The sequence below is a fragment of the Phragmites australis genome, chromosome 17 (assembly GCF_958298935.1).
Source record: "Phragmites australis chromosome 17, lpPhrAust1.1, whole genome shotgun sequence".
Classification (NCBI taxonomy): Eukaryota; Viridiplantae; Streptophyta; class Magnoliopsida; order Poales; family Poaceae; genus Phragmites; species Phragmites australis.
Genome location: NC_084937.1, coordinates 10,437,377 through 10,500,266, shown reverse-complemented (window position 1 = coordinate 10,500,266; position 62,890 = coordinate 10,437,377). Strand labels below are relative to the sequence as shown.

Below are 62,890 nucleotides of genomic sequence, written 5' to 3'. Positions count from 1 at the left end.
ATCGGATGAGGGCGCTTGACCGCCACGCCTCCTACAAATACTACGGGAGCTGGAGAATTGACCCCAGTAACTGCGCACATGGGGTTGACATGAATCCCCTCTATGGAGGGAGCTACTACCTAAGACGAAGCCCCCTCGGCCTCGGGAAGATGAAGGATCCACTGGGAAGGGATACGAGTCAAAGGCCGAGAAATCCAACTCTTCCTCCTTCTGCTCCTTCGACAGGGACTCCGTAGCCTGTACCTCTTCCACCTTCACCTCTACCAGAATAGGCTCAAGGATTCCCGAAGGCACGCTTTTGTCAGAATCCCGGGGGAGGACAAAGTGTTGAAAGAAGCGTGAGCCAGCAACCTCTTGGGTTGTTCAAGCTGCACACCAGTCATCCTTTGCAACAAAATATATATCCGGAGCAGACACAAGGGGGTCCTCCGGCTGGACCTTAACCAAGACATTGGCGGTCACCTTCGGATCCACACGCCCCTTAGAATCGCGAGGCATAACGAAGTGACTCCACCGTCGGACAGACAGAGTGGCCCCAGATGCTCCAGACGCACTCGATCCCTTCTCGGAGACACCATCCCAGATACGAGCGAGGTCCCCTCTGGCTTTGGGCCGCCGCACCTATATACGTAGATCGGACTCCAGTTAGCCTCAAATGCATGAACATTCCAGAACAACACAAGCGAACCACAAGAAGACAGACATGGCTCTATTAGATAAGAAAAAGCCCAAATACATGAAGCAGAAGGGGGTAGTCAACATACTAAGACTTTGGCCCCCTTCAGAAAGAAAAGAAAGCAAAAAACTAACAGCTAGCGATAGAGCTACACCTTCGGGCTTCCACACACAGAGACAGACTGCTCTTGCGGGGCAATAGCGTGAAGTGAAAAGCCTCAAGAGGGCCGTGGTGCACCTACAGGCTCCGGATGAAGGGCCGGACCTCCCGATGAAGAATCCAGGCAAAGACCCCCTCGGTGCCTAGAGTCACTTGACCTGCCATGTAACGCAGTGTCACGCTCCGACCATGCCTCACCCATAAGTTATGGTGGAAGTTCTCTAGAGCTGCGTGAATCTCCGCTGGAGGTGCCTTTGGCCAAAAACCCTCGATCATGAAGTCCAGCACATGCTACTAAAGTATTTCGAGGGGACCAACCCCCGCTTGGTGCAGCAGGTTACGCTGGAGCGCCCTGGCCACGTGTGCGCTGGACCTCGCGTAGGTCTCCACAGCTCTAACCATGACCTTCATAGCAGACCGAAGCCAGAAGAGCAGCATAATTGATGCCACTGGGTTGGAGGGTAGTGGCAGACACCTCGTCTCAAGGTCGCTCATGGCATCGGAGGTGATCTGGGCAACCTCCGACGCAAGTGTCGCTAACTATTGGCACTCCGAGCATAGTACCCCCTCCGATGCCCGAGACTCCTTCAGCTCTCACCGCACCTCACCCATCGCAGCCCGAAGGGTCTCAACATCACCTTCGGCCAACACACAGGTTGCGTTGGCCATGTTGGCGAACTCCCTCGCCTCCTGGAGGTCTTCGGCAACCTTTCACACCTCAGCCTCTATGTGCTCCTGCTTCAAAACCTCCTCCCGTTAGAGACCCTCCTCATGCTCATGGAGCGCCGTCTCCTCCTGAAGACGACCCTCCGAACACTCCACCTGCTTCTGGGCCTCCTCCAAGGCCTGACGAAGGTCTTCAACCTCATCACGGACCGTGATAAAGGCCCTCACCAAAATTGCTTTCTACGAGGCACAACAGATGACAAAAAGAACAAAATGAGCTACTCAGAACCAGAGATCGGACCTAGCAAATCGTGACTAAACTACTAACCTGTAGGGCCGCCACCACCAGATACACCTCCACTTCCTCCAAAGGACGCTGGGCCAACGATTGCTCGACCTCTTCACTCCGTAGAAGAGAGGAGGCCGCGACAAAGGCCCTTGACGCCTCCGGGCGCAATGCAAAGTCGTCCAGAGTAAAGACCCCAAGGCCAAGGCTCCCCTCGACTGTCACAAAGGGAGCCCCAATGAAGGGCACAGTGCCCCCAGCACAGACCGCTAGGGCCAAGTCACCAGCCAGCACGGGGTTCTGCGGAGACAAGGCCGTGTCCCCTGAAGCGGTCTTCAGGGACAGCTTTGGAGGAGTCCCTCACCCCTGCCAGGGCTATGAAGCCTCTGGGGGAGTCGAAGACGCATCCACCTCAATTGTCGCTGCAAAATACCAAGAAGCACAAATCAATATCCCGGTGCATGACCGAAACATGATATAGCTAACGAAGCAACAATGCCTCACCAAGTCCCTCAAACCTTCGCATAGAAGGGTCCGTAAGGTCATCGACGTCCGAACCAGCGAACCCAAAATCATATTCCATGGAGGCCACGCTTCCTCTCTGGCTCTACCATGGCCGGTAATGTCTGAAGAGGCCAGGCCCTTCCCCCGGTCACCACCACTGAGCTGACCCTCAACTCCGGACGGGTCGCCCGCACTCTCGACCTGCCTCTGACGATCCTACGGACCAGCGGCACCTCGGACGACCCAACGGTTGAGCTGGTATGTGAACCTTCGGAGATAGTAGGCCGTCAGGCTCGGAGTGGCTTCGAGCAGATCACGGGAGTGACGCGCGCTCATTTTCTAGTGGCCTTAGGCTCCAGCAGATCCCACAACGCTAGAGCCCCCACTCTGAGTTGAAAGCAGATGCAGTTGTACCGCTCCTAGCTCTTTGTTAGGGACACCCGTCGCTCCTACTCTACGTGAGTAGGTGGGCCTAGGATCACCTCTGTGATCTCCACCGCACGTTCCACCGGAAGGCAGCTCTCTGAAAGAAAAAGACGGCTCACATCTGTGAATCAAAAACCAGAAAACAAAGAGGACTCACCAGAGCTGACAGGGGGACAAGAGTATACCTTCAGCTACTCTTCCGCACCTTGCTCGAAGGTACAGTCCTAGCCCACCTAAGTGGGATGAATGCGCAACATGGTGAACCCATATTTTCAGCCACTATCCGGAGAAGGGCCAACCGCGAAGAAAACTGGTCGTCCATGATCCCCATCTCTGGCTCTGAGACATATGCGATATCCCGATTTGTGGAGCGAAGGGGGGATGCGAGGCCTACATTATAGTAAAACCATAACTGCAACCAGCCGGTATACCATCGACCGTTAATAGCCTTCGCCGGGAAGGCATCCTATGGACGTATTTGGAAGTTAACATTGCCAAAATAGAGGGGCATCTTCGTCCCATTGCCCTTGATCATCTTCGGCTGGCAGCTAGCAAAGTGGAGGGCCACGAAGAAATCCACCCTCCCTTCACACCCCTCCGCACGCATGGCCCAATCGAAGGTGGCCAAGCGGGTGATGGCGTTGGCATGGAGCTGCGGAAGCTCCACAGAGTAGTGGCAGAGCACCTCCTCGAGCAGTGGCATGACGGGAAGACTAGGACCACTTAGAAGAAAGCCTCGAAGACCACGACCTCGTGTGCTAGAGGCTCTGGGACCTCCTCGTCCAATGGAGATCGAGTGACAGCTCTAAAGGGAATCTTCGCTTCCATAACCATTCGGTCAAGCTCCTCATCGTTGATGGAAGACACCCCCAGCACGGTGGTCTGCTAGGGACGACATCTGCTGGCACGACATAGCTCCACCCCAGGCGGTAGCTCCATCAACAACGGAGGAACCAACGCCGCCTAAGGGCCCCCTGCCACGGCCACAGCGGCTGCTTCACTCGCCTCCTGAATTCTAGCTCCACCCGGGGCACTCGAGCTAGCCATATGGATCACAGGAGGATGGTGGAAGGCGCTGGACGGTAAGAAAGAAAGAAGAGCAGCAATCGTTGGATGTGTGCGCAAAGAAAGAAAACTGGAGGCAAAGGGCAGACGAGAACGAGGTGCAAGCGAGAAGGACGCTCAGAGTAATCCCTCTCCTTATGAAGATAAGGGAGAGATTACGTCCCCTAGAAAAATGAGTGCATGACCTATCCCTTCGTCTGCCAGGCCACAATTATAGGGGAGCGGAACCGCCCCCCACGACCCCCAACCACAAGACACCACACGTCCCACGTCTTCCTGACAAGGCGTGACCGTGCCTTTGTCACAGGGCGCATTCAATACTCCTTGTCACCAATGTCATTGAACAGACAGTTCAAATCAAGTGGATCGAATCTTCCAAGGCAAGCCAAGTGATACTAGGAACCATGAGTCATCAAACAGCGAAGCCAGGGACTGTCGGAGGCCTTGCTCTGAAACAACCGCGGGCTTCACCGCACCGCTCGCCGCCCTCGCGAGGGGCTACTGTTGGGGGTCGTTGTCAAGGACCCCCGACGGCCCCATGGCTCAGTTAGCACATGCCCATGGACCCATGGCCCCCGAAGGCTGCTTTTGGACTTCCAGGATTCAAAGTGACCATCTCCCGGAGCCATACCTCCCGAAGCCTCCATCTCCTGGAGCCATACGTCCCGGAGCCTCCATCTCCCGGAGCCATACCTCCCGAAGCCTCCATCTCCCGGAGCCACGACCCCCTAGAGCGACCGTCTTCGGGGCTCGGGCAAGCTTCCCAAAGGCTATGGGGTGAGTCATCAAGCCTCAAGAAAGGTCTGCCAGAAGGGGAACACTGGTCATCCTTTGCCTGCAACAAAGTGACTAGCATTAAGTACCTAGGCTAGTGGACGCCGTCCTAACATCACAGTACAATGAAGGTTATCCCGACACCCTGGCAGCGCGGTGTCGGGGCTTAATTGGCGATCGGCTCACCCCTCAAGGTACATGCACCATAATAGTTACCATGGTAGATATTTATCTTCTATGTAGGGTAAAAAGTAGTGATCCAAGATAAGGCCATGTAACTCGGCTAGGTCCTGGATATTTTGCACATAGCGATAACTTGTATGCTAAGCTATTTGTCTGGTTATACATAGCTTAGCATATTTGTCTGGGAGATGAGGGGGCAACACAGGACACAGAGGCGCACAAACACAAAGTCACACTGTAATACTCCCCCTAGATAGATCCATTTTTTCTACTATCAATACATTCGTGGTGTTCCTTCTCTCAAACTTTGTCTCCAAGCTTGAGTCTCCTCCTTAGAAGAAACTCTCGTCGTACTTGTTGGGGCAATACGATCTCTTGCTCCAACAAAATTAATATAGCAACATGGATCTTAGGCCTTGAGAAAAGAGGTGTGTATGATGATGACAGTGGATACGTTGTTTGGGTGTTGCATTCATATGGTGATGCTTTGTTGGCTTATTCTTTTCTCAAGTAAACTAAGTAAGGACCAGTTCGTGGATTTAGGGATCGGTGACATCTTAAGAGGGGGGTGAATTAGGATACTTAAAACTATTTCGACTTCAAAAACAATACAAGATAAACCTATATCAATTTCTAACTAAATATGCTCTAGGTTTATCTAGTGTGTCTACTCTACCAATCAAAGTGCTTGCAACCTATCTAAGAAGGTAAATTGCAAGTAAGTAAATATGGAAACATAAATAAGGTAGAGAGAGAAAACTCAGCATAAGGATTTTTTTCCCCGTGGTATCGATGACATGAATGCCACCCTTAGTCCACGTTGGAGCTCCACAACTGATATGCTCCCGATTGGCACCTGATCACGGCCTTTGAGCCGCCACCAAGTCACAAAGACAAGACCTCCACCCAGATGAGCCACCAAGACACCAAGGCAATATCTCACCACTAGTCTCTCTTCTGGTTCCTCGCCACCGTGACCACTTCAGAGCTTGAGCCACAAAGGCAAGGGTCTTCGTGTCCCCATACAATTACTTTGCCGCCGCTCCACACCAAGTCGGAGGGTCAACAAGCTTGCCGGCGATTTCACTAAGACTCTAAGGTGCCGGCGTACCAAGAGGTACATTGTTGGATCACTCCTTGATCCACTCTCTAGGCAGCAATCACTGCGCAACTCACTCTCTAGGCCTATACACACTAAGCACTCACTAATCTTGTGCTTAATCGCCTTGGATGATCACTTTAAGCACTTTGGTGGCTTGGATGTCTTCTCAAGTGTATATAAATTTCTCTAGACTTCAGAATACTCAACTGAGTGGAGGGGTATCTGTAGCCTCAAACTTGCGCACTAGCCATTAACCCAACAGCTCTAAAAAGCGGGTAACACCGGATGATCCTGTGAGAATAATAGTACTAACACTGGATCATCCGGTAAGTACACTCTTACAAACTAGCCGTTGGAACCCCACTCAAGCATCTGTGAACACCGGATTGTCCTATGATGACTCACTGAACACTGGACAAATGTACCAGATTATCCTATATGTACATGTTCATTTTGATGCTCTCTGGAAATAATAGATCGGTGTGTTCATTTTGTGAACACCGGATCATCCAGTGAGTATAGCAGAAGAAACTAGCTGTTGGAACCCACTCAGACTCATCTGTGAACACCGGATTTATCTTGTGATAACTTATTGAACACCGGACAAATGCACCGGACTATCCGATGCGCATATCTTCATTTTGAAGCTCTCTGGAAATAATAGTTCGGTGTGTTCATTTTGTGAACATCGGATGATCCGGTGAGGTAAAAGATTTTGCTTCAATTTTTTTGTGAATACCGGACTATTTTTCATTGTACTCACTTGATTATCCTATGTAGCACCAGACTAATTTTTATATGAACACCGGACTATCCGGTCATGCAAATTTCAGCGGAACAACATTATGTATTTTGGGCATAACTTTTCGCTCCGAACTTCAATTTTGATGATCTTTGGCTCTATGGAAATTTGTGAAGATATCTACAAGATTATACAGAAATCCTTTCCATTTGATCACATCAAAATTCATGGAACAAGTCTAATTCATTCCTCTCTTTATTCCGGCTTCGGCAACTTCTCTTTTGTTGCATCCATGAGACCTACTAAAGCATATACTTGACAAACATGTTAGTCCCAATGAATATGTTGTCATTAATCACCCAAATCACAATCATAGCCTAATAGGGCTATTTTCGCTACAATCTCCCCTTTTTGGTGATTGATGACAACACAACCAAAGCAAGAGGCAAATGATACCAATTGAGATCTACATGAATTCAAGAAGTTTTCAAATCCATACCTCTATGCTTGGATGCATGTTCTTACCACTTTGTCCCCCTTATGTTGTGGCTCCCCCTTTCTCCTATTGGCACTATCTCCCTTGATTGACCTAAGCAAGACCTTCTCCCCCTTTGTTAACCTTCATGTATCTTGCACTTTGCTACAATCTCCCCACATCATTCATCTTAAGTTCCTTGCTTTGGTCGTCAAACTTCTCCCCCTTTGTCAACAATCTTCACAAAAGGACTATATGCACATGGTGAACTTAAAGGGAAAAATATTAGAGCACTTGGGAGAGAGCTTCACAAATCATGATCCAAAAAATGATACCAATTGTAATGATACCAATTGAAAGCTATGAAAGCACATTGATCATAATTCATGAAACTCATATAATATAGTCTAAACTCCCCCTATATGTGTGCATACATATGATGAGAAAGAAACATATGTACACGTAGACAATATGTCAAGATAGAATGTTTAAGCTATATTATGCATGGAGGTAGCTTAAATGAACAAAGATTTGATAGTGATACTAATTGAAGCATTTAAGCATTGCATACCTCTAGAGATATGTTGATTGCTCCATGAGACTACAAGAGATATAACTTGTAACACATGTTAGTCTTAAAATCACAACCTATAGGATATACTCCCCCTAAATGTGTGCATACGAGTGTTGAATACTTGTGAGATATATGCACTTGTTATTGATAACAATGGGAACTTGTCCTATAGATTGGATTATGGCACATAAAAGATATCAAATGTAAAACTAGTGCCATAGAAGAAACCTACCACTAATAAACCACGTAGGTTGTTCTTGGATAAGAGAGAAATACAAGCAACCTACCTTATAAAAACCTACACTAGGCATTGCAATAAATTGAAATAAGCACAAGCAATCCTATACAAGGCAAATGAGCTATAAGCAAAACAAAATGCATGAACAAGAATCTAGCTACACTTACCTCTTTTACCTTTGGATGAGGATTTGGGTATGTGATGATCATAATCTTAATCAATGTTTACATCTTTTACACTTGGTTTCTTTACTTGAATCTTCACTTCATCTTGTATGCCAAGCCTCCAAGTCCCCATAGCTGGCTCGGGCTTCAAGTCTTCTTTGGAACCTAAACCGATTGAGGCCTCTTCATGTTGGTGATGACTTTCTTGGGCACCCAAATAGATTGGTTCCACCTCCGATCCTTCTTCCCAACCATGTGTGCAACCACATTGCCATTTTCCTTTTTCTTGAGCTTGTAGTGGTTGCTCTTTATCTTGTTTGTGGTTGCTCTTTATCTTGTTCTTGTAGTTGGGCTTGGTGTAGAGGTTGGAGGTCTTGTTGGAGAGGTTTTCCATCTTCTTCTTCTCCTTAGTCTCCTTCTTCACTTGCTTGCATTGGAAGAACTTGTGTCCTTCTTGATGGCATTTGAAGTATGTCACGGTTGACCTCTCCACAAGCTTTTTTACCATGAAAGCACGGTTATCTTGAGGAGGTTGGACATGTCCTTTGCCCTTTAATCTCGCCAAGTCCTCCTTGAGCTTCTCCACTTCTTACTTGAGCTCATCATTTTCTTGTGCAATGTGTTCATTAGATTGTTCTACAATAACATTCTCAACACAAATCTCATTGCAAAGGGGTGAGCTAGATAAAATATATAAATTATCACAAGAAGTAGAAGCATCTACCTTAGGATTGCAATTAAAAAGAGAGGTAGATTGCTTCAAAGTGACCTTAGTTTGAAATTCAATACAATCAAATTTAGCTTTAAGCTCTTCATGCTCTTTATTTAGCAAATTGAATTTGCACAATAATTATTCATAATTAGAAACAAAGGTAGCATGAATGTCATTAACTATATTGAATTTCTTAAGCTCTTTTGATTGTTTCTTAAGGGTCTTTTGTTGCTCATTGATCAAATGAAGGAGTTTATCATAGAAAGAAGAATCCTCATCAGATTCATCATCACTTACATCGCTATCCATACCTTTGGCCATAAGGCACTTGTGAGATGGTTTGAAAGACGACTTGTGTGATGATGACCAGGAGAAAGAGCTTCTCTTGGAGGAATGGATGGTGATGCTCTCATCACTTGAGTTTGAATCTTCATCATCATTCACCCATCTTTCTATACTTGTGAATGCCTTGGCACTTCCCCTTGTCTCCCTCTTGTTCTTGATCTTCTTCTTCTCCTTCTTGATATGATCAATTGTTTTAACCAAGTCCTTCATGGAGATTGGGTGATCAATCTTGGCATTGATCTTTTTGATGTTCTTCTCCACTTGTAAGATAAGTTTAGTGACTTCGGGATCCATCTCTTCATCGCTTGAGGTGCTTTGCTCATCTTCTTCATAGCTTTCTTCATCTTGATCCCCATCATCTTCGCTGGAGACGATCAACTTGTACTTTGGAAGAAGAGCTTGAAGTATTCTTGTCACCACTTGATCATCTTCAATTGGTGTCAAACCTAACCTATTGATCTCATTGACAAGAATATTCAAACATGAGTACATGTTATTAGTACTTTCATAGAGTAGTTGCTTGATGCCATTAAGCTTAGTAACAAGCACATGATATTTCTCATTATGCACATCCTTTGTACCTTCATGTATTTCAATGAGACTATTCTAAATATCATGTGCATTCAATGTGAGAGAATAAACACGATTTAATGCGTCAACACATAAAGGATACTCTTTGCCAATGCATCTATTTGCCTCTCCTTATTGGTGATGCGAGGTTTCATCCCTTTCTCGGAGACTCTCTAAACATCTAAGCCTCTAGCTTGCAAATAACAAGACACTAGAATTTTCCAATGCAGGAATTTGTGCCATTGAAAAGAGGAGTACTATGGGAATCCATCTCAACCCCGAACATCACAACTCTAGGATTTTAAGCCTATCAAGAGCACGAGGCTCTGATACCAATTGTAGGGATCGGTGATGTCCTAAAGGGGGGGGGGTGAATTAGGACATTAAAATTATTTCTGCTCCAAAAACATTACAAGATAAACCTATATCAATTTCTATCTAAATATGCTCTAGGTTTATCTAGTGTGTCTACTCTACCGATCAAAGTGCTTGCAACCTATCTAAGAAGGTAAATTGCAAGTAAGTAAATACGGAAACGTAAATAAGGTAGAGAGAGCAAACTCGGCACAAGGATTTTTTCCTATGGTATCGATGGCATGAATATCACCCCTAGTCCACGTTGGAGCTCCACAAAGGATATGCTCCCGGTCGGCACCCGGTCACGGCCTTTGAGCCACCAAGTCACAAAGACAAGGCCTCCACCCAGATAAGCCACCAATCCACCAAGGCAAGGTCTAACCACTAGCCTCTCTTCCTGTTCCTCGCCACTGTGATCACTTCGGAGCTTGAGCCACAAAGGCAAGGGTCTCTGCGTCCCCGCACAATTAGCTTGCTGCCGCTCCACAGCAAGTCAGAGGGTCAATAAGCTTGTCGGCGAGTCACCAAGACTCCAAGGTACTGGCGTACCAAGAGGTACACTGTTGGATCACTCCTTGATCCACTCTCTAGGTAGCAATCACCTAGCAACTCACTCTCTAGGCCTATAAGCACTAATCTCTTACTAATCTTATGCTTAATCTCCTTGGATGATCACTTGAAGCACTTTGGTGGCTTGGATGTCTTCTTAGGTGTATATAAACTTCTCTGGACTTCAGCACACTCAAATGACTGAGCGGAGGAATATTTATAGTCTCAAACTCACGCACTAGCCGTTAACCCAACGGCTCTAAAAAGATGGTAACACCGGATGATCCGGTGAGAATAGTAGTACTAACACCGGATCATCCGGTGAGTACACTCTCACAAACTAGCCGTTGGAACCCCATTCAAGCCTCTGTGAACACCAGATTATCCTGTGATGACTCACTGAATACTTGATAAATGCACCGGATTATCCTATGTATATGTTCATTTTGATGCTCTCTAGAAATAATAGTCCGGTGTGTTCATTTTGTGAACACTGGATCATCTGGTGAGCATAGCAGAAGAAACTAGTCGTTGGAACCCACTCAGACTCATCTGTGAACACCGGATTATCCTATGATAACTTATTGAACACCAGACAAATACACTGGATTATTCTATGTGCATATCTTCATTTTGGAGCTCTCTGCAAATAATAGTTCGATGTGTTCATTTTGTGAACACCGGATGATCCAGTGAGGCAAAAGATTCTGCTTCAAATTTTCTGTGAACACCGAACTATTTTTCATTGTACTCACCAGATTATCCTATGTAGCACCGGACTAATTTTTATGTGAACACCGGACTATCCAGTCAGGCAAATTTCAGTAGAATAGCGTATTATATTTTGGGCATAACTTCTCGCTCCGAACTCTGATTTTGATGATCTTTGGCTCTATGGAAAGTTTGTGAAGAGCTCTACAAGATTATATAGAAATCAATTCCATTTGATCACATCAAAATTTATGTAACAAGTCTAATTGATCCCTCTCTTTGTACCGGCTTCGGTGACTTCTCTTTTGTTGCATCCATGGGACCTACTAAAGAATATACTTGATAAACATGTTAGTCCCAGTGACTATATTTTTATTAATCACCAAAATTCCAATGATAGCCTAATAGGGCTATTTTCACTACAGTGGAGCGACAACCCAAGTACCAACCATGATGTTGATATGGGTAAGGCTGTACATATTTGTTTGAGTTCTATACAGACTGTGATGGGTCGGGACAAAATGGGTCTTTTGGGTTGGAAGGGAGTTTTGGTAAATCTTGACGGTGAAACCTATAGTCAACAGATGCATACTGGAATAGGCTCTAGTTAATGGAACGTGTTTTGCAGTGATGTCCTGGCGGCACACCATATGAGTTTGTTAAGTGTCTTGCAAATGTGGCAATATGGAAATCATGACTCGTGGGTAAAGTTGGACAACCTCAATAGAGTGTAAAAACTGTTATAACAGCTATGCTAATGGTTTTGAGAGACTTGAATCCTCACATGATTAGATGATTTTAGTTATTGTGATAGAATGATTTTGGATATGTTTTCAGGTACTGGATGGTACGTTTGGTGAAGGTTTGATCAATGTGTTGATAGTAGTTGTGATGTTGGGTTAATCTTCACTTAATTTAATGCTTTTACTTAACTGACTTTTATTGATCGTATTTATGCAAATAAACTCTTGTGTTAGGCCTTGTTATAAGCATGCATATCATTATTCTCATGTACACTTGCTGAGCGCGACATATGCTCACCCTTGCTATTTTCCCTATGTTATGCAACATGCGTGGTGCTGCTCACTGAGTGGAGATGTTGAAGACTATCAAGATGAGGTTGTGATGTTCTAAGCGCATGTCCCCCGATCATTTGCCTACTTGTTGTTGGGCGCCAGTGTTTTTCTTTTCCATTGCAGATATTCACAAAGAGGAAAATATATGTTAATTGCTGTAAGAGTTAAATGTTGTTATTTCACCTATGACATCCTTATGTGTGTTAAACATTTTGGACACACATAAGCTGCATCTGGTTTTGTGCATTAAAACTGGGTGTGACAATGGTTGGATATGGTGTGACATCCTAGGCACACATAAGCTTCTTTTATTCTTGGTGGATCTTCATCTTGTGCTCAATGGTGAGGAAAGTATTCACCAACTTGTTGATGTCAGTGAAATCTAGAATGAAATGGAGGCCTTTAGCCTTATTTGAAATTTTAGTCAGCATAGACAAGATAATTTGCAGGTTAGTAAATTAGAATTCTTTTTTCTTTCAACATAATTCATTTGTTGTTATAATGTTTGTTGGTTTATAAATACAGGACAGACACAATGGACTTCAACAATATACAACTACCATAGAACGGGTTATTATAGACGGATTTTAAACACTATCATAGACGGTTATGAGTTTCATCTCTACAAAAGTGTCTGTGATATCGACCTTGTTACAGATGGTTACAACTCCGTTTGTAATAGAGATACACATAGATGTGTTTTTGTAAAGCCGTCTGTGGGTAGTAACGGTCACAGATGTATTTTCTAAAAATCTGTCTATGAGTTATAAGAGTCACATACATTTTTTGTTGAAACCTGTCTGTATAAAGTGTCACAGACAAAGTTTTTTGAAAAACCATCTGTGTGACCATTTACCCCCTATAAGCAATTTTGCTTCCTGACTGTCATGATATGGCATACACACTTCATGATTCACAAATTAAATAACATCACATGCGTTATTTACATATCACAACATCACATGCGGGCATTTACATATCACAAATTAAACTCGTCTGTATAAAGTGTCACAGATGAAGTTTTTCGAAAAACCATATGTGTGACCATTTACCCCCTATAAGCAATTTTGCTTCCTGGTTGTCCTCATGATATGGCATACACACTTTATGATTCACAAAGTAAACAACATCACATGTGTTATTTACATATCACAACATCACATGTGTTATTTACATATCACAAATTAAACCCGTCTGTATAAAGTGTCATAGATGAAGTTTTTCGAAAAACCATCTATTTGATCATTTACACCCTATAAACAATTTTGTTTCCTGGCTGTCCTCATGATATGGCATACACCCTTCATGATTCACAAATTAAATAACATCACATGCGTTATTTACATATCACACATTGACACATTATTCAGAACATCGACCACATATTGTTCAGAACTTCAACAAAGGAATTTACATATCATAATGGTTAAGAACATCACACAGATGCACATCACACATTGTTCAGAATATATAAACCTAGCTAGATATACAAAATCCATAGCTATACACATTTTGCTTCTAGAAGGATGATATGCTTGACAACATTGACACCCTCTTCCAAAAGGATGAGATGCTTGAAATCATTCTCGATGCCATCTTCCAGAAGGATGAGATGATCGACATCATTGGTCAACACCGTCTTCTAGAAAGATGGAATGATTACAATCATCTCAGTCTCCTATGTTTCAGTACAATGTCAACCCAAGTATAATCTTCAATGCTCATCTTGCTATCATCTGGATTAAGCTTCATCTTGACTAACTCAGTCATGTGCCACAACCAAACTACATTGCTTCCAAACTGCCAGCCATGGTTAAGCAAGAAATGCATATTCAAACCAGTCTTGTAGTTCACAAAAGTGTCTCTATTGTAATGAACCACAATAGAGAAACTTCCATCTGCAAGAATAGAATGCAGAACGCAATTCAAAGCAAAAGCTGGGTCCACGGAGGGGCCCTTCACAGCAGCAAAGAACACGAAGTCCCCATGGCTGAAATCGACACCAAGAATCCACATCGTGGAAGCAGGCATAGGGACACCCACATCTTGTGAGTGCCTAATAGAAGTGAACTAACCCATTGCAGATCTATGATGGAAACACCACATTACCCTCATTTACACAGATCGAAGCAAACCCTAAGAAATCGTATCAAAACAGCAATGGGAACCCTACAATACTCACCATAGAGCAATGAAGGGGATTGTCTGCCCAGATCTCGCTCCTCCGATGTGGGAAAACCCCTAGCTGTGTGCGTGGAAGATGAACACTTGGATGTCAACGAGTAAAGCGAGGAAGATGAACACTCCTCGTCTCTTTATATAGAGGGGAGATGAGCAGGTTGTGTGTGTGGGAAGCCAAAGAGCCAGGGGGGACAAGCAGGTTGTGTGTGTGGAAAGCCAAAAGAGTCAAGGGAGATGAGCGGTCAAATTTAAAATAGTACCTAGTCTTTTAAGTACAGATGGGTTTTATAGAAAATCTGTCTGAGTCCATCATACAGACACAGATAGATTTTCTAAAGAAACTATCTTTGGCAATATCATAGACGGGTTCTCCTAAAAGTCATTTGTGCCTATAGGATAGTAACAGACAGATTTGTAAGTATAACCTATTTGTTCAGGCACATCCAAATGATGGTATTATTATAGATGAGTCTATCTTAGCAACCGTCTGAGTGTATTTTGTTAGTGATGGGTCCTAAGAAACCGTTTGTAGCACTCCAGATACTTTCACTAATTTTGTGGTAGTGTATATACGATTATGGGCTGGAGATATTGGTATTTATAAACTTTGGTGACTTTCTAGCTGATATGCTCTACAATTTAAATTACAACAACCCATTTGTTATTTCTTGTTATAAGTTACATTTCATTTTGTTTTCAAATTTATTATTTTGCTTAACAAATTTATTCATGCTTGTTTTAGTTCGAAGGTCGGGCTTCTAGCAAGGTATTGATGGTGGTGTAGTCACTTATTAGCCATGTCAGTTGTGTTGTGATTCTCTTGTATTTTGTTATTGTAAGATATTTTAGATATTTCAATTGCTTTCTTGATGTATTTCCTATATTTTGTTCATGTAGTCACGGGTTTGGTTCACATGCGGAGATGCATTTTATAATACATGGTCACTTCGTGTCATTATATTTGGATTAATTTGCATGTTAGCTTCATTGGAGCAATTAAATATATCATGGGTGAACAATGTAAGAACTATAGGACCGAGAAAGGCAACTAAAGGTGAATAGGAGCCTCATCAAATTTTGGATGACCTATCCTAATCTTTCACCCAACACGTCTTAAATAAAAAATGAAAGCAAGAAATTGAGAGAAACAAGAATAAATCGCATAGGACATCATCAAAAAATTGTTTTGACATAGCTCCAATGGATGGATTTGAACACTAGGTTCCATAGAAAACCATTCCAAGTGTCGTAGCTCACAAAAACTTGCAATTTGATAAGAAAACACTCAAATCCAAATAACTAGGCATTGGGTGAAGAAAATCTCCAAGTTGATGAATCTAGAGGCAAGAGATGGTTAGTGACTAACTTATATATGATTCTTATCCCTCTATTAATATGAAAAATAACTTCAACACGATGCAAAAATTTAGCTCTCCAGAGAAAACGAAAAACACAACAAAACCGAAAACTTGCAATTATGCAAGGGAGCCAAGAGAGGGAAACTAGAAAGAGATGAACACAAGGGTAAGAGGAAAAAATATTCATTACTTGTAGAGGAATACCCTATTTTCAGCTAATTACAAGTGGTTTAGATACACAACTCTCACCTAATCCATTGTCTAATAATTCGCTCTTTCCCTTCTGGAAACCATGTGGATATGTATATTGGTTTATATGTGATGAGTCATTGGCAAAGATTGAGTTGAGTATACTTCATGGTTCATCTTTTGAAGGTTGCTCTTGATGTGTTCATTGCCAATTAGGGGGAGAGTTTTTGTGCTTTGGCTTTGGGCTTCTGCAATCCATTTTATGCTAAGTGATCTTGTTCTTGCATTTCTTTGGCTTTTGATTACTTAGATATGACAATTGGTTATTGTGCTTCAATTCATTCTTTCTTTTTCATGAGGATGAAATGACTCACATAGACGCATATAAGCAAAACATAATCGATACTCGACGCATGACAAAACATGATTGATGCAAAACATCACAAGTTTAAGGATCCTCAAGCTAGACAAACCAAGACATTTAGTTAATCCATGAAAGCTAGTAGGCATCAATCTCAAATCAAGCAACAATAGATCATAAAATGAAATCTTCACAAGTTCTCACATATAGACCAATGACTCAAGTGATACCATCTAATCACATTTTTCATCTCATTTTTCTGTTATTTTTCTCATCCTCAAGCTTCATCCTTATACGAATGGAGGGTCGCACGACTGGTTACAAAAAACACCCCTCTGGCATCAGACTCATTATGTTTGGATGTTTTCTATTCTCCCTCTATTCTTTTTGTTTTGTATTTTCTATTGGTGCAGAAACTGACTCACTCAAGCCACAACATATTTTGCATGAATCTTTTCCAGCATGCCTTTGCGGCAAAAGGAATTGTGATTCCCACAAAGGTCCATCATGAGCTAAACACATGCAAAGGTTGCCACCACTAATCAAAGGTGCCAAACTCAAGACATCTAAAAAAAATAACCTAAAAGCTCAGATTTATAAGAATGATGACCATTAAACAAGAATGAATTGACAAGACATATCAGATTACTTGTTGCACAAATTTCCAATTTTAGTCTTTTGTTGTAGCATGCTAGAAAGATTACACACTCTTAAAATCTAACCTAAAATATCTCAAAGTGGCAACCATCAACAAGATCTGAGAGCAGTAGCTAGCGGCAGCAACATATTCAGCCTCAGTAGTGGATTGGGCAACACTAGACTACTTGCGAGAAGACCAACAAATAATAGAGGTACCTAAGAAATGAGAAGTACCTGAGGTACTCTTTCTATCAATCCTGTATCCAGCAAAGTCTGCATTTTGAGAAGCCTGGAAGAGAAAGTGAGGAAGATACATAAAATTAAATACTATATATTCAAGGGTGTGCTTGAGATACTTTAAGATGCGCTTCACCGCTTAGTGGTGAGATGTTCTTGGTAATGCTTGGAAGCGACCACACAGGCAGATGATGAATTGAATGTCGAGTCTTGTCATCATTAGGTACAAGAGAGAGCCAATCATGCTCCTGTACTCTCACTGGTCAACTACCTAGCCATCTTCATTCGGATCAAGTGTGGTCGAGGTGGCCATTGGTGTCGCCAAAGGCTTCGCATCGCTCATGTCAAACTTTTTCAGCAGATCCATTGTATACTTCGTCTGGTGGATGAATGTATCTTTCTTGCTTTGAAGCCCAAGGAAGAAGTTGAGCTCACCCATCATCGGCATCTCAAAATCCTTGCTCATAGTTTCTGCAAACTTGGCTACAAAAGTATGAGAAGAACCAACAAAACTAATATTATCCACGTATATCTAAACAAGTACGAAGTCCTCGCCATGCTTGAAGATGAACAAGGTTTTATCCACTTACCCTATCACATACCCATGCTATAACAAGAAGGTATTAATCCTATCATACCAAACCCTAGGCACCTGCTTAAGCCCATCCAAAGCCTTTTGAAGCTTGTATACTCTGTGTGGGTATTTGAGTTGCTCAAAACCATTGGGTTGCTTGGCACATACCTCTTCCTCTATAAATCCATCAAGGAAGGCACTCTTGATATCCATTTGGTACAACTTGAAACCCTTGATGCCGAAAATGCAAGGAGAATTTTAATAGCTTCTAATCTAGCCACTGGTGCAAAGGTCTCTTCAAAGTCTATCCCCTCTATCTAGCTGAAACCCTATGCAACAAGTCGGGCTTTGTTTGTTACTACAGACCCATCCCCCTACTTGTTCTTGAAAACCCATTCGGTGCCTATGTTATGGATATTTGGGGTGGCTCTACAAGGATCCAAACTTGGTTTCTCTCAAAGTTCTCAAGTTCTTCATGCATGGCATTACCCCAATTTGAATCAGAAAGCACATGTGCAACATCATGAGGCTCAAAATAAGCAACAAATGTAGAATCTGTGAAATGAGCATTTTGAGCAGATTTAGACCATGTTATCCTTTCATTCAGATCACCGATCATCGGTTGTAGGGGATTTTTCACTGAATGTGTTTAGGAGCCTCACACTGTGAGAAGGTCTCCCCCTCAAACACTATTGGTATACACTCAAAAGTAGCTCAAGTCAAAGTAGAGACTACAGGACCCTCTGCCGGTGTCGAAGAGGCAGGAGCCAGCTTGGGAGCATGTGTTATAGTAGGAAGTACTGGATCATCCTCATTATCACCGAGAGCTGGAAGGTTGCTATCTACAAAGGTACTTTCACTAATCTCTTGGTCACCTGCACACTCAAGAATAGCGCTAGCACAAGGGGTTGATTCATCAAGCATCACATCACAGGACTACATGATTGTGTTAGTGTCAAGATGATAAACCCTGTAAGCATGACCATGAACCGAATAACCCAAGAAAATCACATCAAAAGAACGTGGCTCAAACTTATCAAGATTGTCATGTTTTAGGATGAAACAACGATAGCCAAACACTCTAAAGTGTGAAACCTTTGGCTTGCTCCCAAAGAGCAACTCATAAGAAGTCACATTCAAAATCGACCACAAGAAAATCCAATTTGAGAGATAACAAGTTGTGCTAATTGCCTCTACCCAGAACCTCCTAGGAGTCCTATGCTCATCAAGCATCATCCTAGCCATCTTAACCAAGGTTCTATTTTTCATTTCAACCACACCATTCTGTTGAGGAACACTTGAGGTACAAAATTGATGCTTAATGCTATGTTCAAGGCAGAAAGCATAAAAGGGGGAGAGTTCTTGAACTCGGTGCCATTATCACTGTGGATTGCTCTTATTGCACTAGGGAGTTCCATGAACAATCTCAAAGCTAAGCTCTCAAAGAATGAATACACCTCATCATTGCTTGCAAGAAATAACACCCAAGAATAGCGAGAGTAGTCATCAACAATAACAAGTACATATGACTTCACATCCGCCGAACATACTCGGGATGGACCAATGATGTCCATATGAAGGAGTTCTCCCCATTGTTTAGTCATCACCAGATTAACTGGTGGGCGAGATGCGACAACCATCTTGCCATGTCGACAAGGAGCACAAACATGGTTCGTCTCAAACTTAAGTTTGTGTAATCCTCGAATAAAGACAAGTCCACTCAACCGTGTGATCAAATCAAAATTCATCGAGAAAAAGGTTATGCCCAAAAACATCGACAATAATCAAACAACTCAGAAAAGTCAGCTCTAAAAACTCTCTCAACTTGAGAAATCTGAAAAACTAAAATGCCCGAGAAATCAAGCACTTGAGAAGCATCATGCTTGAAGCGCACTTCTAAGTCCTCATCTAACAACTGAGATACAGAAATCAAACTGTACCCCAGATGCTCCACCAAAACCACATCTTTTAGAGTAAAACTCTCACTTACCTTTAATGCACCTTTGGCCTTCACTCTTCCCTTTTTGTCATCCCCGAATGTTTTGCACTCATGCTGTTTTGTCGTGGTGAGGCTGGAGAACCATGATGCATCCCCAGTCATACGATATGAACAACCAGAGTCAATGAGTCTCTTATTCTCCAGGCCTCCACTGCCTCCTAAACAAAGTAAGAAGAGTCCGGATGCTTAGTGCTAGGGTAAGTCAGAAATTTCTTGGGAATCCAGCATTGAGTCACTCGAGGAGAAAGAGTAAAAATAGGTGATGTAAATTAGACTTAGCACACTAGAGGTGTGTACCACAATGAGGAAAATGTGGGTTGCCAAAGCGTTGTGACTCAAAGCCTCTGACATGTGGATCAAAATCATATGTACCATGGTATGGTCTATGCCGGGCACCATCTCTAGGAGGAAACTGGAAAGCGTTAGAAACCCGTGAGTGAGGGTGAGTAAAAAGGGTCATGTACGCCAAAAGAAGGATGGTATATGTCCCAAGTGCTCCACTCTCACTCTAGCCACTCATCTCTCCTACGGCAAAAATAGAACTCAACTAGGTGACCCTCTCTTTGGTAGTAAGTGCAAAGATAGCATCTCTCAGGAATTGGCCTATTGATCACACTAGAATCTCTCATAGGGACTTTCCACTCATCCTGAGGAGCTCTCTTAGGTTGTGTTTGTGCAAGCTCTCTCTTCATAGGTTGTGTCATGGGATTTTTCTTTTCTGGTACAAGCTGTGTGGTATTGAACTTAGAATTTTTAGTCTTAAGGGTACTGGATATGGTGAACCTAGAGCTAATCCTGCCTTATACGCACACATCTTGGTCTTGGCCAAAATCAAATCCATATGGCCCTTGCCTTCTGAGCACTTCTCCACAAGAGAAAGGAGGTACTCATTTTAAGCCACGAGCTTCTGAACTTGCTCTCTTACCATGATGAGTTTGTCCTTAAAGACGATGCAGGTGGAACAATTCAGCTGTAAAACCTTAGAACACCCAACACTCTAGACTCTAACTCCTTAGTGCACTTGACTTTCATTTCAACATCCTTTGTGAGCAAAGGGCATTTCGGCAAGCACCTAAAAGAGTGGGTCTAGACTCCTTCTCATGAAGCTTGTTCTCAACAGTTGTTGGAGAAAAATAGACAAACATGAGGACAATGGTTGAAGATTGCTATCAAAGGTCCCTCCAGTGCCTTTGGTCTCCAGACCCTCAGTAGGAGGCTCGACTTTCAGAGGCTACGGGCCCCTTTGGGCCACCTCTCCGTTACGTATGTGGCCTTCCCAAAACTCGAAGCTATAGCAAGCTCCTCTGGAGCCTTTGGCCTCCGAACTATTAGCAGGAGGCCTAGCCCCCGGAGGTTGCGGACCCCTTCGGGCCACCCCTCCGGTGCCTGTGCGGCCTTCCGAAGCCTAAAGATGCAGCAGGTCTCCAGAGATAATATCAGGGAAGAAAGGACACCCCCTGCAACCGACCTGACATGAGGTGACGGGCGATTAATGCCAGTGCAACTGTTGCTTGTCCTGACACTCCAGTGCGATGAAAGTTATCCTGAAGCCCCGACAGAGCAATGTTGGGCCGCAATTGGCAACCGGCTCACCCCTTAGGTTGCAAGCACCATAATAGTTACCACAATAGATATTTATGTTCTATGTAGGATAAAAAGTAGTTATTTAGGATAAGGCCTAGTAATTCCACTATGTCCTAGATATTTATACATCGTGATAACTTATACACTAGCTACGTACCATCCTATAAATAGGGTGTCGTGGTTATCTCAACAGGGACGGGTCACAAGGAGAACGCTCGATACAACACAAAGGGCAATACACAGGACACATATGTGTACAAACACAAAGTCATGCTGTGATACTCCCCTAGACCAATCCATTTTTCTACTATCAATACATTTGTGCTGTTCCTTCCTCTCAAACTTCATCTCCAAGCTTGAGTCTCCTCCTTAGAAGAAACTCCCGCTGTACTTGTTGGGGTAAGATGATCTCTTGCTCCAACAGCGTGCCATCCATGGGGACTCAAATACAGAAGTGCTAAATAGAGGTAGGAATCCACCAGAAAAACCACCAAAGTATTAACTCTAGCCACCATATCCACCGTTGCAGCCATATGCGTGGTTATCTCAGCCACGCACACTGTGTGCACCCTCCAACTCTGCTACTGTGTGGGACGGCGTTCCTTCAGCCTTGACCAACCTAGAGCCTTGGGTTTATATGGAAACTCCAGATGGCGCGGAGGTCTTCTAGCCTATTCATGGTGTAGACTTCGTCGCACTAGGAGAGGTCGCGGCTGAGGCCACAAACAAGCAGGTCGCTTTCTAGTGGTTCTGGGTGGTTGAACCCAAGGGTGTTCCCGCCTGGGCTTGATCCCAAAGTATCTCCTTCCACAGCACCTGGGATGCCCCGGGCAAGCCAACATCTTCAGAGAATCTGTCCACCCAGCGTCCTCCTTGGGCCCCTCAGGCAAAAGAGGGTTCTGCGGAGGTGTAGGGCTCCGAAGTGCACAGACCCCACCAGCGCCCCCGATGCAGCTCTCATGACGCCAACTGCGTGTAGGAATCCCAAAGTCCACCTTGTCCAGGGAGACGTAGTCAGAGCCACTCTGGCTCTGAAAGCCGGTTCATCGGACGACCTCGATGATCTCCCCAAAGGGAAGGAGGCCCTGGGGAAACCATGGGCTCTGGGGCATGCGGCCCCCGGTAGTGACCTCAACGTCAACCACAAGCTCCGGTACCTGTGGAATCATACAGGTGCATCCTGCATGGACCGTAGCATGGCCACAACACCGACGACTGACAAACCCTCACGACCTTCTAAGAGGAATACCTCGGAAGACAAGCAGGATGCCTGACCGCAGAGGGAACCAGCGAAGTACGACAGAGGGGTTGGAATCCTGGGGCAAGCTCCCAGGAAAATCCCTAGCCCTCCGACCCTGCTCCGTCGCCACCAACTCTGCCACTGACGGTGCAGTATCCCAGTGACGAGGAGTCATCCAGAGCTGGGCAATGGCTAAGGGCCGAAGGGTTCGAGGACGACCTCTCCCGACTAGCCTTCAGCTTTGTGACACTCCATCGCCAAGCTCCGAATGGATTACCTCCGGAGCCGGGCAACGACTAAGGGTCGAGTGGGTCGACCACCACCTCTCTCGACTAGCCTTCGGCTTCACCTCCGACACACCATAGGTAGGCTCTGGACGGATTAACTCTGGAGCTGGGCAATGGCTAAGGGCCGAGGGGGTCGAGGACCACCTCTCCCAACTAGCCTTCAGCTTCGCCTTTGATACACCGTCGCTAGGCTCTGTACGGATTACCTCCGGAACCGGGCAATGGCTAAGGGCTGAGGGGGGCCAAGGACCACCTCTCCCAACTAGCCTTCTGCTTCACTTCTGACACACCGTAGCTAGGCTCCAGACGGATTACCTCCGGAGCCGAGCAGCGACTAAGGGCCGAGGGAGTCGAGGACCACCTCTCCCGGCCTAGCCATAGGCTTCGAGACCTTCAAGCGTCATAATAGAGGTCTTATTCTGGCAAAGGTACGCCCACTATTACCTATCGATAGTTTACCTAATTGGTCTATCTTTCATACAGTAAGATCAAAACATCTTGGAGGCCTCCAACCTTACTGCTAGAAGTTTTTACAACATATAGCCACTAGATAGAAATGGTAAATCTAGATTATGTCCCTGTTTAGCAGTAAGCAATAGAACTTAAGTTACATCTTCATTTGGCTTGAGTTACAAATAGTCGTCTAACCTAGCTATGTCTTATACTGCAATTAGTTGCTTATTGCCAACAGTAGACTACAAAACTTAACTAGTACATAACCAGGCAAATGCTTACACTCCTGCAGACGTAGCATGCCTAGGTCATCTGGAAGGCAAGATTGCCTAGGTGTCCTGCAAGGTATTGTGTAGCCTTGGCAGTGTAGTTGCCACGTATCAAGGGACTTCCTTGATAGATAGTGTTGCAGCACCACCCAAAGGACTTCTTCGGGAGGCATGATAAGCCCATGTACCACGGACGTAGCATGCCTAGGTCACTTAGAAGGCAACACTGCCTAGATTTTTTGGAAGGTATCGCATAGTCTCGATAGACAGTTAGGCCCACACACTTGTAGCTGCGTCGCATGCCTAGGTCACCCAAAAGGTAGATTTTGCTAAGGTGTTCCTTGAAGGCATTGCATAGCCTCGGTAGTTTTGAAGCCACTATCTAAGGGATATCCTCGGAGGTGGAGATGCAATGCTCTGAGGAATGTTGCCGCAAGCAATCCTCGTTGCACGACATGCCTACACACTGCGGGCACAACAAGCCTAGGTCACCACAAAGGCATCAAGCCTAGGTTTCTTAGAAGGCATTGCATAGCCATGATAGTGTGTAGATGCCGGTTACCAAGGGACTTCCTTGGTAATGTAGTTGCGGTACCCCCGAAGGATTCCTTCATGAGGCGTGACACGCCCACACACCTATAAGCATTGCTTGCCTAAACCTAAGGTTACCTGAAAAGGTTTCTCGGATGGTAGGCTTTGCCATAATAGGCAGTGGAGCCCACACACCTACAGCAGCGCAGCATGCCTAGGTCACCTAAAAGGTAGATTATGCCAAGGTGTCCTGGAAGGCATTGCATAGCCTCGGTAGTGTGGACGTCGTATATCAAGGGATGACCTTGATGTGAGGATACAGTGCTCTAAGGAATGTTGTCGCAAGGAATCCTCGTTGCACGATAGGCTTATACACCATGAGCGTAGCATGCTTAGGTCACCATGAAGGCATCAAGCCTAGGTTTCCTGGAAGGTATTGCGTAGCTTCGGTCATATAAATGCCACGCGCGAGGGCACACCCCGGGTGGATAGTGTTGCGGTGCACCCGGGGCATTTCCTCGGGAGCACAACAAGCCTACACATTGCGGGCGTAGTATGCTTCGGTAAATTGGAAGGCAAGATTGCCTAGGTTTCCTGAAAGATATTGCGTAGCACCGATAGTGTTTAGGGCCTTCGGCATGAATACATGCCGAAGGGGATACAAAACCTCCACAAAAAATGGAGTGTCTTCAAAAAACCTCCGGAAAAAATTGAGAGTCCTACAAAACCTCTGACAAAAACGGAGAGACTTACAAAACCTCCTAAAAGAATGGAGAGTCCTACAAAATCTCCAACAAAAACGGAGAGACATACTAAACCTCCGGCAAAAATGAAGAGTCCTACATTGGATCGGTATACTCCATCTCTTCTTCCTCTGCACTATGCATCAAGTGGTAATGATGAGCCCATGGCTCCTTTGGATACGATCAATACCACCAATAATCCTCAAATGATACAAGGTCTAATTACAAGAGCACGTGCACGATAATTAGACCACCAATTGAAATTGTTTCTCGCTGTTCATTCTTCCTTGGATAGATTCCAACTAAATTCTTATGATGTTTTATTGCTTAGGAGTGTGAGAGAAGCACCACAACCTTACTCGGACATCACCCCTCTAAGGCCAAGTCTCATCAGATTTGAGGCTAAGCTCTAGTCATGGTCGAAGTCGTGGTCGTGGTCGTGGTCGTGGTCGTGCCTTAGGATAGCACGTCAGTAAAATAGGTATAACTCTCTCATATGAAATCAGTTTTAGACAATTTTGGACATTCTGGAAAGATTATGATGAGCCCTTTCCACTGGATATGAGCTCAACCAAATATCTCTTATAGTTTAGTTAGAGTCAAAGAAATAATGTGCTACCCTACCGTTTTGGACCTTGTTGGGTCTTGTAATCGTGTCGGGATTGGATTCTAGGTTGTGTACGCCTCTTTCCAAAGCTGCACAACCCTAGGTTGACCTCCTCACATTCCCCTTATATATACACAGTAGCCATCGTAATTTAGGCTCGGATTTTGCTTGTTCGGTTTGTGGAACCCCAACTCAAGTACTTCATTAGTAATTAGCAATATTCAGATTGCATCTACCTGTTCTTGCTTGTGTTCTCGATTCGCTTGCAGGAAAAGTCTTCTTGGCGAGGTCAACCACATCTTGGCACAATTGATAACCATACAGTAGTGGTGTAGTGGTTGCGATGGTTCTCGATCTATCTTGGTCAGAGCCTTTGGATCATTAACGTTGAAACTCCACCAATCAACTTATCATATTATCTTTGGAAGATCAGGCAAATGTGCATCAAGTGGTATCAGAGCCTTGGTTGCTTGTTAGGTATTCTCAAGTATCCCCTTTGTTTCATCATTTCCATTACCTAGAGTCCAGAAAATTGCTCCGTAAAAATATTTAGATCTTAGTTTGTCCACTGTCCAAACCCCTTTATGCCTTCGCCATTTTGTTTTCAGTATTCATGTTGTTGAGTTTGAGTCTATCATTGGTGTCTTCGTTGCTGGTCGAGTCATCATGATCTAGTATCTAGTATCGAGTCTTGCTGTTTATTTGTCGAATATCTTGGCCTGCCCTTGTCTGCAATAGCCGAGATTGTGTCTCTAGTCAAGTTGACCATCAACTCATGTTCGACCACTAGTCGCTTTAACCATCTAGTCGAGTTCAACCACTAGACGAGTCGACCATCAAGTCGTGCTAGACAACTAGTCGCTTTAACCATCTACTCGAGTTCAACCACTAGTCGAGTCGACCATCAAGTCGTGTTCGACCACTAGTCGCTTCAACCATCTACACGAGTTTGACCACTAGTCAAGTCGACCATCAACTTAGGTTCGACCACTAATCGCTCTGTCCACCCACTCGGGGTCCGACCAGGCACTTCGACCACCCACTTAGGGTCCCGACCAGTCACTCCAACCATCCACTCGGGGTCCTGACTAGCCACTTCGACCACCTAGTCAGAATCGCCCACCTTCTCGGATCCAACCACCATAGCCAAAACAGAGGTAGCCAAAGTTCAGAGAGAGAGAGAGAGAGAGAGTATTTTTTATTACCTTTATACCCCTACTCTCCATAAAAAGTTTGTGACCCACGTACCTCACTGGTCTTAGAAAAGGCAGTAGAAGAGTTTTTGAGTTGTATCACATTCACAAAAAAATGCAAGAAAGAAGCAAAGAGTGCCAGAAAAGAAGAAGAAAGGAGTGCAAAAGAAAAGAGAGAATCAATTTGCATTTCAAATTTTGTTCCATTGTGCTTGTGTTTGTTATGTTTTTCATCTTGCTTGAGTTAAGTCTAGAAATGTGTTCGGGCTAGCAACTGTGATGAATCTGTTTTCAATTATTGTTGTTCCTTGCTACTAAATACTGTCTGTCCAGGCTACACCTTCTCTCGATCAGAACAGTTTCTCCCCTTGCAACTACCTCACTCGCACCTGATAAGGTATCACGAACCATCCATCGGTTGTGCAAACCGTGGTGATTGGTAAGAACACTTGCAAGAGCATGTTAAGATGTTTGAGAGTGTGTGACTCCACCTCCACCAGCGAGTAGTTGATAGGGATAATTTATCTTTCGTTGTTATCTTCTGTCTACTACTAACCAAGGCATGTGAAACATCGGATGCGAAAGAATGTGTTTTGAGGGAAGAACTCACAATGGTGTTGAATGATCATCGACAAGCTATTAATGATGACTTCGATAAGATGCTTGCAGAAACAAACACTACATTGCAATGACTTAATGATAGTATTGTCATGCTCAATACACACTTTGATCAAGTGGTTAATCAGCCACCAAACCATGGGCATATGGATCCTCATGGCGCAGTCCATCGCAGATGATAAAATTTTGAGGCAACAACAAGACGCCTTTGATGCATGACAACAGGACCGATTAAACTTCAACTGTCAAGGTATGAGAGGTAATAATTTTCAGCAACATAACCTACATGTTAATGAAGATCCATTTGCTATGGTTAAGTTTACCATATAATCTTTTGTAGGTGCTTATCATGCTGAAAAGTATTTAGATTTGGAGATGATGGTTGAACAGAAGTTTAATGCTCATTTAGTTCCTGAAGTACATAGAGTTAGGCAAGCCACTAGTGAATTTAAAGAATTTGCAATTATCTGGTGGAATAGAGTATGCATTGATGGATTAGCGCCTATCACATGGAATGCTTTAAAGGTTGCTATGTGAAATAGATTTGTTCCACCCTCTTTTAAACGTGATTTGAATAAAAAATTATAGCATTTAAACCAAGGTGATAGATCTGTAGAAGAATATTATCAGGAGCTACAAATTAGTATGTTGCGTTGTGATGTTATTGAGGATGAAGAGGATGCAATGGCATGCTTTTATGGAGGGTTAAGACGTGAAATTCAGGACATATTTAATTACAAATAATACAATAATATTCCTAAATTGTTCCAACTTGCATGTTTGGCAGAAAAAGAATTGCAGGGACGACAATAGAGGCCATAGAGCAATTTTGGAAGAAGACAATTTCAAAATCAACACCGAGACAAGTCAAAATAGCACCACATTCAGCTACACGGTATGCTGCCCCCTTCTCGAGTAGGGCACGTTTAGCAGTACCTTCAACACCGTCGCACGCTCCCAAGGTAAGCAAATCCGTAAGTGTGTAGGGTCCAGCTAAGAGCTCTTCTTCGGTTGCTTCTACAGGCCGATTGACATAGATTGTATTGCACCGATGAAAGGGAATGGGCCACGCCATGAAGGATTGCCCAAGTCAATGAGCGTACATTGTAACAGAAGACGGTGGATATGTAAGTGCTAGTGATGTTAAGGATGAATATGCTCTTGCAGCTAACCATACATGTGATGAGGTTGGTTGTGAGACAGATATTGACCATAAGAAAGTGTTCAATGCCAGTGCCACGGAGGATTATCGGACCCACATTGTGTAGTGAGTGTTAAGAACTCAAATGGAGCAAGCGGAATAGTTACAACGCCACAATTTATTTCAGATGTTCCTCATAGTCACAGATTATCGTGTTCGAGTCATTATTGATGGAGGAAGCTGCAACAACTTGGTAAGTTATGATATGATCAAGAAGCTTGCCTTACCGACAAGAAACCATCCTCACCCTTATCATATTTAATGGTTCAACAACAGTGGTAAGGCGAAGGTAATGCAAACATCTAAGGTGCATTTTTCTATTAGTTCTTACCATGGTTGTGCTGATTTCGATGTAGTTCCCATGCAAGCATGCTCTCTTTTGTTAGGACAACCATGGGAGTTTAATATTGATGCAACACATCATGTTAGAAGTAATAAGTACACCTTTATGCATAAAGGAAAGAAAATAACTTTTCTACCTTTAACCCCTGCTGAAATTGTGAAATGTGAACAAGAGATAACTACATCTTGGCATGATCGATAACCATAGAGTAGTGGTGTAGTGGTTATGAGGGTTTTCGACCTGACTTGGTCAGAGCTTTTGGATCATCAACGTCGAAACTCCACCAATTGACTTATCATATTACTTTCGGAAGACCGGGCAAACGCGTATCAGGTAATGATCTATGATCTCCTACTAGCATGGTTTCCTAGGTGATTGCGGTAGAAAATTTTTGTTTTAGGCTAGCGTAGCCTACCCATTCCCCAACGGTGGATACTTGTTCTTGATTGTGATAGCATTAAATGGACAGTAATCAACACACATCTACAGAGTACCATCCTTCTTCTTAACAAAGAGTGCCGGACATCCCTAAGGTGAGGAGCTCAAATGAATGAAACCCTTCTCAAGCAATTCCTGAATTTGCTTCTTCTATTTCGCTAACTCGTTCAGTGACATCCAATAGGACCTCTTTGAAATTGGGCTGTACCGGGCAATAGCTCAATGGAGAACTCCACGGTTCGATCAGGTGGCATTCTTGAAAATTCTTCTAGGAAGACAACAGGAAATTCACACACGACCAGAATAATCGGAAAATCCGTGGCTATGATAACCTTCAGGGCATAAAGACAAGGATTTATGTCACTAAACTACACAGGAATCTGGGCATCGGATAGACCATTAAGGGTGAAAGTTCGCTGAGCACAATCAATAACAACCTTATTCTTAGTAAGCCAATTTATTCCAAATGATATCTATCCCTTCGGAGTCCATTACTAATAAATTTGCACTGAAGGACATCTCATTGATAATAACCAACGCTTTACTCACACATTGATTAACAAGAACGTTGGCTCTGGGTGTGGCTATGAGATAAGGTGTAGAGGTGGCGCTAACTTTCAGCTTGTGACGCCGAGTATAACTCGTTGTTATGAATGAGTGTGAAGCTCTAGAATAAAAAAGAACGGCTGCAGGAGCGACGATAGAATTAAAATACACAAGCAACATACCCATCAACACATTCACTCCTTCTTGAGCTTCTTCAGTGATGGTGTAGTTGACATGACCGTGCTTAGGACTTGCACAGTCTTCAAGGCTTGATGGGAGGATTGCGTGGGTGGTGGTGGCCTTGGAGCATTCACTGCACCTATGAGCTTCGGGAAAGGGCACTCCCGCGCAAAGTACCCGACATGCCCATAGTTGTAACATGGGCCGTCGGGACCACCTGTCACACTGCCTTGAGACCCCATGGGTGGCGGAGGTTGTCTTTGCAGAGCGGAAAAAGTTGGACGTCGTATTATCCACATTAACCGCGGAGCAGTTGAAGCCATCATGTGGGATTGAGGGGGTTGACTCTCTCCATGCTGGTGTTGAGAGCTCCCACCCATAGGAAGTGACGGAGTCCTCTTGCGCTTCTTCTCTTCTTGATGATTCTTCATCTTGAACTCCACTGTGAGGGAGGTGCTCACCAACTCAAGCATCGAGAGACAGTCTTGCATCTTGGAAGTGAGGCCGTTCACAAAGCGATACTATTTCTTCTCATCGGTGCTAACCTCTTGTGGAGCATACTATGCCAAGTGATTGAACACTTGCATGTACTCCATCGCAGGCTTGCCTCCCTACTTGAGGTCCATAAATTCCTGCCTCTTAATCTCCATCAAGCCCTTGGGAATATGAAAATCCTGGAATGCCTGGCGGAACTCCACCCAAGACCTAGTGATTGGTGGGGTGCAAGGCCATATAGTTGGTCCACCAAGCGCCAGCTGCACCTTGGAGCTGATGGCTGGTGAAGAGTGTCTTCTCATGGTCCTCACACTGAAGAAAAGCAAGCTTCGACTCGATGGTGTGAAGCTAATGATATGCATTGAGCGGGTCCTCAACACGCTTGAAAGTGGGTGGTTGAGTTCGAAGGAAATCCACGAAGTCATCTTGGCACCTAGCCCCACCTCCTTCATTAGGGGCTATGTTACGCGCGAGGTCCTCGAGGAGAGCAGTTTGAGCTTGGCGATTTTGCTCTATCTGCATCAACACATCCACCATGCTCGGTGGTGGGGGTGGCACAGGGTTATTCTCATTGGAACCCTCGGGACGATCTCCAAGATTTTAACAGGTCATCATCCTATTGTGGTGATAAGATAAAAGAGAGGCAAAAATGTCATCCACATAGATCAATGCTATCTTTGCTATGTCGGATTCAAACAAGTGATGCGCACTAAGGCATCATATATCAAGAAAAATGCATGTTCAAAGGTACGGTGCAAAATGAGAGATAGGAAATGAATGCTCGATCCTCATCTACTCTTTTTTTTCTCGAGTGCATCTCTCTCCCATACAAGCATCATAATCACATTCATCAACCTTCGCACAAGAAGAACAAGTATTTGCATGAACGGTGCTTGTGCAACTCTCCGCACAAGCGATGTTTCGTTCGTCGCTACCAATGTATTCATGTCCCGTACCATCACCTTATGGGATACCCCATGTAACCGCCACATGGGTAGAGAATCATATCTACCAGTGTATGGTGGATGTTCATACGTTATTGCTAATGTATTCACTTCATATACCATCGCCTTACAGGACACACCGAGCCCCTATCTTGCACCGGTTGAGCCCCCAATACTTGCCGCTATTGGGATGCGTTAATGCAACATAACAAGAAATGACACAATGCACAAACAAACAATCCAAGTGCTTCGAGCACGCATACGTAACACTTAGGGGCATATTATAGAAAGTTCATACATATTAACCCTGAGGAGGCATAAAAGAAACTTTAGTAACCCACGTTCTAAGCATGTTTAGGCTACTTTCTTCATCCAAGCTCTGATACCACACTGTAAGGAACCGTCCAGATATTATTCTAATTAATCACTTAGTTGATCATTTGCATAATCACGACTACAATGATTAAACAGAATACCACCCCGGTAGTCCCAGCACATGTTTTTTGCCTAAGATCGGAACACATGCCTCTCCAACATATAGCATCACAACACAGTTTAAGAAAGAGCAATTAAAATTATATTACAAGTTCTTAAGAATTTGCCAAGTTATTACAATTTACAGCAAAAGAGAGCTAGGAGGAGATAAAAAAGACTCAACTCCTAACCAACAAAAGAAACTACGCAGTAGAAGACTAAATACTATACAACAAAAGAAGGATTGAGGCACATGACCTTAGACTCCATCACAAAAGCATGACATCAAATTAGTTGCCTACTCATGCTCGTCACCACCCTCGGTAGGTGTGAAGTAGCCAAAGACCAACTTCTTCTCACCGGTAGCACTTGAAATAGCAGTGTGAGTACGAAGGTACTCGCAAGGCTTAATACATAATGGGCACTTATAAATAGCCCGACTCCAAAGATTATGCATTGGGATGTTAGCAAGAATACGACTTCATGGTTAAGTAAATTCTTATGCAAAAGCAAATTTAACATAAATATATGTGAGCATCTATACTTGACCAATGTAACAAACTAGCCCATAAACATCAACTGAACATAATGTAAAAGAAACCATAGGAATAATATCCGGAAAGCACCATCTCAACCCATCAACCACCTCAATTCACATTTGTAACTCTACAACCACTGCAAATGGACAGAAGCAAGCTCACGACCGAGAGCGTGACATTTCAAAATGTTTTTACACCCTGTAGGGGGGTACAACTTTACCACAAGACTTGAGGACCATACGGCTAGCATAACCACACAGGTCCATACAAGGGTGTACTCATGTGGTAAGTACGGTAAGTGCTAGAGCCAATTGCAACAACGATTGATGCTTAAGCGACGCAAGAGGTCTACAATGTCTAGGTTCCTCTCCCGACCTACTAAGGGGAACTCCACATCTGAGCAGACGAAACATCCCTAACACCGCCCACATCTCATCTCATCCTCACCACCCATCTAACCAACACCATCAACCCATTATTGTGATCATTGTACAAGTAATTAAAGCCGATGCTCATGAACAATGAAACATTTCACCGTTCAACTTCTACCGAGGACCTGAGCACTGGCTAAGCATCACGAATAACATTTTATGTTAGAAAACATCATATTAAACCTAGGCTATAAGGATACAGATCAACAATTATTCATGGTAGGAGAATTAGTCCATCAACATAGGTTCTACCTATGATAAACCTGACATCGAGTCGAACGCATGCATAATGTACATATAGCATATTTATCACATTAGACACATATGATCCAAATTAATGGGAGAAGTATGCTTAGATTCTTGCCTTGCTGCTCTGGGGTTTGCCTTATGCTACACACGTAACACTCACAAAACTCGTGTAGATTGGCATCACCTTCAACCACAGTTGCGACACACTCAGATTCTTCGTTGACTAAAGAAGAGTGTGTGCAATGATGAGCATGAATAAAGTGCATAATGTATGCTACAAAATGCATAACAACAAGCTAAAGGTGTAAGACATATGAAGGAATAATGAAACTTGCGATCTAAACAATGCCGAAAAAGTAACAGGAGGCCGGAGACTCCGGGTTGAACTCAGAGTATTCGGGTTTCTGAACCTCCGGATGAACCCCTGGGTGAGGGCTCTCGATTAGCCATTTTTGAAATAACTCAAAACCTCTGGGTCTAGGCCGGATACTCCGAATTGGGCCGGACACTCCGGGCGAGGCTCCAAGTGGGGCTCTCGGCTCAATCTAAATTTAATTTCCCTGGACCCTCCAGGTTAATCTGGACTATCCGGGTTCTAGCCGAGTTGAGTTCTAAAGTGTTTTCCCTAGCCAATTCTACTCGCATGCTAGATCTGTGCTACATCAACATGTATATGCCCTATCCAAAGGGTTCTAGAGTTAAATTGCACCCTAAACCCTAACAATTTCTAAAGACAATTCAATGGGGTTTCTCTAGGTTTACCCGGACTATCCGGGTCAATCTGGATTATCCGGGTTGTCCACAGAGACTGCTTCAAGGGGGAAATCTCGGCCGATTTGATTTGTGAGCCTCTAGAAACCAAAAAAGGGCACATGTTTGAGATAGTTCATAGAGTCTAGAACTGAGTCACCAACCTAGCAACATGATTCCTAACTCAAATCTCACCCAAATACTCATTTTATCTCCAAAGCTCAAGAACTCTGCTCCAACTTGAAATCGTCATCTTTTGGGCCTAGTAAACCTAAAATGGCGAATAGGCAAAGGAATTGAGAAGGAAAAAGTCTAAACCCTCACCTGGGCCTTCCCCCTCTCCTTTTGGCCCAACTAGCATCGGCCCACTTTTCCCGCTCTCTTCTCGCCCGGGCCTGCGTCTGTGCTCCTGGCCCAACTCGCCACTCACCACTCGGCTTGCTCCCACGTGCGCCTGCCCGCACCCAAGAACATACCTGGCCACTTCCCACCTTCTGCCCGCACCCGAGAACATACCTGGCCGCTTCCCACCTTCACCCCTGCCTCGCTCCCGTCTTCTCCGTTTCCAAAATGCCGCCGCAAGCCGAGTCTGATTCAAAATCTCACCACAGCCAAGGAGTCCTAGACCTCAGTCTTTTCCCCAAGACAATCCACCGAGTTCCAACGCATCTCACTGAGATCGATCTTGCCATTGCCATAGTCATCGTCGCCTTAGTGAAGCTCACCGCCACGGCACTCTAGTGCCCTATAGCTTCGGCCGAGCCCACCATAAGAGACATTTGCTACCGCTAAAGCTTCTCCCTCCTTTGCCTTGGTTCCTCGGCTGCTGGAGACCTCTTCCTGTCGAGTACTTGAGTGCTCCACCACCTTCATCGTCACCGACGCATCTCTGGTGTAGCACCGGTCTCGGTAAGCCTTAAAATGGACTCCCCTTGCTCTCTTTTTCGTTTGCCGCTGCTTGCCATCGAGATTCGACACCAGCAAAGAGGTTCGCACAATTCTTCGGCCATGCGCCACCATCACCAATCAAACATCACCATGTGTCATCACTTATCCGAGTTAGCACCCATGCCTCGTCACCTGCCATGTCACCTACCACATCAGTGCCACATCAGTTGTCTAGCCGATGTGCGAACTGCTGTTAGCGCCTACACATTAAAAGATGATTTCTTAGTATAAAAATAATTCTAAAATAATTATGTTCATTGGTAATTTTGCAAATAAGCCCCTAAACTTTCCTATTTACATATAAAAGCCCAAGTCTTCTTACACTTTAGTCCCTAAACTTTTCTATAATTACAAATAGGCCCCTTATTTTTTCAAAAAGGTCCCTAAACTTTATGTTTATTTCAAATTAAGTTCTTTTCTTTTTCATATTAAACCCTAAACTCTTTTTTAGCATAACTTTGTCGTCCTAACTCTGTTTTAACCGATTCTTACGCTATTGGATTCATTTTCTAAAGCTCTATCTTTATAGATATGTTTTGTCTTGTTGATCTTCTTCTTTGTTTACTATTCTTAGTATGTTTGTTTGTGTGCTTTGCCGGCAATCGTGCGATTAGACGACAATGTCCCGGATTAGTTTCAGGAACGTCAAGACCAGGAGCTAGAGTACACTGAGCAGCAGCAAGGAGAAGGCAAATGTCTTTGATCATCTTGAACCTATACTTTAAATGTTTTGTTTTACAAAATTGCATGCATTATCTATCAACTTGATGGGTAGTCACCTATGTTAGGATTTACCTAGTTCTTCCTTTATATTCCTTGAAGCCTAAGTGATAGTTGATATGAGTCTCTTGGGTAGATTTGCTTAGCCATGCTTCTGGGATGTTGGGGAAGTGTCATATACATATTTTTTGGACAAATGCAATGGTGATGATGAACTTGTTTTAGTAACATGGAACCCTAGGACTTTGGTAAGGAGTTGGTTTGATAATGATGGTTAATATGGTGGGCTTGTGGATACATTTCAAGAAAAGGTGTTAGGTTTTATTGGTTATTTCCTTGTTGGATAGTCTTTGCCCAAGTATCACATATAAGGACTGGTTCGTGGAGTGACAACCCAAGAAATATCGTACCAAACCCAAGAAATATCATAACAAACACAAGGTCGATAAGGGTAAGGCTTCGCATATCAATTAGACATCTGGCTGGCTTTGTTGCAGTACCAGGACCTAATTGATGGACCATGCTTCGTAGTGATCTCCTAGCAACACACCACTGGCGTGTGTTAAGTGTTTGTGCAACACGTCAACATGGATATTACGACTCATAGCTAAAAGTTGGACAACATTTGTAGAGTGTAAAACTGTTATAATAGCCATGACTGCGATTATAGGAGACTTGGATGCTCATATGATTAGTTGGTCATGGTAATTGTTTCGATATAGGTTGATGATACAGGTGACGGTTGGATGGTTATGGTTTGTAAGGTGGTTAGCCTTGGGTAATGTCTAGTGGTTGGGTTATTGGGTTATATTGACATAACAACTGCTTAATGCTTTTGAATTACATTACCATTTTCTTTACTCGCATTTACATAAATATACCATGTGTTAGCCTATTCTTGTTGTAAGCCTACATATCATTATCTTTCCCACACTTGCTAAGTATTCTATGTGCTCACCCCTGCTATCTCCCACAATACATATGTTACTCAGTGGAAAACTTTGAAGACGACGACCTGGTGTACTAGGAGCGTGTCTTCCAGTCGGTGCCTGTGGAGTTGCTCGGTCGCCAATGCTTTTGTTCTGCTGCCGTCATTTATTTGTTGTCGTTGAACTAATAAGTTGTTTAGGTGAAGTCTTTAATGTAAGAGTTAAACAATTGTAAGTTAAAAGTATTGCTTTTGTTACTTCATTTGTGATGTCCTTATATGTGTTGAACTTCCTGGGCACACATAAGCCATACTTGGTTTTGTCTATTAAAACTGGGTGTGACAGCAATCTGGCAACGATATCGATGTCTACCTAAAACCATTAATGAAAGATCTTGTAATACTGTGGAACGATGGTGTGCAGGTATGGGATGCATACAAATGAGAGAACTTCACCCTACGCGTAATGCTGTTCGTAACAATCTAAGATTAGCCAGCCCTTGGCAACCTATCGGGCCAGACTGTCAAAGGCTATTGTGCATACGTGCATTGCTTGGATGAAACAAAGAGCTTGTGGCTTAAGAACAACCAAAAAATGTACCTAGGTCATTGTAAATTTCTTCACAAGGATCACCCGTACCGCAACAACAGGAGAGCTTTTGATGGGAAAGTTGAGACTCGATCACCTCCTAAGCATCGCGCTGAGAGAAAGGTATATGAGATGGTAAAGGGAGTTAGGGTTATCCATGGAAATGGATGCGGGAGTACACCAGTTCCAAAGTCTAATCTTAGAGCTCCTATGTTCAAAAAGAAATCTGTCTTTTATGACTTAGCGTATTGGTGGATTTGGTGGTTCGACACGCAATCGATGTCATGCACATTGAGAAGAACGTGTGTGCTAGCTTGATTGCTACGTTACTAGACATACCTGGCAACACAAATGATACACTCCAAGCACAGAAGGACCTAAAATATTTGAAACTTAGATATGATCTATGTCCCAAAGAGATAGAAGAATGCAACAAATATCTTATCCCCACTAGCTACACTTTGAACAAGGCAGAGAAAATTACAATATGCAAGTGCTTGCATGGAATCAAAGTTCAAGCTGGTTACTCCACCAACATAAAGAGACTAGTAAATATGAAATACTTGAAATTAACTGGCATAAAGACTCATGATTGTCGTGTGATGATGACACAGATGCTTCCAATTGCAATTAGAGGTATTCTGCCGCCGAAGGTCCGAAACCCAATCATAAAGCTGTGTTAATTCTTCAACATGATATCATAGAAAGCCATTTATCCGACCAAGCTAGATAAGCTGTAGGAAGACATGGTCGAGACACTATCCCAGCTTGAGGCGTTGTTCCCTCCATCATTTTTTGATATCGTGGTGCATCTCATTGTTCATATTGTGAAATACATACAGATTCTTGGCCCCGTGTTTCTGCATCAGATGTACCCTTTCGGGAGGTTCATGGGAGTTCTTTAGAAATATGTTCGTAACCAAAATCGGTCTAAAGGTTGCATGGCCAAGGGCTGGGAAACCAAGGAGGTTATTGATTTCTGCGTCGACTACATGAATCTTAAATTGATTGGTGTGCCTGTACCTTCTAGTACAGAGTATGCGATAAGGAGGAAATCTACTAGAGGGTTAGACGGCTTATATATCGCCAAATGACACCATTTTAATGAAGGACTTTAATTATTATGTACTAATATAGGACATAAATTACTATGTATTAATGAAGGTATATTTCAGAGTTGGTACTGTCGGACGATTCTTCGATCGAATGGCCTTCCAATGATGATGTGAAGGAGGAGCAAGAAGTAGTGGCCTGTCAGTGTGCCCAAGAGGAGGAGGATGAGAGGTTGGCCCATCAGTTGTGCTACGGAGGAGCAAGAAGCAGCGTCCCGTAAGCGTGCCTAGGAGAAGGAGGATGAGAGGGTGGCCCGTTAGTGCGCTGCGGAGGAGGCCGAATGCTCAAACTGTACTAGCGTTCAGGAGTCGGACGTCGATGTCTTTGACACGCCGGTGAGCTTGGAGCTTAGACGACGCAGCGGTCGATACTGAACTGGCTCAGCTTGATTGACTTTCTGGGGGGTGACTTGTGAGAACTATTATATATATATGTGTGACATGAATTACTATGTATTAATGAAGATGTCTTTATAATTGATTTACATTACATATGTCTCATTGTATGCATGTATTGAGTGGGAGAGAGACGGAGAGATCGAGGATAGAGAGGGAGGACAGAGAGGACATGGAGGGAGAACAGGGCCGGAGTAGCAGGGGGAGGTACAACACTGCTGACTAAAACCACCAGTCGGCAGTGATACCTAGGGAATCACTGTCGGTCGAATCCTTCAGCCGGTAGTGATAACCCCTTTCACTGCGGGTCCATGGAGCCAGCAGTGATAGTCCCCGACTATCACTGCCGTTACCCACTACCGGCTCCAAAACCGTTAATGAAGGGGGTTTTGGAGCCGGCAGTAATGTACTGTTCTGTAGTAGTGTTTTGTGAGATAATTCAAAGCTACACTACATCATTAGTTTATTCAGTAGGATTCTTCCCTAGGGAGCTAGGCTCAGTTGGTTATTGGAATTGTGTTACAGTATTAGTGGAAAACAAAGAACAGGGGTCCAATATCTAGATGCTTCATTAGCTAGTGACTTTCACAATTGACTACCTTTCCATTATATAGTTTGCACCCTATTTTCTACTTTTGCTAATTTTATTGTTACATAAGTGTCACATCCCAAATCTTGTAGACATGTCATTAAACATAATCATGCATCATAAGCATCATGTCATCATGGTTATGCATTGGCAACATGTTTATGTAATTTTTGTTAATTGCTGAAGTTAAGTGGAAGTGATGTTTTGTTAAGACACTTTAATTCTTGCCATGCAACCTGTCACACCCGGTTTTAATGGACAAAACCAGATATGGTTTGTGTGTGCCCACGATGATCAACACATATAAGGATGTTACATGTGAAGTAATAAAAGCAATACTTTTATTAAATAAACGTAAACTTTTACAGCAGTTGACATATATTATCTTCTATGAACATATCTGCAATGGAACAGAAGCACTAGTACCCAACAACACCACAATCAATCGACTGGGAGACACACACCTAGAACTTCACAACCTCATCTTGATAGTCTTCAACATCTTCACTCACTGAGCAGCACCACACATGTCGTATGGCATGCGGAAAATAGCAAGTGTGAGCACATGACGTGCTGAGCAAGTATACATGGGAAATAATGATATGCAAGCTTATGACAACGACAAGCTAACTCCAGGGTTTATTTGCATAAATGCGGGTAAATAAATAGTAGTGTAACTGAAAAGCATAAAACAGCTATTTAAGTGAATATAATCCAAATAACCCAACAACTAGCATACAAGGTTCCCCACCTTGTACCCCTAACCATCTAGTACTCCCTGTACTATAACCAAAACCAAAACCATTCCACTACCAACTAATCATGTGAGGATCCAAGTCTCCCAAAATCGTGGGTATGGCTGTTATAATAGTTTTACACTCTATAGAGGTTGTCCAACTTTTAGCCACGAGTCGTGATATCCTTGGTGTCATGTTTGCAAGACACTTAACACACACCAGTGGTGTGCCGCCAGAAGAATCACTACGAAGCATGGTCCATCAATTAGGTCCTGATACTCCAATGAATGCTAGCCAAATGTCTAATTGATATTGTAAGCCTTACCCATATCATCCTCATGTTTGGTATGGTATTTCTTGGGTTGTCGCTCCAAACTGGACATTATATGTGACACTTGGGAAAAAACTATCCAACAGGAAAATAACCAAAAAAACCTAATACCTTTTCTTGGAACGTATCTATAAGCCCACCACATGAACCGCCATTATCAAACCAACAGGGAAATAACCAACAAAATCTAACACCTTTTCTTGAAATGTATCCACATGAACCACCATTATCAAACCAACAGGAAAATAACCAACAAAACCTAACACCTTTTCTTCAAATGTATCCACATGAACCACCATTATCAAACCAACTCCTTGCCCAAGTCCTAGGGTTCCATGTTAATAACAAGTTTATCATCACTATTGCATATATCCACTAAACATGTATATGACACTTCCCAACATCCCAAAAGCATAGCTAAGAAAATCTACCCAAGAGACTCATATCAACTACCACTTAGCTTCAAGGATTGTAAAGGATGAACTAGGTAAACCCTAACATAGGTGATTACCCATCAAGTTGACAGACGTTGCATGCAATTTTGGAAAACAAAACATTCAAAATAGAGGTTCAATATGATCAAGGAGCATACTTGCCTTTTTCCCAATGCAGCTTAGTGTTGTCAAAATCTTGATCTTGAAGTCCCTCGAACAAATCAGAAGCGTTGTTGACTAATCGCAAATTCTATCGACAAACAAAAACAACATTCAATAAACACCAAATAAACTCCTAATTCCAAATAAAAGAAATAGAATGATAGACTAGGATCTTTGATTGGGATGGACAAGGAAAACATAATTGATAGGACTTCTTTCAAAGAAAGATGAAAAGATAAGAACTAGAGTTTCACATGGGATGATAAAAAAGGATTCACATGAAATGATAGAAATGATTGATTGAATCATTCACATTAGTGACTTACAAAGTTAATATATTATTTTAATATCATAAACTCATGTTTGTAATACAATGACATGTGGATTTGATCAGAACCTATATGTTATTTCAACAACCATAAATTTACTAATCAAAATAATATCTTCATGATACAGAGACTTAAATGTTAATGAGGGAAAACTACTATAAAGTTTTGAGAATTGATACTTGAAACTGGCATGGTTTGATAGATCATTATATTAGAAAAATTTGAGCGCAAGAATCACTCAAATCGGAGTTAAAACGAAGAAGTTGTGGCTAAAATAATTTTTGGATTAAATTTGAGAAAGGACTAATTTGTAATTAAAAAAGTTTAGGAACCTTTTTATAAAAACACAGGAACTTATTTGTAAATATAGGAAAGTTTAAGGACTGATCTGCAAAAATACGATGGCTTTTATGCAATTGCAGAAGAGTTTGAGGGCTTAAATGCAAGATTGCCAATATCCTAGAATCTATGGATTTGTTTTCGTATTGGAAAAGATCAATGATGACTGGGCTTACTCGGTGAGGTGGCTGGGCACGTCATAAATTTTTGCTGATGTGGTAGGCTGAGGAGGCAACTTGAGCTGATTGGGATTAAGTAATACATGTGGTTGTGTTCGATTGGCTAACGAAGAAGTATGTGGCCAATCTAATGCGAGCCGTAGATGATGGATCCGATGACTGAGAGAGGATGGCACCAGAGGGAAGGAGTATGTGGTGGAGGGAGCTTAGGACGGTGGTGGAGGCTTGCTGGAGTTGGTCCGATTGGCGCTCCGATGCACAATACGCACCGGTGAGCGGCAGAGCGGGAAGAGAAAAGGAAGATGATAACACCTCACACTTTGATGGCATTGGAGAGACGACGGGGTGATCCGGCGACGAGAGAATATAGAGGTGGCTTCGGGTTGTCATCGGTGACAGGGTTCCGGCGACCGGGAGGCCAAGGTGAGGGCACGGAAGCGCTTAGGAGGCGACGGCAAAGCTTGCAGATGGCTTGTCGACAGCAATGCGTCGCGGAGGAGGTGAATTGGCGAGCTCGGTGGCAATTTGGCAAAATTGAGCTCAGGAGATAGCGGGTTTGCGGTGGATCCGGACAAGATGCTCTCGGGCTACTTAAATAGCCAGAGATCCAATGAGTCCATGGCGCATAAGTCGGAAAAGAAGGTGGCAGCGTGGCTCCGGCTCAGACTCAACGACGAGAGTCCATAGGGAAGATGACGAGGGCGTGGGACCCACCTGTCGGTGGCACGTGATGCTAGCAAGAAAGGGGTGGATGCCTTCGGGAGCTAGCGGCCGAGTGTGGGAATGGGCCAGGACGGTTGGCCCAAGATAGGGAGGAGGCGTGGGAATGGATCGGCAGAGAGAGCGGGTCGGGAGAGCCGGTTGGGCTAGGTAGATAGGATTAGGTTTAGGTTTTTTTTTCTTTTCTAACTCTAATTTCCTTTGAAATTCAAATGAAAGCAAACCAAATTCAAAACAAATCCTCCAATAAAAACCAAAGGAAACAAAGAAAGACCTACACTATTAACAGCAAGCTTTAAATCATTTTGGAAACCAATAAAAATATTTTGAGTTTAAGAAAACCTTTGGAAGCTAATTAAAATATTTGAACTCATGAAATCATTTTGAAACATTTGAAAATTAGATTTAACTTAAAAAAATTCAATTAAATTCAAAAGAGCCCAAATAAAAATTCAAGGAAAGCATATATGCCTATTTTCAACATGAATGCATACAAACAATTAATATCCTAAATCAAATTTGAATTTGAATTGAGAAAATAGGAATTTTCCTATTCTAATTGTTCAACCTTTAATCTAATCTTGGAAAAATTTAGAAATTCGAGAAATATGAAAATCAGGGTGTGACATAAATTAAGGTTGAAACAAATTCCTACATCTAGTACACTAGATAAGATGAATTTAGGTGATTTTTCCATAATTTTTGGAAGTCATCTTGATCCTCTAATAATTCATGCAAAGTTAAAAAGTAGCTCTTTTCAAAGAATTCTACGATTAGTTATACCTTCTTCATGTAAGTGGAAATAGTTAAAATGGGTTTTTTTTGTGACTTATAGAATCACCACAAAAATCGGCGTAATTTTAGAGCATGTTTAGATTTTCATTTGTTGTTAACAAGAGGGGAGAAAATAATTAGCATGAAAGGAAAACTCCCTATGGACTCACCTGTCATTCCCTCACCTATCTCATACCCTCCCATCTAATGTATGGATCTCCTTCCTGCCTCATTCTTCCCCCAACCGAGCCAAAGAGAGAAGAGAGAAGAGGAGAGGAGGTGGAGGAGGAGCAAGGGGAGGCCAAAGAGGAGGTCCTTGGGCGAGCTACCTCACCGCAGCCCACCGGAGGTCATCTTCCTCGTCGAGCTTAATCCCCTTAGCCACATCTTCTTCCTCCACAAGCCAGCCACCACTTCCCTGACGCCATCTCAAGCTTTGACTCTTCTCAAACTCCTACAACCGAGCCACAAACTTGCTAGGATGTGGTGAGCATCCCAGCCCCCTCCCATTTCATTCCAATGATCGTCTCTACTCGCATTGAGCTCCAAAGAGCTCAACCATGGCCTCCACCACCATTGCTTGGAGATGACCAAGCTAGGGCAGGTTTTGGCTTATGAATGTTATCCTACATGGTAGATGAGATCAAATTGATGCTCTAGGTCCAAAATCCCCACTCCAAAAGCTGCCAAAGACATCACCATAGAGGTCCCGGTGAAGATCGGAACTTTTAGTCAGTCTAAACCTGGAACTTCAGGATTTACTGTTCATCAGATGTCCTGAGAGGCTCTTTCGGATCCCAACCTTGAACTTCCGGTCTGAACTCGGAACTTCTGGATTTACTGTTTATCAGACGTTTTTCCTTTATTTGTATACTTTGCTGATAGCTTATATATTTCATAGTTGATTCATACGAACTCTAAAAATCGTGAGACCAGTTTCCTTAGCTTGTATCAGTATGAGCTACATGTTAAAAATGTTAGAACTCAAGAAATACTTTCTGATAATTAATTAATTAAATGTGTTTCAGCTTAATTAAATCATAGTTAATTAATGCAATGTTCTAAAATTATAAAACCACTTGGAAAATTCATGTTATGATGATTGCACTGTTGGTATGAAAGTGATGATTGCACTGTTGAAGTTCATTTAATCTTAATAGCTAGCTTAATTAAAGTCTGTTTTGAACAGACCTTAAGTACATTATTTATACCATGAGCTTTTGCGCTTCAATTTATTGTATCTCATTCATGCTCATCGTATTTCATGCACTCTTCTTTAGAGAATGAAGGATCAGATCGTGACGCGGGCGTGATAGGGGGCGATCCGGAGTTTATTGCTGTTGATTGTGAAGCTGAGCACCAAGGCAAGAATCTAAGCATATTTCATCACATAATTTGGATCATGTGGAGTTGAGATTGATGAGTTATTGCTTTATGCATGTTCTGCATGTTTAGTAATGTCTGTGTGGGGAATTAGGTAGAACCTATCTTGTTGCATTTATCCCTATCTTGTTACTGATGATCTCAATCATTGTAGCCTGGGTATAACCATGTTAATGTATAACTTAAAACTATTAAAAATACTTAGCAATACATAGGTCCTAGGTAGAAGTCGAGTGGTGGTCTGGTTCGGCCATCGTTCACGAGCTTAGGGCTTATTTATTAGTTCACAAGCTTAGAGCTTAGGTAATGATGATATTGATTTTTATGAGTTGTGAGGATGAGACAGGATATGGGTGGTATTAGGGGTAGGTAGGCAGAGGAACACGAAGGCCATAGACCACTTGCATTGATTAAGCACCGTTCATCGTTGTTGTTGGCTTTTGCACCTTTTTGTACTTACCACGTATCCGGCTATGGGACAGATGAGTTGAATACCTTTGTAGTTGTGACCCTTTAGCGTGTGAGTCTATGGTGTTGCAAGCATAATAGATTTGTAGAGGTATCTAGTTTACTCGGGGAGTAGTTATAGATGAGCTCCGCACCTATAGACACATGTTCAAACGGTTAGAGCTTATTTGGAAAGGTTGTCACGAGTACCCTTGTGTGAACTTTAGCAGGTCGCACAAGCCGAATGGTCCTCGTGTCATGTGGGTAAAGATGTATCCTCTATAGGGTGTAAAAATAATTCAAATTGTTGCGCTCTCAGTTATGAGCATACTTCTATCTATTTGCATCAATCATAGAGTTTCAATGTGGAATGATGTTATGGGTTGTTGAGGAATGGTTAATAAGGGTTAATGATGTTTTGAATTGGATCAAGTTACTTTTATGTTGGGTTAAAAATCTCATGATAGAAGATTGCTTATGGTTAGGTGTAGATGCTCATATATTTGAGTTAAATTCTGCTTTTGCATATGAACTCACTTAACCTTGTGGCTGATTCCTTACTAAATTATTTAGATGCATTATTATTAGAGTCGGGTTATTATATGTACCCATTATGGATTAAGTTTTGCGAGTACCTTCGTACTCACGTTGCTTAGCTGTGCAGGCGAAGAAGAGGTAGTGTTCGGTTACTTTACGCCCACCGATGTTGGTGACGGGCGAGAGTAATATCATTTACTCGAGTAATGTTGTTTTGGGGTGGTGCTTCTGGGCAAAAGGCTCCACCTATCTTTTATTGTAATAGACTGTATATATTCTGTTGTGTTGTATCTCTAAGCATCTAGGAGGTGAAATTGTTCTTTTGTTTTTCTAGCGTTCGTTTATGTTACTGGATGAAAATTGTAATAATTTAAAGACTTGTAATATAATCTCTTTACACGCTCTTTATTATAACTTGATATGATGAAGCATATTGTAAAGACTTGTGTTCCGATCTTAGGTATAAAATATCTACTGGGATTACCGGAATTGAATTCTGGTTAATTATTATGATCGTGATTGTATAAATGATCAATTTAGTGATTACTTAGAATAGAATTTAGATTGTTCCTCACAATAAGTAAACCCTGAAAAGAAATGATTGCTACAGGAGGCTATTAAATGCATGCGGCATGCAAAGAGGATAGTTCTGACTGCGGATGACGTTGAGAGTACTCTCAGCCTTAGGAATGTAGAGGTGACTTCCCTTCCATTAATAAAATTTCAGTATAATAATAGTGTAGGTTTCGAAAATCCAGTATGCATGGTATGTTGTGAACTTGTGACTTGTTAGCTAATGAATTTAGTATATTTTCCTTGGTATTGTTTTTCTGAATCATGTTCTGTATTTCCAAAAAGTGTGACTCTACTTAAGATGTTTAAGAGTTTTAGGAATGCTTATATTAGCTAAAAAAAGTAAACCTATGCCCTGTAGCTGTGTCTTTGGTTGGGTAAACAGTAGAGCAAGTAGATTCCAGCCTTAAAATCTGTTCCATATTTATTAACTCAAATCTCATTTCAGGAGTGGTCAGCTGAGCAAAGATATGGTTCTGTTTTACTGGGTCAGTTTTTTTTTACTATAGTTATGATATCGCTTCCTGAGTTCATAGATGTGATCTAGTGACAAGAAAGTTTGTGCTTCTCGAATTGGTTTAGATCTGTGGCTTTACTGTTTAGTACGTTCTGCTGTTTTCTTACAATTAATATAATGGACTTTTATAGATATTACAAATTTCACACTCTAATTTTACATGTTGACTGTGTCAATGTTTTGCCTTGGAAATATATGGAATTTGTTTAGTACGTGAACTTTTCTGTTTAGCTTCATTTTCTGTGTAACCGCATTACTTTTATTGAAATTGTAATAAAGCTGAATATGTAATTTTTCTATAGTGCTTCTATGTTGCACATGGTCTAACTACCTCTGCTACAAATTATGTTTGCACACTAACTCTGCTGGCATTTATTTTAATGCTTTGGGTTCTCAATCAGCCTGCATATGGATTTGCTTCTGGTGATCCATTGAGGTTTAAGAGAGCTGTGGGACATAAGGATCTCTTCTATCTTGATGCGGTAGACTTCAAAGAGGTGGGTACAAATTTATAATGACTAAATTTTGTACTACTTAATTCAATCATGCGTTTGAAATTTCTCTTCTTTGTTGGTGTCGTGCAGATTATCGAAGCTCCTCTGCCTAAAGCCCCTCTTGACACAGCAGTTGTAGCGCATTGGCTAGCCATCGAGGGGGTGCAGCCTGCAATTCCGGAGAATCCTCCTATTGATGGTTAGCTCTTTTATTGCCCATCATATGTTTAGTTCTTGCTTTTTACCTCGACAAAATTTGGTCATATCCTTATCTAGTACAGAACTTATCTTTTTACTTAGGGAAGGATGGGATGGAGAAAACATATGTGTTTTGATAACTACCATTTTACCTCAGTTATTGTACCACCACCTGAAAATAAGAAGACTGAGCATGGGAAAGATGAAGGACTTCCGGTTGATGTCAAGCTTCCTGTTAAGCATGTATCATCTAGAGGATTACAGGTATTGTGACTTGATATATTTTACTATATATTAATTAGAGATTTTTCCAAGTAACTTATTCTCCTCTTTATTGATTGACTTTGCAGATGTACTTTGATAAAATAGCTGAGCTTACTATGAGTAGATCTGAGACTTCACTTTTTAAAGAAGCATTAGTGAGCTTGGCAAAAGATTCAGGCCTTCACCCATTGGCTCCTTACTTTTCCTACTTCATCGCAGACGAGGTTGTACACTTGTTTTCAGGTTTGCTTGTGTGAAATGGTATTACCTTAACGCTTGTACCCATCCGAATTTCAGGTTACCAGGAGTTTGGGTGACCTTACTGTTTTATTTTGCTCTCATGCGTGTAGTCCAGAGCCTTCTCCGAAATCCACACATTCATATTGAACCTTATGTAAGTGGTTGACCATAAGGTTATGATACCTTTATGTGCCCGACTTTTCTTTAAATCATCGCGTAATTTTGTTTTCATCTTATTTCTTTTAAATTAGCAATATTTCTCTTGTTTGCCAGTTGCACCAGTTGATGCCATCAGTGATCACTTGCATTGTCGCCAAAAGGCTAGGGCATAGGCTCTCAGACAGCCACTAGGAACTTAGAGACTTCTCTGCCAATTTGTTTGCTTTGGTATGTCGGAGGTGAGTGCGTGCTAAGAGTCTCAGTAGGTGCTGTCTGTAATAATTTATTGAAGATATTAGTCACTCCTTGGTGCTCAAAATTCCTATATTATGGTCTTTAAGATCGCTCGTACAAAATGTATTATATCTCTACTTCCCACAAAACCTGTATAACATACGAAAATGCACTATGTTATCGTTTTGCCCAAACCTTAGGATGAATGTCAAGTCGAGACAGGTTTGACCTCCATTTCATACTCTCACTTTATCAGAAATTTTTTTATTTCTTGGGGCCATCTTAAGTACTTTTGAAAGATGAAACTCCATATGAGATATGATCAGTTTCACGGTAGGTAATCTATTGCTTAAATGACACAAGTTGAACCACTACTCCACTCCATAGTTCGTCTTAGATTACATACATACCTGTTTTCCTTCTAGAAACCAATTACTATATTATTTTTTCATAAATATTTTTATGCAATATGCGGCCAGAAGATTCATTTCGTTTTTATGCATGTATTGAGTGGGTAATGACTTCTTTGTGTATTATCTCCCATAATTCCATTTTTTTTCTTTCCCAAGTGATAGGTCCATAGCATTTTACATGCTCTGGTCATGAAGTGTAGGTAGGGTGTTGCTGAACGTTAATCTCTGGCTCTCTTTGCTAATTAATCTTTACTCTTTGTACGAATTTTTTTTATCATTTTTGGCATGGCACTCTTAATTAATTGGAAACAATTCTTTGCAGGTTTGGTCATGTGTATCACAACCTTCAAAACCGGTTAACGAAAACATTGGTCCATGCATTTCTTGATCCTGCAAAATCATTGACTCAACATTATGGTGCTGTTCAACGGATATCTGCATTGGAGCCAAGCGCGGTAGATCCTATTCAATCCTCACTCATTTTTTGAATTAGTCAAACATTTGACTAACATTTCAGTCAATATATTTTTACTATCTTTTGGTGCACCAACCAATGGCTAGGTAAGTTTCTTACCAGAGGGGTGCATTTTTCAGTGTGCTGCAGGAAAATGCTTGTACAACCGGCTCAAATTATTTCCTGGTTTGCTTTCTCCATCGGCAAGGCCTCTTTTGAGGAGCAATAGAAGAGTTGAAACCAACAACCCAAGTAAGTGTTAAATATATTTGTACTAGACATGTCTCGACAGGCAATAAATTGCCAAATGGTCCTCAGACTGCTCACTATGCAATGTATAATACCACAAAGAGTTATACATAATTAAAATTTTAAAGGAAGGGAATGTTGCGCTGCAAATTTCATATAAGCGGAAATCCAGTACAGATCTCTCTGCGTCCCAGCCACCTCTGAAGATGGCAACGGACGTGTCAGTCAACTCGATGGCTTCAGCTTCCATGGCAGGAAACATGCAAGGAGCCATGGATGGCTTCTCCACCCAGTTAGTCAACCCTGGCATGATGCAAGCTTCATCCTCTGGAAAAATGGTGGAAAACATTGCATCGGTTGCGATTCGGCAGCGATCATATGCAGAGAGTCTCTACGGTGCTGCGGCAAGCGTGGAAGGAGGATCACGAAGCTGGGCATCTCCTGCGGTCACTGTATGAGGTCTTCGGCGAAGCCATTTTCTCCTTTGTACAACCACCAGATATATCCTTCGTGTAGAAAGAATGCATAGCTTAGAGATTTTTAATCTGTGCTGTTGTACAATTAGGAAGGTCTTGTGGGATTCTTGAAAAACAAATTGATGTGAAGCAATGTGACGCTTGGTATAATTGACATGAGTGTATGTGTTGTAATCTATTTTTACATCTACTGATCTGTTCATTAATTTTATTATTTCTTCTAGTAAATTAGCCAATTAACGCATGCATTTAGCGTTGCTGTACCAGCTGGTGGCGGGTACACACTTTAATCTTATTGATATGTTGCAAATGGTACGTTTAGCTATTATAAGTGCTTAAAATTTTTCAATGTTATCGGGATGTTTAGTGGAATTGAGATTGCTGTCTTGCCAACAGTAGCCGGTTTCTGGGGTGAACAACAGTGGCTGCAGCCCATTCCTATCTCGTATAGTACGGTGAACTGTTATTCCGTAAGGATACTTGCACGTATTTATGGCAAATTAGGAACGCATGATTTTTAAAATATAAAAAAAATTGTATGGATTGCAAGAATTTAGAATACAAGATTTCTTAAAACGTGGGAATAGGAAACACGCAAAATTGAAGTTCCTGAAACCTGGAAGCAACACAAAAGAAAGAAAACATGAGGTTCGACTTCACGTTTGTTTTCCTCCAAAGTTCCTATGAATTGGTCCATCGCTAGGACTTTTCCAAAGAAAATTGCAGATGGCAATCCTTTGTTCGAAAAGGCACTCAGAAGGAAAAAAAAAATTATATAGAAATTGAATCCTCCAAAATTCCTCTACTTTTCTTCCGTTCTCGCCCTCAGTGAACAACAGTTTATTTGTTTTGCACGTAACGAGCTCATCTCGGCGAAGCTCGTTACAAACTATCAACTCAACTCGGAAGCTAACGACTGAAAGTTTTCCAATGTTCTGCGATGTGACCCGAGAAGATAAGCACTAGATTCTGAAGCGCATTCGTGCCCGGAAAGCGTATGTTCCAAACGCTCACAACCTGCAAGCTGCGTCAGCTTGACATCTCAGGGCTATTATGTAATAACTTACTCTTCCCAGGGTCTCACACGCAAAATAACCAGCTAGAAACATCGCGCCCTCTCGGCAGCGGATAACGAGGAATTGAGGATAGCAGGCCCCCGCTTGTCTTCTTTCCCTCCCTTATCCCTTTTCTTCATGGCGCTTCTCCTGCGCCTCTCCACTCCGGCGCTGCCGCTGCTGCCTCGGCCGAGCTCCGGCGGGAGGTACTCGACGCGCGGCGTCTTGCCGGAGACGGTCTCCAGTGAGTGCTCTCTCGTTCCTCCCCTTCCGTTTCCTGTCCCTGCATTGCCATTCATTCTTTTCCTTCTCCTCTTGTCTGGTGGACGTTACGCCTCCATTACTTGCTGCCTCGCTCCTGCCGTTTCATGGTTGTGTCTTCGTTGCTCCTCTGAGCATGCGTAACACCAGCGAGCTCCCACCGCCTTGTTATCGCGGTCTCGCCTCCCAAGTGCGGCGCACGGTAGGTGCTCGACGAAATGTTTGTTTGTCTCGTGCCCTTGCTTGCCCCATAGCTACTCCTTGTTCCGGTGTTTATCGTGGTTAAGAACAGCGCTCGTCTGTTGTCTGTTAAGGTCTGCGTAGTTTCCATTGCTTCGCTCGCTCGATGGTGTCACCGTGTCAATCACCATGGCTGTCGTGCTGATGCGTGGTGCTTGACGTTTGTGCCTCGCCGTTCCCTCATTGCTGTGCTTATGATGCTGCTGTCGTTGTTGCACCTTGTCGTACTCGTACTTGTATCGCTGTAGGTTGCTGCAAGCGGCTGGTTTCGTGCTCGGTGTTGTTGTCCTCGCACTGAGGTTTTCAGGGATGTTGGTGGTGCAATCTTCGGAGATTTCTGTGCTTCAAGCTCGTGTGGGAACATGTTGTATTACATTGAGCATTTGTGCAATGTTTGTATTGTCCCTGCGCCAATGGCTGCCTTGAGACAGTGGTGGATCAATAAATTTATGGATGGATCTCACCAATATAGAGACAATAAACATATTGTGTAAGTGTTGGCTAATTATTTATTTACTTTTTATAGATGTAATAGAAGTACTCTTATGGAAGTTGTGAAAAATGATGTGAAGTATGTAACTTGCGATCTAAATCCCATGGTTGGACGCTCATTGTGTCAATTTATATGAGATATGGTAGTTACACAAAAATGTCTCTCGGTATAACGGCTTCACAGTTAATTATTTCCGCATAAACAATCAAGTATAACCAGCATCGATTGCCACTGTTACTATTAATAAAATTCTACAGCTAATTGTAGTTACAGAGCACCATTATTACTAGCGATTTGTGTTTTTGCCTTAAGCATCTATGCATATAAAGGAGATATGTTTCTAAGATATGCTTAACACACATCGTATTATTACCACTGTTGCCGTATAACCTTTTCATACTTAAGTCAATTTCACATCAACATTTAAATTAATGTAGTATAACAAGCATTATATTATTACCACTGTTGTCATACAACCTTTTTACACTTAAATCATCTTCACATCAACATTTAAACTGGTCTAGTATAACAAACATCATATTATTACCACTAATTGACATTAAATTTGTAATGTCAAAAGATAAATATTCCACTATATCCATGTATAGAAGGTATAACCCCGCCTATGTTGTACCAACATAGCTCATCCGAAGCTCGGGTTAAGGAGGAGGGTTGTGATAGGCTTGGTGAGCGAACATAAAAAAAACTAGCCACTCTTATGGAGATGAAACCCAAAAGAAATCCGTTGGGTGTAACTCTCTTAGTGACGCGTCATATTTGAACCCGGGTGTGGTGTTAAATGGGCAAGGGATGGGCCGTCATCCCCTTGGTGGCACTCCTTATCTTAATCTGGATACGGTGATAAGTGGGCAAGGATCGGGACGTCACATCAGCGTCCGGGTGTAGTGAAAAATGAGTAAGGGTCTTTGCATTTGTCTCGAAGTATGCGAAGGGTAAGGAAACTAGCCAAGCCAAGTAGGATCCGTTTAGGTAGTTGGAATATGGGGTCCCTAACAGGTAAATTGCGAGAGTTAGTTGATTCAACAGTTAGGAGATGTGTAAATATTCTATGCGTCTAGGAAACAAAATGGAAGGGACAGAAGGCGAAAGAGGTGGAGGATACCGGCTTCAAGCTATGGTACACGGAGACCGCAAATAGAAATGGAGTTGGCATCTTGATCAACAAGAGCCTCAAGAATGGAGTGTTGGACATCAAGATGCAAGGAGATGTGATTATTTTTGTTAAGCTAGCTTTTAGCGATTTAGTTTTGAACGTTATTAGCGTGTATGTCCATCAAGTAGGTCACAATGAAAGCATCAAGAGATAATTCTGAGAAAATCTGGATGACATGGTTAATGTTGTGTCTATTAGCGAGAAACTCTTATCGGAGGACACCTTAATGGCCATATAGGTACATATAATATAGGGTTTGCGGGGGTGCACGGGGGCTTTGAGTATGATGGCAGGAGGAACCAAGATGGAGAGGATGACTTGAACTTTGCTATGGCCTACGACCTGATAATAGCTAACACCTTTAGAAAGAGACGATCCTATTTAATGACTTTTAGTAGTGGCCACCACTCTAGGCAGATCGATTTTACTTGCAAGAAGAGATGATAGACATGCTTGATTAGACTGTAAGGTGATACTTGCAGAATGTGTTGTCCCTCAACATAAGCTTGTGGTGACTGACTTTAGCTTCCATATATGTGTTTGACGGGACAAGTGTGCCGAAACTGCAAGAACGAAATGGTGGAAGCTCAAAGGAGAGATGGTACTGAATTTTAAGGAGAGGGTTATTAATGAGGGAGAGGGTTATTAATGAGGATTCTTGGAAGGAAGGAGAGAATGCAAATGACATGTGCATGAAGATGACAACTTGCATTAGGAAGGTGGTTTCAGACGTGTTTGGGGTAACCAAAGGAAGCAGGTGTGAAACTAAAGACACTTGGCAGTGGAACGAGTATGTTCAAAAGGCTATCAAGGAGAAGAAATAATGTTTCACATGCTTACACCTTGATAGGAGTACGGACAACATAGAAAAGTGCAAAGTGGCAAAGAAGACCTCAAAGCAAGCGGCTAGTGAAGCAAGAAGTCGGGCTTATGAGGACCTTTATTAGCGGTTGGGCACAAAGGGTGGAGAAAATGACATCTATAAGATGGACAAGATCTGTGAAAAGAAGACGAGGGATGTCAACCAAATCAAATGCATCAAGGATGGGATTGTCAACTTCTAGTGAGAGATGATGAGATCAAGACTAGATGGTGAGAATACTTCGATGAACTGTTCAATAGGTAGAATAAGAACTCTACCATTGAGCTGGATGACTCTTTTGATAATACCAACATACGATTTGTATGAAGGATTCGGGAAGCTGAGGTCAAGGAAGCTTTAAAAAGGATTAAAGGAGGCAAGACGATAGGCCTTGATAGTATCTCCATTGAGGTATGAAGATGTCTTGGAGATATAGCGATAGTATGGCTAACTAAGCTCTTCAATCTCATTTTTCGGTCAAACAAGATGCCTGAAGAATGGAGAAGTATTTTAGTACCAATCTTCAAGAATAAGGGAGATATTCAAGGCTGTACTAATTACTGTGGAATTAAGTTGATGGGTCATACAATGAAGCTATGTGAGAGAGTTATCGAGCATCGCTTATGAAGAATGATGGGCATTACTAAAAACCAATTTGGTTTCATGCTTGGGAGGTCGACTATAGAAACGATTTTCTTGATAAGGCTATTATGGAGAGATATAGGGAACAAAAGGACTTACCCATGGTATTCATTAACTTGGAGAAAGCTTATGAAAAAATACAGAGGAATATCATGTGGTGGGTCTTGGAGAAACACAAAGTTCCAACAAAGTATATTACCCTCATCAACGATATGTACAATAATGTTGTGATAGGTGTTTGGACAAGTCAAGGTGAGACCGATGACTTTTTGTTTGAATAGGACTAATCAAGGGTCAGCTTTGAACCCTTATTTATTTGTTGTGGTGATGGATAAGGTCACAAGGGACGTACAAGGAGATATCTCTTAGTGTATGATCTTTGCTGATGACGTGGTGCTAGTTTACAAGAATAGGATAGGGGTTAATAGGAAATTAAAGTTGTGGAGATATACTTTAGAATCAAAATGTTTTAGACTTAGTAGGATCAAAACCAAGTATATGAGTTGCTATTTCGGTGCTACTAGGCATGAGGGGGAAGATGTTAGTCTGGGTGGAGAGGTGGTTCCCAAAAAGGATACCTTTTGATATTTGGGATTGATGCTACAGAGGAATGGTCATAGAATCAAAGTCGGATGGATGAAATAGCGCTAAGTTTTTGGCATCCTCTGTAATAAGAGGGTGCCACAAAAGGTAAAAGGTAAGTTCTATAGGATGACGATTTGACCCGTGATGTATAGCGCCGAATGTTAACTAATTAAAATGTGACATGTCTAGCAGTTAAGTGCAGTAGAGGTGCGTATGTTGCAATGGATTTGTGGCCATACAAGAAAGGATTGGATCCAAAATGATGATATACGTGATAGGGTAGGAGTAACACTAATTGAAGAAAAGCTTATCTAACATCGGTTGAGATGGTTTGCACATATCCAACGGATTTCTCCAGAGTCAATAGTAGGATACTAAGACGCATTGATAATGTGAAGAGAGGTAGAGGTCGACCAAACCTGATATAGAAGGAGTCTGTAAAGAGAGACTTGAAGGAATGGAATATCCCTAAAGAACTATCCATGGATAAAAGCGCATAGAAGTTAGCAATCAACGTGTCATAACCATAACTTATGCATCAGCCTCCTTGTATCATTATTACTTTTACTATATTTTACTGTTACTAGTACCTTTATTATTATTTTTTATTATTATCTTTTTAATTAGATCTTATAGGTTTCATCTCTAGCCTACCCCAACTTGCTTAGGACAAAGGCTTTGTTGTTGTTGTTGTATTATCATGTATAGAAGGTATGATAGGATAACTGCAGGACCCATTCCCAATAATTGGTTTTCCTACTAATCAGATGCTAAAACATCACTAGAGAAATGGCAAGAGCAAGCAACCTGACTTTTGAGGGCCTGTGAATTTGAGTGTTTAATGTTATGTCCATGTCCTTTGGTTTTGATTAATTGTAGATCAGTCTAATCCAAAAAAAGATGATAACTACAGAGGATGTATAATAAATTTGTAATTTCTTTGGGGGTTCCTGCAGATGACAATCATTCTGCGAAGTAATTTTCAAGATCAACCACATTCAAAGTTCATCCTTTTGGGAGATTGCTCATTAGCATAGTTGCATAATGGGATGCAAAATTTTACTTTACGTATATTGGAAACTAACCCATTCTGGAGAATGGTTTTCTCATGGTTCCTGACGTGTGGTGAGATTTGTTTTGCAGAACGAATGTTTCTTGCTCCTTTTCTAGTTGACCGGGTCACAAGATTTTCCTTGTCTGCACAGTGTTCTGCAGTTCGACATGTCTCGTCATCAACTGATAACACTAATTCTAGGAGTGATGACATCCATGTAGCTAATGAACAAGTTCATGGTCCCATGAGTTCCATATCTGATCTTCAGGTATGACGGTGAGTCCTTTTCTCTATTTTAGCATGTATCATCATGTACCATTTAATAACTGAAACAAACCTTTGATTTAGAATAAGTATTAAAGAGACTTAACTTTTTCTAATAATTGAAACTAACCTAGTGTCCAGTTGTATATTTTTTTCAGTAACACTATTGTCTTACTCAGTACAGCTTTTTTTTCTCCTTGCAGATTTGTTATGTAAACTTCAGCTATAATGTTATGCAACTTATTACTTGCTTGTACTCTTTGCAGGAAGTCATATTTTCCTGTTTTGGGAAAGCATGTCTTCTCAGTAGTATCATATATGTACTACCACCCAGCTGTTTAGCAGAATCATGTGAGCAAGAGTACTCTCTCCCTAACATGCCTTTGCTGTTTGCAATAGCCATGGTCGGTGCTACTGTTGGAGGTAAGATCATCGTGCTGTTAATTAAAGAATGTTAGGGTATTAGATTTTGTTTGTGGCTTGCAAACTGGCTATGAGTTTCAGCATGACAATACATAGTGGACTGCTCTCTTATCTATGTGCTTCTGTTTTCTAATATGTCATCAACATCATCTGTGATTACAAATGTTTCAAATATTCAAGCTTTTAATTTTTGAAGAATGCACATTGAATCGCTTGTAATTCCAGGGAAGTGCATGAGTATCCTCTGCAACCTTGCATGTTAATTTTGTTAAACACAAATTTATGTTTGCTTTTGTTGTTTTCCTTATTTAACATTGTCATTTGCTAAAATTTAAAACATATACAAGTTATCCGCCTCTCTGCAAGTTGAAGGCCACTGCTACGTACACTGAGATGTAACATATAACTATCGTAAAGAAAATTACATGTTGGAGCATTCTAGTTATTATGCCCATCCAACTTCCCTTCATTTCTGCACCTAGTTATCTAGTCTGAAAGAACTGAAAATTTTCAAGTTATTTAGGAGATGGTGCAGTTTTCTTTCGTGTCTGCAACTATTATGCCAATATAGTCCCTTTTGTGATGACCGATGACTGCCTTCCATTCCTGTTCTTTTTGACAATAAGTGGGTTTGTTGATATTTCGTAGTTCAGACTAAGTTTGTAATTGCATGGTTCCCTCTATTATGGAATTATCCAGGAGCTTCTACTCTTTGTTGAACAATTCAGATATCCTGTAGGGCTCCTTGCAAGACAGAGGAGAGGGGAGCTTACACGGCTGAATGATCAGTTACGTCAGATAAATGCCGCACTACGAAGACAAGCAAAGATTGAATCTTATGCTCCTGCTTTAAGCTATGCACCAGTTGGTAGCAAGATACAAGAATCAGAAGTCATTGTTGATCCTCAGAAGGAGCGCCTTATTGCATATCTGAAGACTGGGAAGAACTACCTCAGGAACCAAGCTCCTGACAAGGCATTTCCTGAGTTTAAAGCAGCACTTGATCTTGCACAATCTTTGGGTGATCATGTTGAAGAGAAGAAAGCAGCACGAGGATTAGGTTTGTTCTTTCTTTCACAAAATTATAGTTTCATGGGTTACTTCCACACACATTTGAATATGTGGAAGCTATAATATGGGTCCTTACTTATTCCGAGAGCCCCAATTTGCTTACCCCATTGCTCCGAACTTTGTAGAAACGCCACATGCAATGCAAAGACTACAAGTTCAAAAATGATAATGAAGTAAACAATTTCTACGTTCAACAGCAAGTTGAAACTTGATAACACAGTAGAATGATGTCAGGGTATCCCTATTAAAACACAAACTTGTACTTTGAAACCCTAGAGCAAAAATGCAAACTTAAAACCATTCGATGTGTTTGTCAAATCCAAATAACGGAGTTGCTTTCCATTCTTCAGGAGCATCCTTGCAAAGACAAGGTAAGTACAAGGAAGCCATAAAGTACCACTCCATGGTGCTGAACATCTCCAAGATGAACGGAGAGGATTCAGGTGTCACCGAAGCATACGGAGCAATAGCAGACTGCTACACCGAGCTGGGTGAGCTTGAGAAGGCAGGCAAGTTCTACGACAAGTACATTGCAAGATTGCAGAGTGACTGAAAACAAGGGCCCTTATCCGACTTTCTCAGCATGTCACATAATGTTTTGTAGATGTGCAGTTCCTTGCTCGGACTTCGGTTTGCTGTCATCTTTCAAGTTCTCTTTACTGAATTAATTATCGATGTTTTTGGCACAGATTAGTACCATGCTGTGTAGTTATCTTGATAGTAGTAGCTGAAAGTTCAGTACATGCTCTCGTGTCAAGATCCAATTTGTTTCAAACTTAATTTTTCGATATCTCCTTAAGGAAGCACAGGTTGTGCCTGGAAGATGAACATAGCACATCTGAAACACAGGCGCACCATGATCTCCTGGAGAACTCCAACGGGATATATGGTCTTAAACTGGACTCTGAGTTTTAAGGAAGAGTTTTCAAGCTTGAAAAAGTTTGTTTTAAAGTTTCAGAGATGAGTTTCAATAATTCTAGATGTATCCCAAGCGAGTTTGAGCGATGTTTCGAAAATTACCTACACTCGTTAAGCAAGCTTCAGTGATGTCTAAAAATTTTGGCCGAGTCTTTACTCTTTCCAGAGCAGATTCACAACAACGGGCATGTTCAAAGGAACCAAAAGAAAGATTCGAAAATGTCAGATAGGCATCACTGTGCTGCTCTCGCTGTAGTTGTATGCATGGGTGAAATTAGAATGTACTTCAAAAAACATATTTAATCAGCCTGAACACTACACTACATGAGCAATCTATGGATGTTAAGGGGTTCTATATCTGTTGTGTGACCTATGAAATTAGAAGTCACCAACATATATGGTTTTCTCACATGGAGACCTCACACCAACAATTACCACGACTATGTGCATCTCCAAATGTAGAGACTGGGATAATCTTTATTTCACTGTAAGAAAAAAAGAACACCAACCGTTACCAGAAGCCTTCAGAGCAAGGAACGCCTCTTCGTTGTCGCCACCTTCACAAGCAGACTATCCGAAGTCTACTCACCTAAGCTAGAACAACCGAGATGTCGAGCGATTAACGTGCCATTGGCCCTTTGTCCTGTTTTCTCCATCGACTTGGTCAAAAGATCTACTTGTAATTTTATTTCCTTTAATTTAGGTGTTCTCTTCGTAGAAAATAAAGGTGTATTGTCCTACAGTTTTGTGGGAAAAGCAATTGTGCACCTAGTTGTGCATGTAATTTTTATTATTTACCATCCATAGTACATTGAGACTTGAGAGCTCCAACGTGATGGGTGGTCTCAAGCTGAAACTTAAGCTTTGAAGCCGACTTTTCAATATCCAAACAGCGTTTTAGGTTTCCAGAGCTGAGTTTCAATGATTCTAGATGTGATGCAAGCAAGTTTATTGTAATGTTTCAGTAATTAACAATGTTTGAAGAAATTTTTGTTGATATTTTTTTACAATGGATAGTATAAAACTAAAGTATCAAGATACCTTAGGGTTTCCTAGATTCTCAGGACATATCTCTATCCCGGAGAAGGGAATCCAAGGCCGTATGGAAACTGCCCACAAATGCTTAGGATATCTCGTAAACTGTATAATTTATCTCTAAGAGTGATAAAAAAAGACTCCAAGAATCTTACGAGACCCCTTATATATACAAAGCCAGGAGACCCCACAGAGGACAAGTCCATTGTCCAAATAAATTGAAGCTGTTCAAGCCTATAGGAGCTTGGCACCCATGAGCCTTTGGTAGTTTAGATCTGTATTTGCAATTTTCCCTAACTACGTACAAGGGAGCCATTTAACTAGGTTTAGATCCATCTAGGCTAGCCAAGTACCCCTTGTAAATAGTATCAGAGATTAATACTAGATCAATAGGATATAGAGCTATTATCTTAAGAGAGGACTGAACCTGTATAAACTCTATATGTGTTTGGAATCATCCCTTACTCTTTCTACAAGTTTGTGAGATCAACAGTTCATTAATCGTCGATAACTGGCGTCGTCCATAGGGATCATGACAAAATGCGTTGAAACTTCTACACATGACATGCCGTCGGCTTCACCCAAACCTGCACCGAGGACCGGTTTTTTGAACAAGGGGTTCTACAACAACTTTACCCCCTTGGCGAATGACGAGCCGACGACTCCAACGATGAGGTAAGTTGCTTTATGAATCATTGCGCCAAGGACTACGGCATCGAGTTTGAACCACTTGTGTGCCAAGACAACCGCGAGAGTGGTGTTTGCCGCAGGTCGGAATCCTCTCGCGGCTTCTGACAACATGAATTATCGAAATACCTATCCGGAGAGTTCCTCCGATGACAAATCCATGATGGATCTGGACTCCTTCGGTGGAGACTACCTTTGAGAAGTATTCGCCATTAGAGACGGCGATGCTAATCTAGTTGATCATGATGATAACGATCCCGCAAACACACAGCTCCCCACCGCTCCTAAGGCGGGAGACCATAGACAGCTTCCACTAACGGGAACTCCCCAGATCCCAAATCCTAACATAGTTCCGGATCTAATGTCCCCTAACCATCAACAGGGGGCTCAACGCTTCAGATCCACAATGGCGCAGGGGCTCTGCCTTCTGTAGGAGACCCTCATCCGTCCCCCTACTATAGATTTGACTACCCCGATGACAAGGGCTGGGATCAACTCGATGATCGGTCTGGACAAGGAAGCTATCCTCTAGGCAGAGAATTCTCATCTAGCTACCACTGTGGATAGCTCTAATCGGGGTAAGTCTCGCACTGACCCTTCCCATGGTGAATCAGATTCAAAGAGACGCAATCCCTATAACAAGATGGCTCGGGAAGACAACTGAGCGATTAGCCGCTGCAAGACCTCGCCAAAAAGAGATTATCCCATTAACGATTTGCACAAAGTCATCAATCGGAGTAGATGCTCAAGGACTCCTGAGGAAGAATCAACCGTTCCTCAATAGTATAATCGGAGAACGTCCCGGCACCGCTCGAGTAGGAGTCAGGGCTGATCTCCGACCCCCCGTAGGTAGAACACCTGTGACTTCTTGGACCAAGCAAGGCACCATCAACGGGTGTCAGGCCTTCTCTCTAGATTTGTTGAAGGTGAATTGGTCGGCTCGGTTTTGGCCCAAGTCAATCGAGAAGTATTACAGGAATACTAATCCAACGAGTTCCTCCAGATCTACACTATGACCATCCAAGTGGTTGGCGGGGATGTAAAGTTGATGAAAAATTACCTCCCCACAACCCTTGAAAGAGCAGCTAGGACCTAGCTGACCAACCTACCACCACCAGGGACGATATGTTCATGGGAACAACTCTGCGATCTATTCCAAGCCAACTTCCAGGGTACCAACATTCGCTCTAGCATGAAAAATGACCTCTTCTATTGTCAACAAATGGAGAAGTAAACCTTGCGTGAGTTCGTCTGTCTCTTCAGCAACACCCGAAACACCATCCTCAATATAAACAACTATGATGTCATCAAAGCATTTACTAGATGGGTTAGGAGCTAATGATACATCGAAGACGTCACTAGAAAGGAGCCAAAGTCGAAGAGGCACTCCTATTCATCAAGGAGGGGACTAGGGCATCAAATGCCCTCAGCTTGGACTAGACAACGACATGGCAAAGAGTAAGCGCAAGAATAACTCGAAGGGAGGTAAGGGCAAGAAAACCAAAGCTAATGAAGTTTTTGTAGATCATCTCGATACAGGTCTCGACAACTACTCTGGCTCATCCTGGGACAAGAATTACAAGCCGAGCACTAGTGAACGTGATGGCAAGCCTTGGTGTGACCTCCACCTGATCGATGGTCACATCCTCCATCTGTGCCACATATGGCAAAAATTGGTCAAGGCTGAGAACGACAGGGCCAAGGGAAAGAAGACCCAGGTGATGACCCAGAGTAGGGACTCTAGCTCCAGTAGCAGTGAGGACTACTCGGACTCAATATCCTACCAGCAAGGAGAGAGGACAGTCAGCCACATGTCGGCAGCTCTGCATCTTACGAGTCCAAGTGGCAGTACAAGACAGTGGCCTGGGAAGTCTTAGCTGTTGTTCCCAAGGGTCGTTAGGCTGTCAAATGGTCAAATGTCGAGATCTCCTTCGGCTAGGATGACTACCCATAAAACTTCATAAGGATAGGCTGCTTCCCGATATTGGTCAAGCCTACGATCAACAACTGCAAGGTATCCCAAGTGCTTATCGACGGAGGAAGTTCTCTAGATATCCTTTTCACAGGCGCACTCGAAGCGATGCAAATCTCCTGATCTGCCATCAAACCAGTTATGCAAGCCTTCCACGACATAGTAACCAGATCATCAGGCATGCCTATTGGCCATGTATCGCTCCCTGTTACCTTCGGAAAG

General features: G+C 42.5%; 1 protein-coding gene and 1 pseudogene across 4 annotated transcripts; both read left to right on the top strand.

Moving 5' to 3' along the window:
- The first annotated feature begins 22,435 nt into the window (after positions 1-22,435).
- Positions 22,436-50,138, top strand: LOC133896854 (transcription initiation factor TFIID subunit 6-like; annotated as a pseudogene).
- Positions 50,139-51,056: 918 nt separating this feature from the next.
- On the top strand, positions 51,057-58,799 carry LOC133896812 (protein FLUORESCENT IN BLUE LIGHT, chloroplastic-like). Of its 4 annotated transcripts, none has more exons than XM_062337449.1 (5): positions 51,057-51,231; positions 56,388-56,566; positions 56,766-56,985; positions 57,725-58,045; positions 58,407-58,799. In XM_062337449.1, exons 1-5 carry the CDS (start codon positions 51,126-51,128, stop codon positions 58,607-58,609), a joined length of 1,029 nt encoding a protein of 342 aa, XP_062193433.1. In that variant the 5' UTR covers positions 51,057-51,125; the 3' UTR covers positions 58,610-58,799. The 4 variants fall into 4 exon arrangements, with proteins under 4 accessions (XP_062193433.1, XP_062193434.1, XP_062193436.1 ...); XM_062337450.1 differs by having other exon boundaries at positions 51,059-51,231; positions 56,829-56,985; XM_062337452.1 differs by lacking the exon at positions 51,057-51,231 and adding an exon at positions 51,238-51,978.
- The last annotated feature ends 4,091 nt before the right edge of the window (positions 58,800-62,890 follow it).

Coding starts and splice junctions, on each gene's coding strand:
- LOC133896812 (XM_062337449.1), top strand. CDS start 51,126: ATGGCGCTTCTCCTGCGCCTCTCCACTCCGGCGCTGCCGCTGCTGCCT. Junction 56,567..56,765: donor GTTCCATATCTGATCTTCAG/GTATGACGGTGA, acceptor TTCTCCTTGCAG/ATTTGTTATGTAAACTTCAG. Junction 56,986..57,724: donor GGTCGGTGCTACTGTTGGAG/GTAAGATCATCG, acceptor GATATCCTGTAG/GGCTCCTTGCAAGACAGAGG.